The sequence below is a fragment of the Emys orbicularis genome, chromosome 17 (genome assembly GCF_028017835.1).
Source record: "Emys orbicularis isolate rEmyOrb1 chromosome 17, rEmyOrb1.hap1, whole genome shotgun sequence".
Classification (NCBI taxonomy): domain Eukaryota; kingdom Metazoa; phylum Chordata; order Testudines; family Emydidae; genus Emys; species Emys orbicularis.
Genome location: NC_088699.1, coordinates 22,461,135 through 22,530,347, shown reverse-complemented (window position 1 = coordinate 22,530,347; position 69,213 = coordinate 22,461,135). Strand labels below are relative to the sequence as shown.

The 69,213-nt window shown below is 49.7% G+C and overlaps 4 protein-coding genes across 6 annotated transcripts; 2 read left to right on the top strand and 2 right to left on the bottom strand.

The window, feature by feature from the left end:
- Positions 1–10,095: 10,095 nt before the first annotated feature.
- Positions 10,096–11,313, bottom strand: LOC135890803 (C-C motif chemokine 4-like). 2 transcript variants are annotated; one of them, XM_065418242.1, is made up of 3 exons: positions 11,185–11,313; positions 10,639–10,753; positions 10,096–10,183 (listed from the first exon to the last, which is right to left on the bottom strand). In XM_065418242.1, the coding sequence occupies exons 1-3, from the start codon at positions 11,255–11,257 to the stop codon at positions 10,096–10,098; spliced, it is 276 nt and encodes a 91-aa protein (XP_065274314.1). In that variant the 5' UTR covers positions 11,258–11,313. The 2 variants fall into 2 exon arrangements, with proteins under 2 accessions (XP_065274314.1, XP_065274313.1); XM_065418241.1 differs by having other exon boundaries at positions 10,096–10,170; positions 10,641–10,753; positions 11,185–11,257.
- A 19,312-nt stretch (positions 11,314–30,625) lies between these two features.
- Positions 30,626–32,179, top strand: LOC135890832 (C-C motif chemokine 4-like). Its single transcript, XM_065418288.1, has 3 exons — positions 30,626–30,698; positions 30,858–30,972; positions 32,098–32,179. The coding sequence occupies exons 1-3, from the start codon at positions 30,626–30,628 to the stop codon at positions 32,177–32,179; spliced, it is 270 nt and encodes an 89-aa protein (XP_065274360.1).
- Positions 32,180–42,010: 9,831 nt separating this feature from the next.
- LOC135890786 (C-C motif chemokine 4-like) lies at positions 42,011–43,837 on the bottom strand. 2 transcript variants are annotated; one of them, XM_065418212.1, is made up of 3 exons: positions 43,765–43,837; positions 42,744–42,858; positions 42,011–42,098 (listed from the first exon to the last, which is right to left on the bottom strand). In XM_065418212.1, the coding sequence occupies exons 1-3, from the start codon at positions 43,835–43,837 to the stop codon at positions 42,011–42,013; spliced, it is 276 nt and encodes a 91-aa protein (XP_065274284.1). The 2 variants fall into 2 exon arrangements, with proteins under 2 accessions (XP_065274284.1, XP_065274285.1); XM_065418213.1 differs by having other exon boundaries at positions 42,011–42,086.
- A 17,743-nt stretch (positions 43,838–61,580) lies between these two features.
- On the top strand, positions 61,581–64,825 carry LOC135890754 (C-C motif chemokine 5-like). The gene is made up of 3 exons (XM_065418168.1): positions 61,581–61,791; positions 62,438–62,549; positions 63,902–64,825. The coding sequence occupies exons 1-3, from the start codon at positions 61,581–61,583 to the stop codon at positions 63,987–63,989; spliced, it is 411 nt and encodes a 136-aa protein (XP_065274240.1). The 3' UTR covers positions 63,990–64,825.
- The last annotated feature ends 4,388 nt before the right edge of the window (positions 64,826–69,213 follow it).

Sequence of the window (69,213 nt, the reverse complement as noted above, 5' to 3'; positions counted from 1 at the left end):
TCCTCGCCTGTAACTAGGGCTTAGAGACAGAGGGAGAGAAACTGGACTCATGTGGACTAGCAGAGGCCTGGGAGCAGAAAGCAGAGATGAGGGGAACGGCAAGGGCAGCCACGGAGACTATTGGGTGGGATGAGCTGCAGGAGCAGAACCAGGTCAGGGACCAAAGCAGAGCACAGCTCTCTCAGATACTCCTTCATCTTGTTCTGAGCCATGGGCTCTTACCCTCTCTCTGTAGGATGAGATTTCAGGGATGAAGAATTTCAAGGGACATGTTGGGAGATTTCATTGCAGAAAGGTGCTGGGCATGAGAAATTCTGCTGAACCAAGAAGATTGAAATGCTGCTTATGAGTTGGCAGGGGAAGTGCAGAGACATATGATTCCACAGTGATGCAAGCCCCACGCTCTGGCTGTCCCTAAGCCACTGATTGCCAGAAGCTGGGAGTGGGCAACAGGGGATGGATCACTCGATAATTGCTCTGTTCTGTTCCTTCCCTCTGAAGCACCTGGCATTGGCCACTGTCGGAAGACAGGATGCTGGGCTAGATGGACCATTGGTCTGACCCAGTATGGCCGTTCTTGATGTTCACAATTCGATTCTGATGCTGCAAGTGAGAAGAAATGGAACAAATGATCTAACGATAGAGGATATGAACTCATCATGCTGTGTTGCAATGTTGTTGATTTCCTAGAAATCATAAACACGACTTTGCTAGGAAACAGGTCAGGAGTTTGAATATCTCATGGATTGATCATGGCATATGGAACAAGGAGTGGGCTGGATAATTCTGTATCTGGTGCATTTTTGGTATTAGCTGCAGCCCTGACTCGTGTATTGAACGGATGCAATTTAAATACATATACACGTGTCTCCTGTGGAGGCCCTGCCCCAAAATGTTGGAATTTGTATGACCAAGAACTTACGTGTAGTTATGGGAAAGCAACGCCCTTAGCAGCTCATGAATCCAGAGACATTCAATCTGTAGATACCCTGCTGCCTTAAGGAGAAATGCACAGAGTTTAAGGCAAGAAGGGACCATTAGACTATCTAGTCTGGCCTCCTTTGTAGCACAGGTCGTTACTTTTCACCCCAGTATTGTCCATTATAACTTCTGTTTGACCAAAGCATCTCTTCCACGAAGGCCTCCAGCCTTGATTTGAAGATGTCAGGAGATGAGCAATCCACCACAACCCTTGGGAGTTGGTGCCAGTGGTTAATTACTCTCACTGAAAAATTGGTGCCTAATTTCTTATTTGAATTAGTCTGGTTTCAGTTTCCAGCCACAGGTCTGTTCTGCTTTTCTCTGCTAGGTTACCGAGCCCTTGGGTACACGGTATTTTTATCCCATGAAGGTACTTATAGCTCTACTCACTTGTCCACAATCACCCTAAATTCTTGTCAAAGTCATAGAATCTCAGAACCATGGAACCTTCGAGTTAGAAGGGTCAGCTAGTCTAACCCCGGGCTGAGATGCAGGATTTGTCGTGTCTAAAGCATCCCAGACAGATGGCTCCAGCCTCCTTTTGAAATCCTCCAGTGAAGGAGCTTCCACAACCTCCCTAGCTCCACTGAACTACTGCCCTTACACTTAGCAAGTTTGTCCTGAGATTTAATTTAAATCTGCTCTGCTGTAGTTTGAACCCGTCGCCTCTTGTCCTGTCCTCCATGGCAAGAGAGAACAACTTTTCTCCATCTTTTTTACGGCAGCCTTTCAGGTATTTGAAGACCGCTCTCATGTCCCCCCTCAATCTCCTCTTTTCCAAATGAAACATACCCAGGGCCGGCTCCAGGGTTTTGGCTGCCCCAAGCAGCCAAACAAACAAACAAACAAACAAAAAAAGCCGCGATCGCAATTGCAATCGCGATCTGCGGCGGCAATTCGGCAGGAGGTCCTTCGCTCCAAGCAGGAGTGAGGGACCGTCCGCCGAATTGCCGCCGAACAGCTGGACGTGCCGCCCCTCTCCGAAGTGGCCGCCCCAAGCCCCTGCTAAGTGGCTTGTTTACCACTCTGCCAATCTTCGGGTCACCTGTAAATTTTACCAGCAGTGAAAAAGGGAAGGAGGAGGATCCGGGGAACTACAGGCCAGTCAGCCTCAACTCAGTCCCTGGAACAAGCATGGAGCAGGTCCTCAAGGAATCAATTCTGAAGCACTTAGAGGACAGGAAAGTGATCAGGAACGGTCAGCATGGATTCACCAAGGGGAAGTCGTGCCTGACTAACCTAATTGCCTTCTATGAGGAGATAACTGGGTCTGTGGATGAGGGGAAAGCAGTGGATGTGTTATTCCTTGACTTTAGCAAAGCTTTTGATACAGTCTCCCACAGTATTCTTGCCAGCAAGTTAAAGTGGTATGGGCTGGATGAATGGACTATAAGGTGGATAGAAAGCTGGCTAGATCGTCGGGCTCAACGGGTAGTGATCAACGGCTCCATGTCTAGTTGGCAGCCGGTTTCAAGTGGAGTGCCCCAAGGGTCTGTCCTGGGGCCGGTTTTGTTCAATATCTTCATTAATGATCTGGAGGATGGCGTGGACTGCACTCTCAGCAAGTTTGCAGATGACACTAAACTGGGAGGAGTGGTAGATACGCTGGAGGGTAGGGACAGGATACAGAGGGACCTAGACAAATTAGAGGATTGGGCCAAAAGAAACCTGATGAGGTTCAACAAGGACAAGTGCAGAGTCCTGCACTTAGGACGGAAGAATCCCATGCACTGTTACAGACTAGGGACCGAATGGCTAGGAAGCAGTTCTGCAGAAAAGGACCTAGGGGTTACAGTGGACGAGAAGCTGGATATGAGTCAACAGTGTGCCCTTGTTGCCAAGAAGGCTAACGGCATTCTGGGCTGTATAAGTAGGGGCATTGCCAGCAGATCGAGGGACGTGATCGTTCCCCTCTATTTGACATTGGTGAGGCCTCATCTGGAGTACTGTGTCCAGTTTTGGGCCCCACACTACAAGAAGGATGTGGAAAAATTGGAAAGAGTCCAGCGGAGGGCAACAAAAATGATTAGGGGGCTGGAACACGTGACTTATGAGGAGAGGCTGAGGGAACTGGGATTGTTTAGTCTGCAGAAGAGAAGAATGAGGGGGGATTTGATAGCTGCTTTCAACTACCTGAAGGGGGGTTCCAAAGAGGATGGATCTAGACTGTTCTCAGTGGTACCAGATGACAGAACAAGGAGTAATGGTCTCAAGTTGCAGTGGGGGAGGTTTAGGTTGGATATTAGGAAAAACTTTTTCACTAGGAGGGTGGTGAAGCACTGGAATGGGTTACCTAGGGAGGTGGTGGAATCTCCTTCCTTAGAGGTTTTTAAGGTCAGGCTTGACAAAGCCCTGGCTGGGATGGTTTAGTTGGGAATTGGTCCTGCTTTGAGCAGGGGGTTGGACTAGATGACCTCCTGAGGTCCCTTCCAACCCTGATATTCTATGATTCTGTGATTTTACATTTACTTCCAGATCATTAGTATAGATATTGAATAGCATCAGGCCTAGAACGAGGCCCTGTGGGACCCCACTAGAAACATTCCCATTTCATGGTAATTCCCCAGTGATGACTGTCAGTTAGCTACTTCCCTTTAACAAGTGCGTCCTTGAAATTGTATAATAGCAATTATTTAATCAGCATGTCATGTGGTCCTAACTCAAACACCTTACAAAAGTCTAAGTATATTACATCTATGCAGTTACTTTATCAACCAAATTTGTAGTCACCTCAAAGAATAATCAGTTTGTTTGATAAAACCTATTTTCCATAAAACCATAGTGACTGGCATTAATTATATGAATATCCTTTAATTCTTTGTCAGTTGAAGCCCATGTTGACTTTTCCATTATTTTACCTGGGATTGAGGCAGGCTAAATGGTCTATGTTACCTGGGTCATCCCGCTTGCTCCTCTTTTGAATAGAGGAATAACATTATCACTCTTCCAGTCTTCTGGAATTTTCCTGGTATTCCAAGATATATTAAAAATTAAGATCAGCAGACCAGAGATCTCCTCAGCCAGCTCTTTTAAAACTCTTGGCTGTGCAATTATCCAGGACTAGTATCAGAGGGGTAGCCGTGTTAGTCTGGATCTGTAAAAAGTGTCAAAGTGTCCTGTGGCACCTTATAGACTAACAGACGTATTGGAGCATAAGCTTTCGTCGGTGAATACCCACTTCGTCAGACGCATGTTCCTAATATACATGCATCTGACGAAGTGGGTATTCACGCACGAAAGCTTATGCTCCAATACGTCTGTTAGTCTATAAGGTGCCACAGGACTCTTTATCCAGGACTAATGATTTAAAAATGTTTATCCCTAGTAGATGCTGTTTAACATCCTCCTCGGTTACCGTCTGGAATCAGGGCCTGTAGCTGATCTGGGATCAGCTCGCTGCCCTGGAGCTGAACACCCTGATTGACCAACCCGCCTGCCTGGCTGAGAGGTGTCACCAGACCTGCCCTTAAGTCCAGCAGCAGCATTAGGCCAGTGGATGCTCTCCACTTACACCTGCCACTGTGATCATTCCTGTGCCGGCCTCGCTCCAACCCCGCTCTTCAGTTTGGTTCCTGATTCGGGCGCTGACCCCAGCTGTGACCACTAGGCCTGACTGCCCACACCATGCGTTATTAATTAACTCTAAAGTTAATTAATCATCCTCACATAATACAAGAACACCATCCTGCTTCTTTCCAAATACAGAAGAGAAACATTTATTGATCAATTCTGCCTTTCCTACATCAGTATTAACAATTTTATCATCTCCATCTAGTAATGGGCCTATATAATTTCTAGGATTTGTTTTGTTGCTAATATACTTAAATCACAGGCACCGACTTTCCATTGGTGCTCGACTCCCAGCTCTGCCCCAGGCCCCACTCCCACTCCACCCCTTCCCTCAAGGCCCCAGCCCCGCCCCACCTCTTCCCACCCTGTTCTGCCCCCTACCCCGAGCGCGCCGCATCCTCGCTCCTCCCCTCTCTTCCCCCAGCCTCCTGCATGCAGCGAAACAGCTGATTGTGGCGGGTGAGAGGTGTGGGGAGGGAGGGGGAAACACTGATCGGCAGGGCCTACCAGTGGGTGGGAGGCGGAGGTGCTGATGGGGGGGCTGCCAGTGCGTACTCAGCACCCACGATTTTCCCCCATGGGTGCTCCAGCCCCAGAGCGCCCACGCAATTGGCACCTATGACTTAAATACTCCTTCTTATAGTTCTTGTACCTGCCAGTCATGGATTTTTCCCCGATGTCTTTAGTATTCCTTGTCAATTTTCTGCACTTCATAACTTCTAATTTATATGGATTGCTATCTAGTCTCCCTTTTACCATTTATTAGTTGACCCGAACAGCCAGTCAACATTCAGGGCCCTGGGGATGTTCCAGCTGGAAGCAGAAATTGCAGGAGTCTGGTATTTTCTTTGCTGGAGTCTTGTTTCATTACAGTAATTTACAAAGTTCTGCGTCTGCCAATTCACGAAGAAACAAAAACAAAAGGAGCAATTTCTTTGCTTTTCCCCCCAAGCCTCTTTAGCCATCACCAGACCCACAAATTCACTCTAGCTTTTCCCAGGCTCCTGAGAGATATACCTATCTCATAGAACTGGAAGGGACCCTGAAAGGTCATTGAGTCCAGTCCCCTGCCTTCACTAGCAGGACCAAGTACCGATTTTGCCCCAGATCCCTAAGTGGCCCCCTTAAGGATTGAACTCACAACCCTGGGTTTAGCAGGCCAATGCTCAAACCACTGAGCTATCTCTCCCCACCCCAAATAGAGTCATGTGATCACAGTCTGCTGCTTTGGCTTTCTTATTGCCTCTGCTCTGTCTTCCCTAACTCTCACACACTTTACCTAAAGCAATACTCAGCAAAAGCCCCTCCACCCACCCAGCGAACCCCTTTTGTCTGAGGGGTGTGTGTGTGTGTGGGGGGGAGGGGTTGTGATGAACGACAGTTATGTTAATTGAGGGGTGTGTACATGCCCAATGTCAAAGAGGTTTGTGCCCCATGCAGTCACCAGTGCTTCTTAGCAAAACATTGTATATCACTTTTTTGTGTCTAATTGCTGCCTTCAGTTCACCACTGAACCAGACTAGCTTCTAGCCAAAGTTGTTCTCTTATCTGATTTTGGAATTGTGACTTTTGACCATGTAATAAACTCTTCTTAAAGAACTCCTAACTGGCATTCATGTTTTTCAGGTTAAAGCTTTATTCCCAATCAATTTTGCTCATAATTTTTCTCAGCTTTAGGAAATTGGCCTTTTTGAAGCCACAAGTAAGGGGTGAAGGACTCGTTAATTCAGACCCCAGAGTCTCTGAGCTACACAGTCACTGAGGAGACAAAGCCAATGTTTTTTAATGCAATATGCAAAACTACCCAGCATGGCCAACTTTGATTTTAAATGAAACGTGAGATTCTCCTGCCATCACATGACTCCAGGAGGTGGGGCTTTAAGAAAAGCATCATATGCTACGAGAACAGATGGTGACAACAACACAAGAGTTGGAGACTTTCAGCAGGGGGGTTGTGTATGTGTCTCTGAAATATCTGAAATTGGTCCCCATCACAGACAGACCCTTCTGCTCACGTCACTGTCTGTCCCTGTTCCCCCTGCTCCTCTCCCCCACCTGCCTGGCTGCTGCCCCTCTCCTCCCCGCATTCTACTCCTGCCCCTCCTAGCTTCTGCCTGTCCCCCTGCCATCTGCACCTGTCATCCCTCCTCTGCCCTGCCCACTGCTCCTCACCCATCTACACTGGAGTCAGGCTGTCTCCTTTTCCTCCTCCTCCATTTACGGGTGCTAGTGGGGGAGGGGGGTAACTGAGGGCCCAGAGGAGACAGTCTCCCAGTCTCCAGCAGAAGAGGCTGGGCAGAAGACGGCAGCACTGAGACCTCTGTGTTCATGCCAGGCAGGAGCAGAACCAGAGCAGGGACCAAAGTAGAACCCGACTTTCCATCACTCCTTCCTCATCTCGCTCTGAGCCGGGCTCTTCTCCTCTCCCTGTAGGACGGAGGTGCAGCGGAATTTCGTGGCTGAAGAATTTCCAGGAAAGGTGATGGGCATGACACCAATTCTGCTGAGCAGAGAATATTGATGAGCCGCTCGGGAAGTGGCAGCAGGAAGTGCAGAGATCATGGCCTGTGATTCCACAGTTCAGTTCTGACACTGTAGGAAAGTGGGCGAAGATGGAAGAAATGATTAGCTGACGCTGCTTTCCAGGAGACAGCCCCCCCTTCTGTAGGTGTGGTCTGCAGTCCTTGTTCCTTTGCATTTGACTGTGTTACAATGACTTTTGTTTGAATGGGTCTGAGTTACCAGGAAAACCCGATTGCGCTCTGTGACTGCCCTGTCCTCAACATTATTTACCACTGCACCAATCTCTGTGTCATCTGCACATTTTTTTTAGCGATGAGATTTATTTCCAGAACTTTGACAAAAATATTGAACAGGGTCAGGCCTAGAAACGATCCCTGTGGAACCGGACTGGAAATGACCCCACCCACCGAGGAGTCCCCATTGAGAACTGCTTTTGAGATCTGTCTGTCTGCCAGTCTTTACGCATTTCACATGGTTTCTATTGACATTGCATACTGGACATTTTTTAATCATAACGTCAGACGGTACTAAGGCACATGCCTTACAAAAGTCGAAGTATATTACAGCTACGCAATTACCCTTTATCCACCAAACTGCCAATCCTCTCAAAGAATGAAATTAGGTTTGTCTGACAAGACCTATTTTCTATAAAGCCCTGTGGACCCGCATTAATTATATTCATATTCATTAATTGTTTAGCAGTCGAATCCACTATCTGCTTCTCCATTATTTTGCCTGGGATTGATTTCCGGCTAACCAATCTATAGTTACCTGGGTCATCCCGCTTGCCCTTTTTGAATACTGAAACAACATTAGCATTCTTTCAATCTTCTGGAATTTCCTCAATATTCCAAGATTTATTAAAAATTAACATCAGTGGGCCAGAGATCTCCTCAGCCAGCTCTTTTAAGACTCTTGGGTGCAAGTAATCTGGGTTTGCTGATTTAAAAATCTTTATCCCAACCATGTCTTGTACAGCATCATCCTCAGTGACTAATAAAATGGAAAATGCTTTGTCATCCACAGCTGATATGAATGCATCATTCTGCTTTTTCCAATACAGAATAGAAACATTTGTAGCACACTTCTGCTATTTCTGCATCATTATTAATAATTTTACAATCTCTATTTAGTAATGGGCCTGCTAAGATTTCCCCCCCACTCAATATATATAAAAAACTCCTCTTGTTGTCCTTAGCTCTACCAGGCATGGATTTTTCCCTGATGCCTTTAGCTTTCCTTTTCAATGTTCTGCCCTTCACAACTGCTAATTTATATCAGTTGTGATCTGTTTTCCTCCTTTTCATGTGTAATATATTGAATTTTTATTTCTAATTTCTGTCCTTACTTTGCCATTGACCCAGGATGGACTTTTACCCAAAGTTGATCTCTTTCTTCTCTATTGAACCATGGCTTTTTGGCCATCAAATAAATTCTCCTTAAAGACTGCCTATTTTCATTCACATTTTTTCAGTCTAAATTATTCCTCCCAATCAATTTTGTTCATAAATTTCCTCAGCTTTGGGAAATTAGCTTTCTGAAGAGCCAGGTAGGGGTGAAGGACTCATTAACTCAGATCCTGGAGTGTGTGAGCAGCACCTAAATAGTCATTGGGGTGGCAAAGCCAATGTCTTTGAATGCAATAAGCAAAATACCCAGTATGGCCAACTTACTTTTTTTTAAATGAAAGGTGAGATTCTCCTGTCATCATGTGACTCCAGGAGGTGGGGCTTTAAGAAAAGCACCAAATACCGTAAGCCCAGACTGGTGATGACAACACAGGAGTTGGAAACCCTGAGTATGGGGATTGTGTATATGCCTCTGAAATTGGTTACAATCACAGACAGACTCTTCTGCTCACATCACTGTCTGTCCCTGTTCCCCCTGCTCCTCTCCCCCACCTGCCTGGCTGCTGCCCCTCTCCTCCCCGCATTCTACTCCTGCCCCTCCTAGCTTCTGCCTGTCCCCCTGCCATCTGCACCTGTCATCCCTCCTCTGCCCTGCCCGCTGCTCCTCACCCATCTACACTGGAGTCAGGCTGCCTCCTCTTCCTCCTCCTCCCTTTCTGGGTGGGGTCAGTGAGGGCATGGGGGAGACAGTCTCCCTGCTCTCATTTTGAGTGCCCGGTGCCCCAGTCGCCCCCATTAGCTCTGCAGATCAGTTGCAAGGAAAGCCCTGCTCTGCCCCTGCAGCCCGGAACTGGAGCATGCTCAGTACAGATGAAATGTTCTGAGAGTTTAGCTGCCAAAGTCTAGCTAGTTGTTACTGAGCCTGTGTGAACTGAGATCTTTCCAAGGCTTAGAACTGGGTCAGATTTGGATGGGTTTTCGTGAGGGCAGCAAAAGGCACCTCCCTGACACTAGGGTGTCCCACCTGCCAAATTTTCCAGCCCCTACTCCAATGTATGGAAGTGCTAAAGTTGATGATCGTAAATTGTCTTTCTCATACCTCACTCCCCCACTGCCTGTCTTCCCCTCACTTTGTGTAATATCAGCCATATATTTGTAAATTGCTTGTAGTTTTCTTGGCCTAGAAAGGGGCATGGACCCTTATAAAGCGATATCATTATTAATAATAGGAGGTGTCGTTCCCCAAAAGGATCCATATTAACAAACAGGCAAACACAGGACATTCATATAAAAATATTTATTCTTCATCATCTACGTTCAGCATTCCATCAAATCACGTAGCTCAATATTACAGGAAACGTTCCGTTTGATATAAAATATATTAAATAATCTTCACATTTGAGCTGTGAATGGAGCCATGTCATGTGACCTGCCCCCAAACCCCCGGGTACTAATCTATAAATAGTACACCATTTAGCTCAGGTTTCAGTGCAAATTAGATTTCTTAAATAGACTGAAATAATATTTTAAATACATGTATATATGTCAGGTTATTTCCACTAAGCCAGCAAGTGGCACTAACACTAGATGCATCAGCAGGAAGGGTGCCCTTTGAACATTAACACTTTCATTGCTGGGCAAGTCTTGGTCCCTGGTCTGTCCCCTGCTCTGCTCAGTTCAGTTCCAGATGGGTCACGTACTCCTGAACCCAGTCCTCTTTGGGGTTAGCACAGACTTCACGGCCCTTCTTGGTGATAAATCTGCCGAACGAAAAACATTTGGATTAGTACAAGGGGAACTTTGTGAGTGGAGAGAACCAAATGTCTCCCTTTAAAACCTCTCCTCTCACTAATACCAGCTACACCCAGATCCCGTAGATTAGGGGAACATTTTCCAAAACACCTACGTGATTTAGCTGCCAAAGGCCCATTCTCAAAAGTGATCTAGCCACATCGGAGCACGAGGTCCATCGACTTTCAATGAGACTCAGCTCCTGTGTGTCTCAATCACTTCCGATAATGGGACTTCAATGACTCAGCAGCCTCGCGCCTTTGAAAATTGCACACCCTTAGTCTGCTCTGTTCTCTTTCTCTGGTGCAGTCTCTGCCAGAGCCCCCGCCCCACATTCCGTGGGTCTTAAGAAACCCCCAAGGCCAGTAACTGGGGGACACAAAACATTTCTCTGTCTGTCTCAGGGTCTGTAGTTTGTACTTACACTATGGCCGTCTGGGAGCACATGCTGTTGGTGTCATAATAATCCACCACCAAGCCGCGTGGGATCTTCCGGGATGCGTAGGTAAAGCAGCAGGCAGTCGGGGGATCGGAGCCAACTGAAAGAGTCAGAGACAACAAACATGAGTGTGTGCTGAGCTGTATGCATAGAAAAGCCCCTCTAGCAGCCTGGGGGACGTGGGACAGGGCAGGAAGAGAAGACTTCCAGCCGTAGGGAGTTGGGATGAGGAAAGGAGGTGAAGGAAGGAGGGAAATGGGAGAGATTTTCCTCCAGTAATTCCTTCCATCCTTTCCTCTTTCCTGGACACAGCCAGGTCTGAAAGTTCTTGTCAGATCTTTGGTGGGCTGCTGGCTGCAGCCCTGACACCACCAGGGCTCTCCCCTCCCCAGAAGAGAGCTCCTTGCCCTGCCTCGACCAGCGAGAACCTGCTGGCTAGGAGCTGGCAGAAGGAACCATCTCCCGGCTACAACATTTCTCCTTCCTTCTCTGAAGGGAAACACTGAAAGAGAGGAGAGAAGCTGGACTCACTTGGGGCAGAGGAGGCCTGCGAGCAGAAGGCAGCGACGAGGAGAACGGCGAGGGCAGCCACGGAGACCTTCATGTTGCTGTTGGGTGAGGATGAGTGTCAGGAGCAGAAGCAGACCAGGGACTCTTGAACACTTCTTCTCCTTCTGATGCTGCACCCAAGGACAATCTGTCCTTTTATAGGCGCCTGGGGGGCGAAGCGGAGGGAGATTGCGAGGGAATTTCCAGTGCGGTGGTCAGCTGATGTCAGGGTGCCGTTGTGCTGACTGCAGGAAAAACTGAGTGGCTGCGAAGGGCTAAGATTTGAGTCATAATTTGCTGTTACTTCACCAGTGAAGGGGAGGAGCTGCCTTGAGCATGATTGTTTCATATCCTATCTTTTGCAAATGCTCCTCAAAACACAACACTGGGCCTTTTGATCTTTTCACAACAACGACAATCACACGAAGAGACCCATAGGCCCAGCTGGGTTCCAAGTAACCAGGTTCACTGAATAGACACATACCTGCCATGCCCAGCTCACTCCAAAAACACAGAACACTGTGAGTATTCCTACATAGCCCCCACACTATTTAAGGGACACTCCCCAATTCCTCCTAAAGTAAAGGACCTAAAAGCTATGATTATTGTTTCTTTTCTATTAACTTTTTATTCATTTTAAAAATAATATATATAGAAAAAAACAACACCACAAAATATACACCAACTTCTCATACCACATACACTTCTCAGACTATATTAACCACGTGCTACCTAACCTGAGCTATGCTTTAAACATTTAATTATATATAATACGAATGGTTAGCAGATAAATCAGTGATTTGTGTTGCACAATTTACAAACACATGTTGCTTATAAAAATCCAATAGTTAAAGAAAAATGATTAAAATCAGATAAAGAATAGAAGCAAAATTCAGAGAAGGGGGCTGGGGACGAAGAGGGAAGGAAATGGGTAGAGAAGAGGGGGGAGCCTTCACTTCCATGTTGGCCAATCTTATGACGTCTATGCTCCAGTCTCCAATTGTTGGTTGCTTTTTGGATTTCCATTTTTGGAGTACTGGTCTTTTAGCAATTATTAGTGCTCTGCTGAGTCAAAGTTTTTCAGATTTATTCAGCTTCCAATGAACATCCATTGGGTTTAAAATGACATGTTTCGCTTGTAATACCATTGTAGTTGATAAGAAAAAAATTAACTCTGCAGTTTAGGTCTAGGTGCATTCCCACCAGCTGCATCATGGCACCAACATCTATCTGACTTAGCAACACTGGTTTTGAACAGTTGGAGAGGGGTCCAATGCATCCTCCGTGTGATTTCCTGCTGGATTAATTGTACACAGAGGTCAAAGGAGCAGTTCAGAACACTGGCTAAAATGTGTTTCCATTGGTTAGCAGGAAGTAATTGGCCTAGTTTCTCTTCCCATTCCTTTGTCGTTTTTTTTGCTGTCCCGGTGTGTACACAGTGTTGCCATAAGTGTTGGAGAGATGAAAGCAGTTTCTGTGGGTCAGGGGTACCGAAGACGTCGGGCCAAACAGCTGGGAGATGGCATGTTTACACTGGATATATTGCCACTCCTTAGTCTCTAGATTGAACCTTGCTTTTAATATTGTAAAAGGCAGGAAAGCGTCATTTTCTAAAAATTGACTCCCAATAAATTCAAAATCCTTTCCTAATCCGAGCTGGCTGTTGATGGGGTTGCCTGCTGTTCAGTGTTTCGAGTTATCGCAGACAGAGGGCCTCGGTGTGTAGAAGGGGGTCATGTTTCAATTTAGTAGACATCGGACGCCAAGTATTCCGGGCTGCCACAAGAGTTGGCAATTGCTTTTTAGGGAATCTGCAGTGGGTTGGGAAGGGGTAAAGGAGCAACCAATTCTGCTTCCAGCTGGAGCCAGCCCGTGGGGGAATGAGCCGCTGTGCTGCTTGGCTAAGAATTAGTGCCTGATGGCAAAGTTTGAAACCGGGAAATCTCAAGCCCCCTGTTCTGTCGGGGAGCTGTAATCTGTGTAAGGAGATTCTGGGTTTATCACCTGCACCCCACAAGAAGGACCTGAACATGGTGTTGATTTTGGTCAGATAAAAGGGAGGAATATGGCTAGGGAGGGAATTCCGAATGAAAAGGATGCTGGGAAGGGCATTCATTGTAATTATGTTTGTTTTTCCCCCAAGGGGGAGAGGTAGTACCTGCCGCCTATTGAAATCCTTTGCTATCAGCGTGTAATAACCTGCTGTTGTTCTGATTTGAGTGATACTACTCAGGACCTTTGACCTCTCGCGTTTAATCTGTATGTGAGAATTTCCCCTGCTCTGCCCTCCAACTCCCAGTGTATTTGTCGGAGTCTAAAAATAGCAAATTCAGCACGTGCGGAAGTCGGTCTGTTTCCTTCATACTGAAGATTGAGTCATGTTTTAAGTTTTTCTTGGGGGCGGGCGTAGTTTGCACATTCGAAATCCAGAGCATTACGTGGTTTGGTTAATTCCAGGAGCCGAGCCTGGCTAGCCTTCTTTCTACCTGCTGCCCCTAATAAAAGTGTTTAGTGTCTCCCATAGGGTGGAATGGGATATCTCTAGTGTGGCATGCATTTGGAATAAAAACCAAATTTCTTCTGTGACATAGTGCTGAAAAAGTTTATCACTCAGAAGGGAGGAGTTCAGTCTCCACCTCTCACAAGTCCAGTTTGTCTCAGGAGGGGAAAATTGTAGGATCACTGGTGCCCGATCACAGCTCATGATAGACCTGATTTCATTATTAAGTACTGAGTCCAACAGATTAATAGAAATTGGGAAGAAATCTATTCGTGAGTATGCGGAATGCGGAGAGGAGAAAAAAGTAAAATCCTTCATTGTAGGGTTCTGTAACTACCATATGTCTTTTAACCTCGATTCTTCCATATAGTCTTGTATAAAGTTTTCAGAATGTGATTGTGTACACTGGGGCCAGGCTGACTTGTCTAAAAAAGGGTCCAACACCTCATTAAAATCGCCTGCTGTGATGATTGATTCTAGTAGGATATTAATTACTTTTTGAAAAACTTTAAAAAAAACCCATGGATCATCTTTATTGGGGCCATATGTATTAATTAGGGGATATATAGTCAGAGATCTTAGCCTTCACCTGCAAAAATCTACCTTCCTCATCTTTATTTACATCTAGAATTTGTAAATTGAGTCTTTTGTGAAACAATATTGCTACACCTTTGGCTGCGGGGAAGAAATTGCTCAACACCCACTCCTCCATCCAGCTTCTCCTAAATTTCTCTGCCGCCAACTCATTCTGGTGGATTTCCTGTAGGGAGCTATCTGCTTTCAGTGATTTTAGATGAGTGATAATTCTCTTTTTTAAATCAGGTGTGATTCACCCCTTTGATGTTCCAGGAAACACCATTTATAATAAAAAGAACGAGGAGTACTTGTGGCACCTTAGAGACTAACAAATTTATTTGAGCATAAGCTTTCGTGGGCTACAGCCCACTTCATCAGATGCATGCAGTGGAAAATACAGTAGGAAGATATATATACACAGAGAACATGAAAAAATGGATGTTGCCATACCCACTATAACAAGAGTGATCAATTAAGGTGGGCTATTATCAGCAGGAGAAAAAAACCTTCTGTAGTGATAATCAGGATGGTCCATTTCCAACAGTTGACATGCTTATTTTTACTCTCACCTTCTTGTCAACTGTTGGAAATGGGCCATCCTGATAATCACTACAAAAGGTATTTTTCTCCTGCTGATAATAGCCGACCTTAACTGATCACTCTATAGTGGCAACACCCATGTTCTCTGTGTATATATATCTCTTCCTACTGTATTTTCCACGGCATGCATCTGATGAAGTGTGTTTTAGCCCACGAAAGCTTATGCTCAAATAAATTTGTTAGTCTCTAAAGTGCCACAAGTACTCCTCGTTGTTTTTGCGGATACAGACTAACACGGCTACAACACTGAAATCTGTCACCATTTATAATGTGACAGGTTTCAGCATGGTAGCCGTGTCAGTCTGTATCAGTAAAAACAACGAGGAGTACTCGTGGTTTTTGAATGTTATAATTCTTGACATCTGGTTTGTGTCCATTTCTCTAAGCAAAAGAATAAATGGACACAAATCAGACGTCAAGAATTATAACATTCAAAAACCAGTCAGAGAACACTTCAGTCTCCCTGGTCACTCAATAACAGACTTAAAAGTGGCAATTCTTCAACAAAAAACTTCAAAAACAGACTCCAACAAGAAACTGCAGAACTGGAATTAATTTGAAAACTGGACACCATCAAATTAGGCCTGAATAAAGACTGGGAGTGGATGGGTCACTACAAAAACTAATTCCCCCCTGCTGATACTCACACCTTCTTGTCAATTGCTTGAAATGGGCCACCCTCATTACCACTACAAAAGTGATTTTTCCTCCCTTGGTATTCTACTGTTGAGAACAGCCCACTTCCACTTTAACTGAATAGTCTCGTTAGCACTGACCCCCCACTTGGTAAGGCAACTCCCATCTTTTCATGTGCTGTGTATTTATACCTGCCTCTGTATTTTCCACTCTATGCATCTGATGAAGTGGGTTCTAGGCCACAAAAGCTTCTGCCCAAATAAATCTGTTAGTCTCTAAGGTGCCACAAGGACTCCTTGTTGTTTTTACCATTTATAATATTAGCCACAAGGAGTGCTTAGGTCAAATATTTCTTTATTACGTGCCTGAATAGTGTTTTGAACCATGGACAATGTGTCTCTTTCTAGGGCTCTGGAGGTGGAGTGGAGGGTGAGTGTAAGGAGATGGTGGAATTTCCAGCGCAGCAGGCAGCTAATGGCATGTTGCTGTCATGCTGATAGGAGAAAAATGAAAGGACAGCCAAGACTCAGGAAACGGTTTGTGCCCAGCTCTGAGCCGTAACACTCCATTCGGTTCTGTCATCTCACCTGCGAGGGCGAGAGACTCCCCCAACCGAGATAGGACACGGAACGATCGCAATGTTTAGAGCCAGTTCGGCCACAAACACTGCTCGAAATAAGTGACCTGTGTTTCCCCACCGTGGAGCTTCCATGCTTTGAGAATGGAGCAAATATTACAGATGGTGTGACTTCATCCCGGAGTCAGGGAGAGACACAGAGCTGTGTTTATACGGCACAGTTTGATTGTTTGGGCAGATTCAGCCGCCATTCACTAAAATGGAGGGACGGGGAAGGAGGTGGTGTCCAGCGAGTTGGGCACTATAAGAGATGTGGGAGACCCAAATTCAAGTCTCCACATCAGGCAAAGTGGGGATCAAGCCCAGGTCTCCACATCTGAAGTAGGTTCCCAAACACTGGCCCAGAGGTTACCAGGAGGCTCGGGCACCACCACCACCTCTGGTGTTTTTGTGAATCTACCTCGTCTTTTCCTTTGCTTTTAGTAAAAAGGTTAAAAAGATGTCAAATGAAGCACTTAGTTCAACCCAGAATGAAATTTCACCAACTCTTTCGATTTGCTGAAAAGTCAGAACATTTTTGGTTTCTTTGCGTTGAACCGATTGTTTTTTGGTTTTTGTCTGGCATTGCCAGCAACTAAAAAATCAGCTATTCGCACAGCTATAATTTCACTAGCAGGAATGTTTGCAGAAAGTGAAGCAAAAGGGTACGTATGCACAATCGACTCACTGTCGTAATTAGAGGTCACTGAAATAATTGCAAATACTTTTTCTCATGCTTTGCCTTTTTCTAGTTGTGACACTGTGAAACTCGGGGGTGCCAACTTTCACAGTTTTTATCAAGAAATTGTGTGCGAATCTCAGCTTTTACTTAAAAAAAAAGAAAAGAAAAAGTACGTTTCTAGCCCTCGTGATTGCAGAGAAAAGATTGAAGATGTGAAGTGAGTATACCCTAGAGGCTCAAACAGAGGAAAAGAAACCAACATTGATTATTTTAAATCTTTGGGTCTGACTCATGACTGTTGAATGCCTGATTTTGGCACTACTGGAAACTGAAACCAAATAGAAACAGAAAGAAGCTCTGAGAATGAATAATCAGGCCAAAAGAAATATCACATCATGAAAAGCAAAAAGTAACTCCCAAGGTTCTGCCGTGATCACATGACTTTACTGAGGGAACTCCTTCAAAATTCGCAATTTCAATAAATTCAAAATTGCGTTTCAGTCCCTGCCCAGTCTGTCCTAGATACTGTATCTAATCTGGAGATTTTTGAACCACTAACCCCATTAGTTAGCTAGTAGTTGCATAGTGCTTTGACGCGTGCTATATGGAGGAAGGATGATCATGTGTTTAAGGCACTGCAATGGAATTTAGGAGATCTAGGTTCAATTCCTGACTCTGCCACTGATTCCCTAGGTGACCATGGCCAAGTGGCCCAGATCTTCAAAGGCATTTTGGCTCCTAACTTCTATTAAGCACAAATACCATTGAGGATCTCTGGGCCCTAATTTCTCTGGGCCTCAGTTCCTCATCTGTCAGATGGGGATGATGACAGGGCCCTACCTCACAGTGGAGAGGGGAGGACACATGAATGAACATTTGGGAGGTCCTCAGATACTACACCGACTGGGCCAGGGAAGTACAAAGACAGATCTAGAAGTGCTAAATGGAGCTGGCTGGAATTCCACCAACCCTCCCCTAACCCGGGCTGTGGCCCCGCCCACACTCGGCCCCGCCCTCACTCCCCCTCTCCCTGGAAGCTGGTGGGGGCTCAGCTCGGGCTGGCAGCCTGGAGCTCAGGGCTCAGGCTGGCGACCAGGGGCTGGAGTGGCCCCAAGGCGGCCAGGGGGTCGGGACAGCTGGCGTGGCTGGGGAAGGCCGGCTGGGGCTCCTCCGAGGGGTGGGCACGCTTGGGTCTCTGGCCATGAGGGGAGGGAGGGAGGCACTCGGGGGTACGATGGGCAAGGGGGTGGGGCCTCGGGCAGAAGGGGCGCGGCCACGGGGATAGCTTCCCCAAAGGCAGGGTTGACCCGCTGCCCATGAATTCCACTGACATTCTCAGTGAACGATGTTATTGTTTTTCAATTTAAAACCGTTTTTTTTTCATGATTGGCAAAGAATTGATTTCCCCCTATTTCAATCAGCTCCGGTGCTGAGCGTCTGCAAGCAAACCCTGTGCTCAGCTCAGAGCCTGCCCAGCACAGTGGGTGTTTGCAAAGGCCCTCTGACCTTGCACTGGCGAGGTTCCCATTGGCATTGGATAAAGGCAGGAAAACACTGATGTCCTGCTGATGGTCTGGTCATCGGTGATTTGCATGCAGTGTCAGAGTTCTGGTGTTCTGTAGGCTCCAAAACCCCTAAAATAAAAAGCAAAGAAAAACAAGTGCCCAAGATAAATGTGACTGGACGAAAAAGGGGAAGTTTTTAGTGTGTTTCATTGAGATGGGAGAATTGAAGAAGCTGCTGAGAAAGGATGTGAGATCGCTCTGTTATTTATAGCAGGTTTCAGTGTAAGGGGATGAGAATTGCTCTGAAGGGAAAAAGCCAAAAAACCTCCCTGGATTCTGAAGCAGATTCTCCAATGAGATATGTCTGAGGCCTGCTGTATTAATTTACATGGACTATATGGGACCGAAGAGTCAAAGGTGTTCCCATGACCCTGAAACCGTCCAACACTAAACAGTTTTAAACAAGGTTCGGGGTTTGGTAGACAGAAACCTGTCTGCTCGGTGCCCTGGCAAACTCACCATTAAACATTTTGTTAACCTTTTATTAAAGATTCAGCAAAGAAGGAAAACCAGTTCAAACCTTTGAAATGTAAAGTAAAGCTGTCATTTTAGCACTAGCCCTTCATCCCCTTCCTTTACATAAAGAGAATCTGTAGAAGGAAAAAAGCCCGTGTCTGACGGTCCCTTAGATGCTATCAAAGATGGTCAGAACTGTCCTTTTTGGGGCAAACAGAAGCCATTAGTTGAGATGGAGACAGAAAATGCAGCTTCTGTCTCTGGTGTTGACACTCACTTGCATAAATGGGGTCTGGATGAGCTCTCCCCTGCCATCCAAACTGGGGGGGGGGGGGGGGGAGGAAGATCTGGGGGGGGGGAGATTTCAGGAGCAGACTGTATTTCCCTAGACTTTGCCTAGGGGCTCAGCAGCTGGAGCTGCTTTCCCGAAGTGATCCATTGTGGCTGGTGCTGGGTTACAAACCACTTTAGTGTTGAGTGCAGGGGTGATGAAATGCTGTTATCCCTGTTAGATGCGTAAAGGAAGACAGAACTGTGCTTAACCTGCCCTGAGTGAGGGGGTCACCCTAACTCACTTGCTAAGCAGGGGTACGGATGCCAAATCCCAGTAAAAGAGACAGGGGGTAGAGAAAGGTGTTCTTACTTGATGGTGTGTTTAAAAAAAAAAAAAGAACTAGATAAGTTCATGGCGGATAGGTCCGTCAATGGCTATTAGCCAGGATGGGCAGGGATGGTGTCCCTAGCCTCTGTTTGCCAGAAGCTGGGAATGGGCGACAGGGGATGGATCACTTGATGATTACCTGTTCTGTTCATTCCCTCTGGGGCACCTGGCATTGGTCACTGTCAGTAGACAGGATACTGGGCTAGATGGACCTTTGGTCTGACCCAGTAGGGCCGTTCTTATGTTCTTATGTGGATTCTGCCTTAAGAGTCCTAGACACTCCCTGCTCCAGTGTTTATAGAGAGAGCTGACTGGACTCTTTGGGGGGAGGGATAGCTCTGTGGTTTGAGCATTGGCCTGCTAAACCCAGGGTTGTGAGCTCAATCCTTGAGGGGGCCATTTAGGGATCTGGGGTAAAAATCTGATCTGTCTGGGGATTGGTCCTGCTTTAAGCAGGGGGTTGGACTAGATGACCTCCTGAGGTCCCTTCCAACCCTGATGTTCTATGACTCCATCCAGGGTCCTTGTTTCTGCTTTGTGATTACTAGATCTGAAATCACTAGTGAGCAGGTCTAGGAGCTAAGCCTGAGACTGGTATGGGGACCATGTTGCAATAAAAGCCAACAAAGAGGCAGTTGCACAGAGGTTCCCCGCTAAAAGGGGGGACAGGGAGGAGTGGCAAGCAGCAGAGGTGGCAGCGAGCAGCCGGTGGTGGCAAAGATGCAAGTGGCAGACATAGCAGTGGCAGAGGTGTTGCTAGTTGCTCCCCCATCCCCTTTTCGGGGGTGGGAGGTGAACACCCATCCGAATGCATCGCTGAACTCTGGGTCTGCACTGACTAAGGCCAACCAATTGTGAGTGGGGTGTGGTGCGGCAGAGGGAAAAGGGCGTGGCCTGTTAAAAGGGACATTCATTCATTGACTTTTCCTACCACAAAGTGGGAAACTGAGGCAAAGGCCACTGTCCAACATACGTGGGGTGGGTGTTTGCTTACGGTTACATGCTTTGAATAGTGGTTGTGGTGTTGTCCCAAATAAAAGCTCAGTTCCCTATCCCTTTTAACACACATTTTATTTTGTTGTACACGGCCTCAGTGCTTGCGAGAGGGGAAGTGGGGCCTCTGAGAGGTGCCAGGGGTGGCGTGTAATTTCCCCAGGTTCCTGGGTGGAGGCTCGAGCTGGTTCTGTTTTGTATTGTTAAGAGGAACCCCTAGATGCAGAATCCAGCCCTTGTTGCTGCTGGCTTCACCTGGCAGAAGGGTTCCACTTGCAAACATCGGTCCTGGAAAAACACAGGCCCGGCACAGTCTTCCCAGCCACTCCAAGACCCGGAAAACTTGTACCTGCCTTGGGCTGTTGAGGGCATTGCTTTTAGCTGCTTCTTTCTGGTCACAGGCTTACAGCAGTGCTGCAACATATACTGTCTTGGCCGGCTAAGCCAGACTCTCCATAGACAGAAAGAAAACAGGGAGAGAGAGGAAATAAGACAGGGAAGGAAATAGACACAAATGGATGGAGGGAAGAGACAAAGTCTAACCTCCCAGGTGGTGTTTGGCATTTAGCCAAAGCCAGGAAGGTGGCGGTGTCGTCGGGCTCCATCTCTCTGGCCTGGTTTGGTCAGGACGTCTCTCAGGATTAGGATGAAGACGGTCCAAGGTCCCAAGAGACAGGGGGGGAGGCAGGCGGGATGATGTAGCTCGCTCCAGTTGCCAAAGGCGTTTTAAGGACCCCCAAAGGGAGTGATGGGTGGAATCGCTCCTCCCCTCAATATTTTGTCCACCAGTTTGGCTTGGTTTCCGAGACACTGCTTTGGTTCACTAATTCTGGTTCCACCCTTCTCTTGTTTACCAAGCATGATTTTAACACAGTCCTTGAGTTACAGCAGGAGCCAGGAGGCCTTTTTGTTCAGACTCATTCAGTCTGTCTCACTTTCGCACCTTTCCCCCAGTACCACATGTTGTTATCGGTTATTGTGACCTCCTAGGAACGTACACCCACTCGTTACAGTTCAGCTCACAATTGGGTAAGTCAGTGGTAGGCCCAATTATCACAACAGCCCCCGCCTGCCATCTGCGTCCTTCCTGCCTGGCTCCAAGCGCACATTCCACATCCCTCCCTGCAAAGGGCTGAGAAATGTGTCCAAAGACAGAAATGTGAATTCATTAGAGCCACGTTCCTGACTGGAGCAATAAAGGGGGTTTCTGCACGACTAAATGTCTCGGGTTCCACTCCGGTATGAATCCCACAACCAGGGGTGATCAGGAAACCATGTGTGAGATGGAGAATCTGGGGCACAGGAAGAGGTGAGGGTTGGAAGTGAAGGGGAGAACACAGCCATGCTGAAATCTCCTCCGTGGTGAGCAATGACCAGTGCTTGCACTCCTACACAATTGGTCCCTTAGCAGATTTCTTATAAACTGCGTCACGCCAGGGTTGGCCAGCTGGGAGGCTTTTACCAGAAGATGTTGTGACAAGTGCGTCTGCAAATGTATCACTCACGGCCCAAAAGCTCAAATCCACTTCCACTGAGGGCAATGGGCTTATTGCCATTGACTAAGCTGGATTAAAAAACCCAGTATTTTCTGCAAAACATATTCTAAGGAAATGAAGTTTTCATTTTCTCCCCTACATTTTTCACGGAAATGTTCTTTTCTTTTCTTTTTTTGGTGGTGGTTGTTGAAACACAGCTAAATGAAACATTTTGAAAATTTTCAATTTACAAATCAAATGGGGAAAAAAACCAAACCAAAAAACCAACAACTCACAACATTTTGTCCCCCTCATTCCCTTTCTTACAGCGGAAAAGGAAGGGACAACAAAAATTCATTTTGATCAAAAATTGAAATTTGTTGAACTATCTGAACATTTTCTGCCAAAATGTTCTCACTGTCCGAAAAGCCCTTTTCAGTCAAAAAACACTTGTTGATGAAAAATGTGCCTCAGTTCTACCATTGACTTCAATGGTAGCAGGTTGTGGCAGTGTTTTACGTGTAGACAAGCCCTAAACTGACTTGGATTATAAATTCTGAGGGGCAGTGTCATGGGTTTAGTCCCTCCACAGCGCATCCCCCTTAGGGTGTGACTGGATCTGTGCTCGACCCCTGGTTGTGTGGTCTCAGTGGTCTGCCATAGGGTGCGGAAACTTGCTCTCTGGCTGGGGTCCACTGGAGATTAGCCCGTCCAGGGCTCAGGAGAAAAGAAACACAGGAAAGGAAAACCAAACAGACAGTCCCACATGTGCCGCAGGCCTCAGTGCCTGCACTTCCCTGGCAAGCCACAGTCTGGTTTCATGTCCTCAGGCTGTCCGGCCTGAGGGGCTTGGACCACACACAGTCGTAAGTCCTGAAAGTGGGAAAGGAAGAATCTCCGTCATTGGAGGGTTTTATGAACTGGTTGGACTGACCAGGGATGATGTAGGGATACTTGGTCCTGCCCCAGCACGGGGGGCCGGGCTATGACCTCTTGAGATCCCTTCCAGCCCAACATTTCTGTCCTCCCTCACTGCAGCTGGCAGCAGGCCTCCCTCTGGGCAGCCCGTCATACAGCTTGGTGTCCTCAGGCAAGTGGCTCGCAGGAGTTCTAGAGCAGATGCTTGCGGTCTGACCTGCTTCGTGCTCAGACTGGCCCTGGGCACACGAGCAGAGGTCTGTCCTCTTCCCGATGCTGCTCTCTGCTGCACTGGGCCTCCGCCTTTGTAAGGCCCTGTCTCCAGGCCTGCCAGGCCTCGCCGGTGGGGCAGGGCTGCTCTGTAGCCCCTTCCTGGCTACTGGGGGGTATTTGTACCCCGTTACAGCCAGCGACTGTCCCTTTGTTCTGTATCGGTTCAACACCTAGCACAATGGGGTCCTTGTCCGGGACGGGGGCTCCTAGGCGCTACAGCCCAGCTCCTCAAAGGGATTTAGGCACCTCGCTCTGGAAGTGCCTAAATGCCTTTGAGGATCTGGGCCAATGGTAAGACCCAGAATGAAGCAAAATAAACCTTGGGAAGCTCTTATGATAGTGTCCTCCCATGGCATGGAACTGGGAGACCTGCACATCCCCTCAGTCTAGCTGGCCTTGTCCGGGTCACTGCTGAGCCCTAGTCCTCTCTCAGCTCCTTCCTGGCCCTCCCTGTCTCTTGGGGAGGGGCCCCCTAGCTCCTGCTGGCAAAGGGCCCCCGTAGAGAGCCGCCACCCAGGAGAGGTGGGGGGATATTTACTTCTCTTGCTGTCATTTTTACCATTAGTTTCCGTACTGGGTTGGGGAAAGCCTGTGATTACTGCAAAGCTGCAAAAGGGGAATTTCTCCGTCTGCCCCAGAGGGGAGGGACCGAAAAGGGAGACGGGCAAGGGAGTTAGGGGACAGGCTGAGCAGAGCACCAAGGACGGACAGGAACCTCTCTGTGGCGCTCACTGGAAAGAGGAACCTGCAGCCTTCCCGCGAGGCTGGGAGGAGAAAGTGACCTTAGTGGGCGGGAAGGCGGTTGTGGCAACACCCCTGATTGACAGCTGAGGGGATCCATTTAAGGAAGCTCTAACGCTGCAGGTCAGGTCGAAGAAGGGACTGCAGAAAGAGGGCAGCTAGGGCCAATCAGATCCATCTGCTGTCCCCATGTGTTTGCCCTGTTCCATCTCACCATCTTGCTAATGACCAGGGCTCTTAGGATTGATGCTCCTGCCTTGCCCATCCTCTCCTCCTCATCACCCTCCAGTTCACCCACAACACATGGTGTCCCTCACACAGGTTAATGGCTCTGATACTGGATCCAGCTGGAGGAGGAAGATCCCAGTCAGGAAATCTGGAAGGAAAGTATATCCAGCTGCAACAGCAACAAAGGGGATGCAGGAAAGTGTGGTGATTGAGGACTGTGTTGAAATTGCAAGCGATCACTTTAAAAGTGGGAGAGTGGGAGGAATGTTTCCTGGTCCTGCTTGCAGGCTAGGGAGCTTTGTATGGAAGCATGCCATGTGGGAACAGCAGTCCATCAAGAAAGGGCTAGCCTAGCACAAGGTGGCTGAGTTGTGCCTCCCTGCATTATGGAGCAGCCTGCTTTGTCTCTCTCTGTTTTTGGTTGCTGTGGGTTATCATTCCAGAGTCTAAGAATAAAAGTTGTGTTCCGTTGCAAGCTTCCAGTGAGAATATTTAATATTTGTTATCTACCTTCTCTCTGTGTCTGTGGTGAACATAACAGAAAGTACCAGCTGTGCTCATTTCACCAGGGAGAATGGGCAGAATGGAGTGTTGGGCGATGTTTACTGCAGCCCAGTGGTTCTCAATGTGAACACTGGGTTGGGTGGGGGCTGCGGAGGCCTGCCTGCTCCCAGGCACCTCCTCCTTGCTCCCAGCTGCTAAGTTGCACTGAAAGAAGCAGAGAAAACATTAAATCCTTCCCCAATGCTACTTTTCCACATAAGAAAGTGCGGCAGCTGCCCCAGGGATTTGATGTAGTCGCAAATGGGAGGGAAAGCTGCTCTCCATGCTCACGAGTAGGAGATATCTTCTTGGTTGATACATGGTCTATGCTATGGACAAATCTGAGACCCCTTCATCTAGGATGAACGTCTGTTACGGCGCAGGTATAGTCAGCTAAGTGACAATGTAAACAGCCCTTTCTTACTCCACAGAATGGCTTCCCATGTGTCCATGTTGTCTCTGACAATAACAAGTGCCTGTTACCGCCGGGGAGCAGAACAGCTCTGGGAGAACACACTGGCGGACGAGCAGGATATTGAGATCACAGGTGCTGATGATGCTAAACTTGCACACCTGAGAGGGGAAGGGAGTTTTTCAGACTGCTCAAAGGGCTGACTTTTCAGTCTTTTGTTGACATGCCCTACAGACACTTAGGAGAAAAAGTGTCTTTGTTAAAGATCCACCCTCTTACCCTTTAATGATGGGCCCAGAGAGCCCATAAGCCACATCCCTAAGACCTCCAGCAGGTCATCCAGCAAAACCAGCGAAGACCGGGCTTGACATTCCCGATATTGCTAAGATGAAACAAAAAAGCAGATTTAAAAGAAATAAGCCTATCGGGGCTTCTCTAGTCATTGTGAAGAAGCAAAGAGGTGGGGGGAGGGGATACACAACTTGATTTCCTTCGCCTTTGCAGGTCACAACTGTGTCTGTGCCAGAGAGCGCAGAGGAGTGTGAAAACCACACGCCGACACTCTGACTGTGTGGATGATGCTGTGCGGGTGTGAACAGGAGTGGAGCAAATGAGCTGAGTGCAACAGGATGTGAACTGGGCGGGTGGTGTGTGTGTGTGTGTGTGAGTGTTGGCCCCCTCTGTCCCCCGAGAGGGAAGAAGGCATGTTTGCCTCTGTGGTGTTTGGCGTGGCTGGAATCAAAGTGGGTCAAAGTCGCCCTGGAGAGGCTGGGAGGTTTCTTCTGGCTACAGAACTTCCCCCGGGTGTGTAAAGGGGCCACAGAATCACAGGCAGAGTCAGTGCTCCTAGGCCGGAACTTTCCAGCCTGGAAACGTCTTGTCCCACAGTCTTGGAGACTGTGACCCTCAGCGTCCTAGTGAAGGCCAGAGAGCTGAGGAGATGCTATTATAAGGTTTGATCCTCAGATCCAGCTTAGTCCGACTCAGGACAAGACAAAGGTGGCTTTAAATGGCCTTTAAATGCCCCAATCAAGGTCAGCTCACACCAGCTGGCAACGGCCCCTTATGACAACCCCAGATCCCACAGTGCTCCACTCATACTATCCATCCAGGTACTTACCTGTCCCCCATCTGAGTGCCTCACAATTGCCAGTGTATTGTCACCCCCTCCCCCTTCCCAGGAGGCAGCTCAGTGCCGTTATCCCTGTTATACAGATGGACTGAGGCACAGGAAGGCCAAGTGACTTGCCCAAGGTCACACAGAGAGCGTGTGGGAGAGCAGGAAACAGAGCCCAGGGTTCCCCAAGTCCCAGGCTAGCCCCGTAACCCCAGGGCGAGCTCACCTTGTCACAGCTGGCCACTGAGGGCTGGAACTGGGCCAGCTGCCCAGTGCAGGTGGGGGCCTGCCCAGGAAATCCCAAGGGGGTCATGGGAGCCTTGTGCGGGGTGAGTCTCCCACAGCGCTGGGGGAGCTGCCTGGAGGCAGACACCTAAGAGCAGAGCCAGGCCAGCTGTGGGTGGCTAGTTTGGTTCAGGCTGCCTCCGAGGCTGGGACACGTTTCCCATCTCTGGGGCAGCTTGTAGGTCAAGCTGCTTCGCTGTTGTTCTCTCTGAAGCGGATGGAGCCCACCCTGCCCCGTGCCTGATTCCAGCTCTCAGCCTTGGCTTTCACTCCCCTCAAAGGGCTCATTGTCCAGACTGAGCTGTAACTGTCCCTTTCAGATCTGTCTGCACCAGACACTTGGAAAGCAGAGGGACCCCACTGTCCGGGTGTCAAGGGAAAGGCACCGAGAGCCGCGTGCCCTGCACATCCCAAGGGTGTTGCAGCCTAGAGGTCACATACCTCTCCTGGTCAGCATGCATGAGGCTGGAGGCCCTGCAACTGGTGCACCCCCATCCCCTCTGGGATCTTGCAGAGCGATGCATGGGTCTGTTCAGGGTGACGCTGGTGACCCCAGCCACCCGGCTCTGCAGAGAGATCGCATCACCTCATAGTCCGTGATAGCAAAGGCGCTGGGCTATCGCAGGCGTCAGCATGGGCACCAGACCATTGCTAGCAGGAGGCCCCAGCCAACGTCAGACCCAGGTGTGAACCCGCATTTCCTGCTCTATCACGCCCTGAAAGGATCCCAGGGAGCCAGAGGGCTCAGCGTATTGCAGACGCGCCTCACCACATCCTGCTCAGCTGTGAGACAGTTCCGACAAGTCCTGGTGCCCAAGACGAGTCCTCGAGCTGGAACCCGACAGAGTATGAAACCTGAAACCAGCCTGGAGCTTCCCAGCATTAACCGACCTCAAACCCCTGGTTCAGGACAGACCACGGGGCTGCCAAGCATCTCACAGAGCATGTCCCTCCACCTCTGAGCCTCGCATAACCCAAGCCCTTTCCCATCTCTGAGGCCAAGCTAGCGAGTCCAGACCCACTGGCTGGGACAGGAACGGGCCTAAAAAACCAACCAACAAACCAAGCCCACCACTGGCCAAGTGAAGCAAAAATGGCTGGCCAATCACAGTAGTCCCTTGCCCCCTGACAAGGTGCCCACCTGGGTGACTGGCCTGCTCGCCCAACCCTAGACCCAGCCCTGGGGGCGTGTCATAAGGAAGGATAGAAAACTTATGGGAACAAATCTCTCAGCCCTGCTGTAGTGCAGAGGACTAGGGTAGTATCCCTTTAAATAGTGTGTGAGCCCTGTAGTGGTGCACACTGTGCTCTATGTTTTAGAAGCTGCCCCAGCCTAGGCAGAGCAGCCAAGTACACGTAGCTCGGCCTGATGTGTTTGATGGCTATTTGGGACCCAATGATGCCAGTGTGGTTTCTTCGTATTATTTGTGTGTAAAGAGCAAAAGACACAACCTGTCCCTCCAGGAGACACCTCTTCCCCTCCATGCCAACTAAACATTCCTGTGAGCACAACCAATAATACCACAATGCACCCTATTTTAAGGGACTAACACTCAACCCCCCCCCCCCATTAAATCCTCATAGAATCATAGAATCATAGACTATCAGGGTTGGAAAGGACCTCAGGAGGTATCTAGTCCAACCCCCTGCTCAAAGCAGGACCAACCCCAACTAAATCATCCCAGCCAGGGCTTTGTCAAGCCGGGCCTTAAAAACCTCTAAGGAAGGAGATTCCACCACCTCCCTAGGTAACCCATTCCAGTGCTTCACCACCCTCCTAGTGAAATAGTGTTTCCTAATATCCTAATTATAGGCCTGTCAGCCTGACATTGATCCTGAGCAAGATAATGGAGTGACTGACATAGGACTCTGTTAATAAAGAACTAAAGGAGGGTGATGTAAGTAATGCAAATCAACATGGATTTATGGAAAATAGATGCTGTCCAACTAATTTGATATCTTTTTTTGATGCGTTTAGAAGTTTGGTAGATAAAGGTAAGAGTGTTGACATAATATACTTAGACTTCTGTAAGGCATTTGACTTGGTACTGCATGACATTTTGATTAAAAAATTAGAATATAAAATTAACATGGCACACATTAAATGGAATAAAAACTGGCTAACTGATAGGGCTCAAAATGAAACGGTCAAACAGGCCTGTTTCCAGTGGGGCCCCGCAGGGATCAGTTCTTGGCCCTGTGCTATTTAACATTTTTATCAGTGACCTGGAGGAAAACATAAAATCATCACTGAAAGTTTGCAGATGACACAAAAATTGGGGGAGTGGTAAATAATGAAGAAGCCAGGTCACTGATTCAGAGTGATCTGGATCGCTTGCTAAGTTGGGCGCAAGCAAACAATGTGTGTTTTAATATGGCAAATGTAAATGTGGACATCTAGGAACAAAGAATGCAGGGCATCCTTACAGGGTGTCCAGTTCTGGTGCCCACAGTTCAAGAAGGAGGCTGATAAATTGGAGAGGGTCCAGAGAACAGCCAAGAGAATGATTAAAGGATTAGAAAACCTGCCTTCTAGTGAGAGACTCAAGGAGTTCAATCTCTTCACTTTAACAAAAAGAGAAGGTTAAGGGGTGACCTGATCGCAGTCTGTAAGTAGCTACTTGGGGAACCAATATTTAATAATGGGCTCTTCTCTCCAGCAGAGAGAGGTCTAACACCGTCCAATGGCTGGAAGTTGAAGCTAGACATATTCCAACTGGAAATAAGGTGCAAATTTTTAATGGTTAGAACAATTGACCAAGGATCATGGTGGATTCTCCATCACTGACCATTTTAAAATCAAGATGGGATGATTTTCTATAAGCTCTGCTCCAGGAATTATTTAGGGGCAGGTCTCTGGGCTGTGCTATACAGTAGGTCAGACTAGATGATCACAATGGTCCCTTCTGGCCTTGGAGTCCATGAGTTTGGAAGGGATCTAACCCCTCCTGCTTCAAGGCACAAACCAATCTGTAGCTGGGGGCAGATTATCCCTTACTTTACTTGGACTGATCTGATTGATATATTAGGAACACAGGAATTGCTCTCTGAGATCAGACCATAGTTCAGTGTTCCTAATGTATCATCCGCAGTAGCTGCAGCCCCACGAAGCCTGGCATAGGTGTCACCAATTTCTTCTTGGGTGGAATGAACACCCGCTGGAATGGATACCAAAGGGCAGGGGGGTGAATCTGTCTCTCCCTCCTAGGGTATTAAATGTGGTACCATTTAACCTTTCTCACCTGTGTGACAGCTGCCATCTCCAACACAGCGAGGGCTGACCTGGGGACGGCCAGAGCTAAAAGCACATTCTGCAACAGCTTGAGCTAACAAACCCACACACGGTAATGGTGTGTGTGTGTGTGTGTGTCACAACTCCTATCCTCTGCAGATTGGCAGACAGGGACCTGTAACACACACTCCCTGGTGGATTAACATCTGATTTTACCTGATCTTCCATCCGGGACTAAATCCTGCTTGCATGACTCCAGTGACTAAAGGCACTGGAGCAAATCAAAGCAAAGCCGTTGAGTGTCATATGAAGAATAAAACCCCATCCATGGTTGTGTTCAGGCAGCTTGGCAAAGTGGCCTTATATCCTGAGAAGCCAGCTCTGGCAGGATGGTCCTAGGGCAGAGGGATCTGCAGATGGTACACCACCAGGGTAATAGCTTCGACGGCACCTCTTCCCGCACCCGCTCTTAATCTCTTATTCATATGAAAGCCTGGCTCATGAGAGAAGCTGTATATCCCAGATGCCTCCTATTTTTCCAGCCTTGCTCAACTTGCATGCCGAGGGAAAAGTCCCTCTCTTTGTTCCAATGGATGAATCCCCTCCCCCACCCAGCTCCATGTGACTTACAGGCACCGTTTTGTTTTCCTTGCGGCCTGATGGCATGAAAGAACCGTGCTGAGTAAGAGTTTGGAATGCTATTAATTCCTGAGCTTTGGCTGCGAGTTGCCTTTTTCTCCCATCTGCACAGCTCACCCTGTGACATCCGCTCTGGAAATTCCACTCCGCTTCCCTTTGTCTCTCTGCCTCTGGAATTCCCTATAAAAGGAGAGAAGCCTCTAGCTGCTCAGTGCCACAGCTGGTGCGTGCAGTAGTCCCTGGTCCGGCTCCGCTCATCCTCTCTGCACAGCAACATGAAGGTGTCCGTGGCTGCCCTCGCCGTTCTCACCAGCGCTGCCTTCTGGTCCCTGGCCTCCTCTGGCCCACGTGAGTCCAGCGTCTCTCCCTGAAATTGTCCATTTCTGAAGGAAACCGATTTATTGCTCTTTGGATGGTGGGGGGAGGAACCTTTCCCCTGATAACGTGTGTTATTTTCCCTTGCATGGAACTCAAGGCACACTCACGCTGTCTGTTTCCATCTTTCAGGGGGACCGGACATGCCCATCTCCTGCTGCTTCTCCCACACGGCCCGCCAGATCCCGCGCAGCATGGTGGTGGATTACTATGACACCAGCAGCAAGTGCTCCTTACCCGCTATAGTGTAAGTGCAAACTCCCGACGCCGGAGACAGGCAGCGCGCAGATGTGCAGAGACAGCTTCCATTTCAATACATGCTCCTGTTGCAAGCGTTACAGTGTAGTCATGCACTGCAATGGAATAGTTTGCTCTATGTCAGCGGTTCTCAAACTGTGGGTCGGGACCTCAAAGTGGGGTGTGATCCTGTTTTAACAGGGTGGCCAGGGTTGGCTTAAACTTGCTGGGGCCCGGGGCCAAAGCCTGAGCCTCACCACCTGGGACCGTAGTCCAAGAGCTTCAGCCCTGGGTGGCAGGGCTCAGGATACAGGCCCCCTGCCTCAGGCTGAAGCCCCATCCAGGGCCGTGGGGCTCGGGCTTTGGCAGGACTAGGGCGGGCTCAGGCTTCGTTGTCAGAGGGGGGTCGCAGTGCTACCCCCTGCTCTACGTCTACATGGCAGTTAAACACCCGCGGCAGCTGACTCGAGTTTGCGGGGCTCAGCTGTGGGGCTGTAAAATTGGGGTGTAGACATTCGGGCTCGGGGTACAGCCCCAGCTCTGGGATTCTGCGAGGCGAGAGGATCCCCGAGCTTGGGCTCCGGTCCAAGCCCGAATGTCTACACGGCAATGTTTAGCCCCACAACCCGAGCCCGGGTCAGCCGACTCTTTTATTCCAGTGTAGACGTACCCTTGGTGTCTGGCTGCTGCTTCTCATTCCTAGCATGAGGCAAATCCAGGTGTCAAAGGCCTGAGGTCGGTGACTAGAGAGCCCAGTGCACCAGCACAGACTCTGAGAGCCAAGTATTCACAGCCGGGAGAAGAGGCCACCTAGAAGGGATTCCCCCATAGCTCCTCTAGGGTCCTGGGGTGGGACCTGCTCACCCCTGGGGATAATGGAGTGTGGGGGCGGGGCAGGAAGTGAGGCTGGGGGAGGGCAAACCACAGGAAGGCTTTAATATGTAGAACAGGCAGCCAAATGGGAGGAGGGGCAGGCCAGGTGGCCCAGACCAGCATCAAGTTCTGGTGGATGATCCTTCGGGGACAGGACAGAACTGACTGGCTGTGCTGGGATCTGGAAGTGGGGCGACCTAGGACAGTGAGGGAGAGACACAATGTTTCTCTCACTCTAACCTGTGTCTTTCCTGTCCCGCAGGTTTATTACGAAGAAAGGCCGGTCCGTCTGTGCCAACCCCAGCAACTCCTGGGTCCAAGCCTATGTGACCACCTGGATCTGAACTGAGCAGAATGGGGGACAGAGAATTATTCCTATTTATTACGTGTATTACGGTAGCACTTCGCAGCCCCATTGTGCAAGGTGCTGTCACACGGGACAAACAGGTGATTCCTGAGCCCAAGCGCTGGCCATCTAAGGACAGAGTTCAAAGGGCACCGGAAGGAGCCTCGCCTCACTTCTGCTGACACAAGCCAGGATGCTGCTACCAACCCACTTTTCAAAGAACTGACAAACGCTGGACTTTGAACGTATCATGTGACGCTATTTAAGACGTGCAGTTGGGACCCCATTTTTCGTATTGCTAATTATATTATTTATGGCATGCGTGCAGGAGGGTCACATGATTCCCCGTGCATCGCAGTGACCGACACAAAAACACCCCGTGTTGTTGAATGTGTTCGGTTCTTTGTGCTGTAATATTAGGCGATGACCAGGGACTGGGTAGAGTGATGATTTTGGAAAATAAAATGTTTTGTAGAAAAACACCCTGGTTTTTGCCTTAATGTAATTGCCGACTGGAAGGCTCTCCAGGCCCAGACACATAATCTGACCACCGTGCCTGCCTGTCTCACTAGGAGAGGATCTGGAACAAACCCTACCAGCTCAGCACCACTAGAGTCTGGGGAAAATTTGGCCCCATTTGCAGTTCACAGCTCAGATCCATCCCTCACACACATCTGCATCCAGCCCTGCATGCCCTGTCTACAGTACACCCAGCTACCCATTATGTACATGCAAGAAACAAAAATAGGGATGGGTGATGGATGATCACACACAGCAGGGGTGTGTTCCCACCTTAAAGTGGGAGGACAAAGGGTTAAATCTCTTACCCTGAGCTGAGGACAGCACCAGGTTTGCAGAAATTGCAGTGAGGGGATGAACTCAGCTGGGTGAGGGGAGGAGAGCGTGGGGAGCGTGGGGGCAGGAGGGGAGTCTGGAGTTGGGGAAGACCTGTGTGTGCGTGTGTGTGTGTGTGTGTGTGTAGGGAATCTCCCTGGGAGCAGGGGTGTGTGTGTGTGTGTGTAGGGAATCTCCCTGGGAGCAGGTGTGTGTGTGTGTGTGTGTAGGGAATCTCCCTGGGAGCAGGGGTGTGTGTGTGTGTGTGTGTGTGTGTGTAGGGAATCTCCCTGGGAGCAGGTGTGTGTGTGTGTGTGTGTGTGTGTAATCTCTCTGGGAGCAGGTGTATGTGTGTGTGTGTAGGGAATCTCCCTGGGAGCAGGGGTGTGTGTGTGTGTGTGTGGGGGGAAATCTCCCTGGGAGCAGGGGTGTGTGTGTGTGTGTGTGTGTGTGCGTGTGTGTGTAGGGAATCTCCCTGGGAGCAGGGGAGTGTGTGTGTGTGTGTGTGTGTAGGGAATCTCCCTGGAATCAGGGGTGTGTGTGTGTATGTGTGTGTGCGTGTGTGTGTAGGGAATCTCCCTGGGAGCAGGGGAGTGTGTGTGTGTGTGTGTGTGTGTGTGTAGGGAATCTCCCTGGGAGCAGGTGTGTGTGTGTGTGTGTGTGTGTGTAGGGAATCTCCCTGGGAGCAGGGGTGTGTGTGTGTGTGTGTAATCTCCCTGGGAGCAGGTGTGTGTGTGTGTGTGTGTGTGTGTGTGTGTGTGTGTGTGTGTGTGTGTGTGTGTGTAATCTCCCTGGGAGCAGGGGAGTGTGTGTGTGTGTGTGTTTTGTGTAGGGAATCTCCCTGGGAGCAGGGGAGTTACCCAGCCTGCCCACCCAACCACTGCCCCAAGGAGCTGAACTGAGTATTTCCCGGGCCCCTTGCCCTGAGTGCTCTTTGCAGAGCCCTGCAGCTGGGTAGGAGCCCGTGTGTTTAAATGCCCTGGAGGAGGAGGCTTGTTGTTCCACTTGCCACTTCTATCAGCTGTGGCCTGTTGTTTCTGGGCACGGAGCCAGCACGTGTAGGTGCGCACATATACACGCTGCATGGATCCACTCAGCCCTGCATGTGCCTTAGTGCCTGGGACACACCTCACCCCTCCCTTGCGGCCCCTCGCTGCGCACACCTGGCCAGAGAGACACAGCTCACCCCCTCCTGCAGAGCAGCTGAGATGAGGGAGCGTTGTCCAGGGATGGGGGATGGATACTGGAGGCAGGCAACCTTGGTTCTATTTCTGACCAGTTCATCTTGGGCATGGTGTCAAGAATAAATGGACACAAATCGGACATCAGGAATGGTAACACACAAAAGCCAGTAGGAGAACACTTCAATCTCCCTGCTCTAATAAATTTGTTAGTCTCTAAGGTGCCACAAGTACTCCTGTTATTTTTGCGGATACAGACTAACACGGCTGCTACTCTGAAACCTGTCAATCTCCCTGGACATTCTAGAACAGATTTAAAAGTAGCCATCCTTCAACAACAAAACTTCAGAAACAGACTTCAAAGAGAAACAGCAGAACTAAAATTCATTTGCAAATTTAACACCATTAATTTGGGCTTGACTAGGGACTGGGAATGGCTGGCTCATTACAGAAGCAGCTTTGCCTCTCCTGGAATTGACACCTCCTCATCTATTATTGGGAGTGGACGACATCCACCCTGATTGAATTGGCCCTGTCAACACTGGTTCTCTACTTGCGAAGTAACTCCCTGCTCTCCATGTGTCAGTATATAATGCCTGCATCTGTAACTTTCACTCTATGCATCCGAAGAAGTGAGGTTTTTACCCACGAACGCTTATGCCCAAATAAATCTGTTAGTCTTTAAGGTGCCACCGGACTCCTTGTTGTCATCTTGGGCATGTCACTTCCCTGCTCTCTGCCTCGGTTTCCCTATCTGTAAAATGGGGGTGATAATACCCACCCTTGTAAAATGCTTTGAAAGTGATAAAATTACATCAACCCCCCAGAGCAACACACAGTAACAACTCCCAGCACATACTTATCTGATACTCACCCTTGCACTGACACACTGATATGCATTTGCTTTGACTCCACTCTTAATCCAGAGTGACACTCCATTTACTGATTTATTCCACCCCATACTCATGTGACCATGACCTCACCATGCTTATTGAAGAAGGGGCTTACTCCACACTCACCTCCAATTACTCCATCGCTTTCTCTCTCCACCCTGAATCCACATCCGCTTCCTCCACATTGACACCCATCTCACTTCCTCCAAACCCCTCATTTCCTAAAGTTCATGGGTGAAATAATATACAGATGAGATTTTTACTACTAATAAGAAATGTCTTGCATCCCAACAGCAGAAATAGCTCCCGTAAAGCCATTCAAAAACAGAACTCCATGAAAAGCAACTGTTCCCAAGAGGATAACCTGAATTGAGTGAAAGAACCACATGAGGCAAAACAGGCCAGATTCTACTGTCACTCACACTAGTGTAAATCTGGAGTAACTCCACTGACCTCACTGGAGTTACGCTGGATTTGTACCAGTGTAAACGAAAGCAGAATTAGGCCTCGTGTATTTCAGTAAGATCTTCGTTTGACAGAAGGCAGGGGTCACTGCTCAAGATAACAGAGGTTCCATTTTATTTCAGGGATTCAGGTAGAAAGGCTAACATCTGAGCTGCACGCAGGCTTAGTGTCTGATGAAAGGTCAAACAAGGCCTGATCCTATACGAATTCCTGCTTGGAGCAGGGGGTTGGACTAGATGACCTCTTGAGGTCCCTTCCAACCCTGATATTCTATGATATTCTATGAATGTGTCAATGGGGGTGTCACAGGGGTACCTGCCCCATAGCACCAGCTGCTGGCCAAGAATGGCACTGCAGGTGCTCCCTGGCTTCATTTCTCCTCACTGGAATTTTTTCTCTTTCCCAGCCATTCATGTGGCTCAGGTCTCTCACCAAGTCACTGGCTAAAATGTAACCCCTTCAGGGTAAAGAAAGTCCAAATTTCTTCTCTCCCTGTTAGGTGCCTGTCCTGGCTCAGCTGCCAGGCCCTTCTGGGCTACCTTTAAGTCTCTCCTTTAGGACAGAACCCTGGCTCCTGGCTGCTTCCCTGGAGTCCTTCCAGACCCTCCTTCACAACCTGCCCCAGGAACCCAATTTGCTCCCCGTGGTTCCTCCCCAAGCGGAGCTCTTTGCCCTTTTACCAGGCCCAGGTGTTTCAGGCTCTCACCTGACCCCAATTAGTCCAGCCCCTTTATGCTGGGAGGCTGCTAATCCTGGCACAGGCACTGCTGATTGAACGGGGCAGGCCAGGCCCAGGCATCCTGGCCCTTTTAAGGATACGTCTACACAGCGAATCTCAGAGCCGGGTCAACAGGCTTGGGCTCGGGCTAGAGTAGATGCAAGGGATGGGGGTGGGCTTCGCCTGAGTCTGTTGGCCGGGGCTCAGAGAATCACTGCTCCCTGTGTAGACACCCCCAAAGGGCAGGAAACCCTGCGGCAGGGCGTTTTGCCATTGTCTATGACAGCAGTTTAAAATATATGGAGATATACCTAGCTCATAGAGCTGGAAGGACCCTGAAAAGTCATCGAGTCCAGCCCCCTGCCTTAACTAGCAGGACCAAGTACTGATTTTGCCCCAGATTCCTGGGTGGCCCCCTCAGGGATTAAACTCACAACCCTGAGTTTAGCAGGCCAATGCTCAAACCACTGAGCCCACCCTTGAACTGTGGGTTGCGACCCCATTTTAATGGGGTTGTCAGGGCTGGCGTTAGACTTGCTGGGGCCCAGGGCCAAAGCTGAAGCCTGAGGGCTTTGGCCCTGAGTGGCAGGGCTCAGGTTACAGGCCCCCAGCCTGGGGCAGTGGGGCTTGGGTGGGCTCAGGCTTTGGTCCCTGTCCCCCCCCGGCGTCATGTAGTAATTTTAGTTATTAGAATGTGGTCATGGTGCAATGAAGTTTGGGAACTCTGGTCTATGACGGTGCAGGGCTGAGCCCCGATGAGTCTGATTTTGGCGGGCGTGGCTCACACCGGGGCGCTCACTCACTAAGGCTGGGCAGGAAATGACATTCCCCCCCCCAGGAAAAACGGCAGGAAATGGCTCCTCCTCACCCCCAGCTGTTGAAACTGCTCCATGAAAATGACCGGGATTTGGTCAAAAAACCTGAAACCCTGAAAACTTGGAAAAGGTCAGATTTTTGTCGTCACGTTTGGGGGTTTTGGTTCATCTGCAACCCCCCCAAAAATTCTCAGTGAAAATGGATTTTTTGGGGTGAATTTCTGTTTAGTTGAAAAGGTTATTTTTCCACCAAAGGAATGGAACATGTCGTAACTTGGGGGGATATTTGATCGCTGAGCCCTGGGGCGCCAGGCCGGCCTTGTCCTCATGAGCTCTGTTCATAACAGTGGAAGCTCGTGTATTTTCACCCTGCAGCGTCCCCTGAGATCTGGGGAGAGGCTGACCCCGCCTAGCCATTGGACATCCCGCAGTGACATGCCGATGACAATTTGTTCCAGCCAGTGTGAAATGCAACGTGGACTCAAACTGTTCTGGCCATTAACTCTAGGGCAGCGACGTAAGTGCGGCCCTCCCCGGCATGCTGCATGGAAGAGCGGGGTGCAGACGAGGTTAGTTCCCGGCTCTGCTCCTCATTTTGTCACCTCCTCCCCTTCTCTAGCAAGACTCCCCACAGGAGCTAGTCAGTGGGAGGCTCCCGCTCTGGAGTGGGTACCCTGGCCCTGCAACCCCTTGCCCGCAGGCCCTGTTGTTGGGGCAGTGGGGGCAGGTGGGAGGGTGCGGTTGGTTCCAGGCAAGGGGAGTCAGGACTTAGGGTCTGCAAGGGTCCCCGTTTGGCTCTGCCTGCCAGGGATCTGGCAAGGAAAGATGTGGAGAAATTGGAGAAAGTCCAGAGGAGAGCAACAAAAGTGATGGAAGGGCTAGAAAACATGAGCTGTGAGAGAAGACTGAAAAAATTGGCTTGGAGAAGAGAAGGCTGAGAGGGGACATACAAGTACATAAAAGGCTGTTATAAGGAGGAGGGTGATAAATTGTTCTTTTTAACCTCTGAGGACAGGACAAGAAGCAATGGGCTTAAATTGCAGCAAGGGAGATTTAGGTTGGACACTAGGAAAAACTTCCTGTCAGGGTAAGTAAGCACTTTGCCTAGGGAGGTTGTGGGACGGAGGTCACTGGAGATTTTAAAGAGCAGGTTAGACCAACACCTGTCAGGGATGGTCTAAGATAATACTTAGTCCTGCCTCAATGCAGGGGACTGGTCTAGATGACCTCCCGAGGTCCCTTCCAATCCTACCCGTCTATGATTCTGTGACCCTCTCCCCCAGTCCCCAGGTGGGATTTCCTTCATTCCCAAGGATTAACCTGCCTCCAGGGTCCAGGAGCTCCCCACTGATAAGAGGCCCCTGGACTTAGATGCCCCTTTTCACACAGAGGCCAGGTCTGAGCTCAGGAGGAAGCTCTCAGTCACTCTGTGGTGACTTTAACGTTATCCGGCTGTGTTGAAACTTGCACTGGGGGAGCGGCTTCCTCCTTGTGCCAGCTCAGAGAGTGGCACACACGTACACAGCCCCATGACCTCAGATCCAGTCCTGCTCAGCTCCCTGGTTCCACTCGCAGCACCCTACCTGAACCAGCCCCTGGCTGTGGCCTTCACACTCCCCACTCTGCCCTCCCCTGCTTGGGGCGCCCTGTCATAAACATACAGCGAAGGGGAGCATAAAATCCCTCCTTTACCTGTAAGGGGTTAAGAAGCTCAAATAACCTGGGTGGCACCTGACCAAAAGGACCAATGAGAGGAGAAGATACTTTCAAATCTGTGGGGGAAGGTTTTTGTTTGTGTCTCTTTGTTGTTCTCTCGGACAGAGAGGGACCAGGGCAGGAAAAACCATCTCCTAAACCCCTACCTGAAATAAGCATCCAAGAGTACAAATTGTAAGTAATAGCAAGGAAATGCGTTAGATTATCTTTTGTTTCAGCTTGTGAATTTCCCCTGTGCTAAGAGGAAATGTTATTCCTGTTTGGTAACTGGGAAGCAAAATCAGAGATGATCCTCTGGGTTTTAAATCTTTTTATTTACCCTGTAAAGTTTCCTTCCATCCTGATTTTGCAGGTGTGATTCTTTCCCTTTTTTTAAAAATAAACTTCTTCTTTTAAGAACCTGATTGGTTTTAGTGTCCTAAAGAAAAGGTCTGTGCTCACTTTATTAGAAGCAATTGGTTGGTATATTATTCTCAAGGGAAGGGGGTGAAAGGGCTTGGGGGGATATTTTGGGGAAACAGGAACTCCAAGTGGTCCTTTTCCTGAATCTTTGTCTAACTCACTTGGTGGTGGCAGCAATACCGTCCAAGGACAAGGAAGGATTTGTGCCTTGGGGAAGTTTTTAACCTAAGCTGGTAGAAAAAAGCTTAGGGGGTCTTTCATGCGGGTCCCCACATCTGTACCCCAGAGTTCAGAGTGGGGAGGGAACCCTGACACGCCCAATTCCTGTTTTCCCAGACACATTTCAGCCCTGTCCATCTGGGGGTGGGTGGCCGAGGGAGGCTGGCCATGGGGATAAAGAGATGAAGCAGGGTGCTGATCTCCCCTGATTTCTGAGCTTTGTGTTTTAAAATATATTTTTTGTAAAATCCAAAGTTTTTGCTATGAGCCTTTGAGTTTGTACCGTGAGCTAAAATGTGATCCTTTCCACCATCGCTCCCTTCAGTCCCTAATCCCACCAGATCTGAGCACTGCCCAGTTTTTAGTGTATTCCTCCTCCCAACGCCCCCGTGAGGCAGGGCAGGGCTATTATCCCCATGGCGCTACAGAGAAACCGAGGCCCAGATCTTTGAAAGTCTTTAGGGGTCCAACAACAACAACACGCTTGGACAGTGAAGATCCGTAGTGCTGAGCGTCCATGTCCACCTTGTAGGGCTTTATTCCAGGCCTCTAAAAGCTCCACGGGGTTATTGCTAACCTGGGGCAGCCAGGTTAATTGTGGGTGAGCATGTGGCCACGCCCAGCCCATGACCTCAAGTGTGATCTTCAGGGTTCGATGTTCAGGGCCTTTGTCTCCGAGATGGGCTATATGACAAAAGGTTGTCAGCCGTTGGTGGCCAGTGGTGACTTCCGTCCTCTTGAGGCTAGTTCTCACTAATACATCCCTATTAGTGATAAAATCAAATGAACGTACGCCCAGTAGTCACTGCCGGAAGCACTGGCGAGGTGCCTCCCGCCTCCTGCTGTCTTGTTTGAGCAATGTCCTGTTTCAGCTCCGTAGAAGAGGATCGGAAGCACACAGGTTGGCTAAAGCTGTACTTTTGTGTATTTAAGGGTCCAACTCCCACCGATTTCCTGTTGACTTCAGAACTGCAGAATGGAGCCTTAGTCAGCTCATCATTCCCAGGTGTATCCTGTCAGTGCCCACGGTGTGCCGCACGCTGCCCCACACGCAGGGCAACATTGCCCCTGCCCTCAAGATCTCATACTCTCCCCTTGCCCCATTGTCCTGTATCTCTTTATGCGCAAGACTTGGTACTTCTGGGCTCCCTGGAGCTTCTCCCCAGGAGTCGACACTGCTTCTGGACTGGGGCTGTCCCCCACAGACGTTGCTTTCCCCTCACAATGGGCCTGTGCATTTGGCCGGGTGCAACACAAATCCACCCAGCAAAGGACTGTCTTGTTTCCTGTCAAATTGTTCCTGTGCACTGGGGTGATGGGACCCACGGGCAGTTCAAGCCCCCTCCCTTGGGACATTTAAAACTGCACTGGACAAGGCTGCAGGGAATGAAATCTAGGGAACAATCCTTCAATGGCTCCAGGGACGGACTTAATGCCTGACCTACTAGGCGTATTCCAGCGCCTATTTGCTGCATAGTGTTAGTGTACGTGCACCTGTGTATGAGTGCAGCTGTGTATCTGGAGGCAGTGTGTGTATGCACGTGGCTGTGTCTGGCAGTGGGTGCATCTGTATGCAGGCGTGTCTCTGGGAGTGAATGTGTGCGTGCAACCGTGCGTGTGGGGGGGGTGTCACGGTCCATCTTTGTGGGTGAACATGTGTATGCAGGGCTGGGTGTGCGTGTGACTCTGGGGGGGGGTGTATGGTGGGTTGTGGAGAGCGGGGGAGGTGTAAATAGCTGTGTGTATGTGAGTTGTATTTCTATTCAGGGCTGGGGTGTGTGTGCGTAGAGGTATGTCACTGAGGAGTGTGCTGGTGTATATGTGTGTGTGTATTTCATAGAAAAAGTGTAACCTGGATGCACATCCTCCCGTTGTTATTTGTTTTGTGAAACACAACACCCAGCTGATGAAGTTTAAGCAGACTCATTGAGTTTAAGGCCAGCAGGCCTTACAGATCATTCAGCCTGATCCCTTGTATAGCCCAGGCCGTGTGTGTGTGTGTGCAGGGATGTACCGATGTATGAGTGTGTGTGTGCAGGGATGGTGGGATATGTACGCTGGTGTGTTTGTGTGTGAGGACGTGACAGCTGGAGGGGGCTATTTCCTTGCAGGGATGGGTGAGTGTTGGATTTGTGACATGAGTGCTATCCAGGAGAAGTGCCAGAATTCACTTTAAAACAGAACCAAGGGGTTGATATAAAAATATTTATTCTATAACAGCAATGTTTCTTTTTCTGTCAAACCCACCCCAGCCACTGCTCAGCAGTACAGCAGACACAGCCAGGGCTAAATACCAAATATATTAAACAATCTGCTGCGTGTCTGTGATGTGAAGCGAGACGGCCCAGCGGCTCACCCCCACAGCTCACAGCGAGCGTTCTATAAATAACATAATTAACAGTATAATTAGTAGGTATTACACCGATCCAGGATTTTAAATAGCTGTACAAGATATTTACAAATTCTTGGTTTTATCAGGGTTTGGGGCAAATTCAGCTCCTGTTCCTGTGTCGTCACCCTGTCCTTTGAGGGTTTACACTCCCACTGCCGGGGGCGGCGCATCGCCCAGTCTGGCCCCTGCTCCACTCAGTTCAGTTCCAAGTCGTTCACGTACTCTTGAACCCAGGATTCACTGGGGTTGGCACAGAGCTCACGGCCCTTCCTCGTGGTGAACCTGGGGGGCAGGAAAGAGACGGACAGAGTCAGAGGAAAGGAGGGGATATTTCTCGCAAGTGCCCACCCCCTTCTGGTATCCGCTGCACCCTCATCCCAGTAGGTCTAGTCAGGTCTGTTCTCGCTCCCTGAAGGAGTCTCCATCAGCCCCTCATGGTCCCGAGGCTGCCGCCGGGCTGCCTGTTCCACACACTGGTGCCCCCTTGAGATCTTTCCTCTCCCAACCTCCATCCTGGCCTCACCTCACACCATTATGCCTTGGGTGCAGGGCTTAATTTCTCATAGATTATTTCCCTGAGCCCCTCCCCCCCATTCCCCACAACATGCTAAAAAACTTCAGGGCCCAGTGGGGTGGGGGGGGGGGAGGGGCCTCAGCCACTGGGCTGAAGTGGGGGGCGGGGCACAGGGCTTCTGCCATGCGGCACGGTGTTGGGGCAGGGCTCTGGTCTTCAGCTGAGAGGTGGGGGATCTGGGGGCTTTAGATCTGTGGTGGGGCACACCACACCCCCTCCCCCTACTTTTTCGCCAGTATCTGCCTGTCCGTCTCTATACCAGGAAATGGAAGCCGCAGCCCGTGTGCTGCCCGGCCACAGGTGGTCGCTCCAGCCCATGTCAGTGCCGCTAGGAGTCTGCCATTGGCACTTACACTATGCCCGGCTGGGAGCACATGCTGCTGGTGCTGTAATAATCCTTCACGAAGTTGCGGGGGATCTGCCGGGCTGTGTAGGAGAAGCAGCAGGCAGTCGGGGGGTCAGAGCCAACTGCAAGAGACAGAGATGAGTTCAAACGGAGTCCCAGGGGAGAGGTTTGCGTTAGTGGGTTTTTTAAATTAGTCTAGGAGTTCAGTGGTGCCAAGACATGACGATGGCTGAGCGTTAGTACGTATGCAACGAGCTGCAGACAGTGAATTATTTACGATCCCTATTTCACAGAGGGGATCATTGCGGGACAGAGTGGCAGAGATCTGTCTGCAGCTACAGCGAAGGCCCATGGCAGAGTTGGGACCTGAAGCGAGGAACGGCCTCACAATCCCATGAGCTAATCGCTAGCCACGCCGCCACTTTCAGCCTTGCCAGGGCTCTCTGAGCCCGCTGGAGTCAGTCCGCTCTGAGGATGCTCAGTATCTGGCGGGACTGGGTCCTTAGTGCCAGTTTATTCACAGAGCAGATGCAGCAATGCCAGCCCACCCTGACTTGGACAGTCCCTTGGCGGGTGAGCGGAATACCCCGTGGCCTCTCTGCTAGGCTCATCAGCCAGGGTACCAAATGATGCCCATCACAAGGGTAGTTTTGGTGATGTGGACCCTTGATCTCTGAGGAGTGAGACCACAGACTCATTTCACCTGGCTCCCCAGACAGCCACCAGAGGGGCAGGGCTCTTGGTCACGTCCCGTAGAGGCTGCATTTAAACCGGTAACCTAGGGATGGAAGCCCCTAAGCCAACCAGCCCCTCTCCCACATTGTCTGCAGCGTGCATCTCACTGCAGAGATGTGCCTTTTACTGGAGAGAGACAACTAGCCTGCATCACTCCGAAGTGCCCCAGAAAAGGGGCTGCTGGTGGTGTGACAGCACTGACGCACCATGGCTGGCTAGCACAGAGCTAACTGGGTTCTTCTTCCTTCACTACACGGCCAAATTGGCTCTGAGAAGATAGACACGGAACTTACTTGGCGCGGAGAAGGCCAGGGAGCAGAAGGCAGCGATGAGGAGAACGGCGAGGGCAGCCACGGAGACCTTCATGTTGCTGTCGGGTAGGGATGAGCCAGAGCGGGGAGTCTGTCAAACCCTTTGCCGTCTGATGCTGAATCTCTGGTCTCTCCCCCTTCTTATAGGAGACTGGAAATCGAAAGGAGAGCGAACCCCCAGGAACTGTGGAAATTCCAACGCATTCAGGAGGTGACGACATGGTGCAATTGTGCTATTTGTGGAAAAGCAAAGCAGTAGCCGCAATGGAGGAAATCCCGGAATAGTTTGTGTGAGGGGCCGAAGGGCCAAGGCCCCAAGTTCTTACTCTTCAATTTGATTTCAACATCACAGGAAAAGACCGAAGAAAATGTGTCATAAGCGTTTGTGGAAGTGCAAACTGCGCCGATCTCACTTGTGTGAGGTTTCAAACATTGCACAACACTGGAAAGCAGAAGGGCCTGGGCTCGCAGTGGAGCTGTGGGGAGGAGAAAAATGTTTTAATTCTATTTTTTTTAAATGAAAAGAAATTGGCTTAAAAGTAGATGTAAAATCTAATGGGGGGGCGGGGCAGAGAAGTGAAATGTTTATTTTCAGACTGGACTGGGTTCAATCAATTATTTCAAATTGATTCTTATAAAATACCCATCTACTCTATAGATCCATCACTCGTATTATCTCTAGCATGTGTGGTGTACAATCTACTGCCCCAACGTGATAGCGGCCCCAATTCCCATTCCCTTCCCTGGGAGATGAAGGGGCTCGACATCTCACAATACACACTCAGCACCTGACCTTATCTTTTAGGAGGGCTCAGTGTGTTCCTGTTATCTGTGGGGAATGTTTTTGTACCATCTTTGATATTGGGATGTTCTGGTATCACTGGATATCGGGATGTGTTTGCGTGAGCACTCTGTGCTTAGCGCCAGTTCCCTGCTGCCCGTTCCAGAAGACCGCTCTGAAAATTGCCCAGTAAAGCTGCACAGGAGAATGTGAATTCTTTTCCTGGAGGTTCTGTCCAAACAGCTTGAAGGAGGTCACCACACACAAGGTAAAGGGCTTGTATCTTGCTAGCCTCAAGTCATTCGCTCCAGTCCTGCTCATGGCCTTGGGTAATTTTTCAGCCAAAACTTTTTTCCAGTGAAAAATACAGACTCGGGGATACTGAAATGTCTCACAAATCCAGAGCGAAGTCACCAAATTGGTTTGGTCGAAACCAAACCCAACTGGCCAACCAACCGGAAAAGTCTGAAAACATTGAAACGTTTTGTTTCAACATTATCAAAATGAGTCATCTCGGTGTTTTGGTTTGAAAACAAATTGTTGTCAGAAATTCCCTTCAATTTTATTAAACAAACTGAAAACCTTAAAAATGCTCAAAATGGAAGCGAAACATTTTGCCCCAAACAATTTTTTCCCAACTTTTTTGATGTGCTGAAAATTTCAAAAAAATGTCAGTTTTGGGTGGATCCCAAATGATTTTTGCTTTAATTTTGCAAAGTTGCCAGAGAACAGAAGAATCTGTTATTTGCACAGCCCTAGGTGTAGCATCTTAGCAAAGCTCTTGAGACCCAGACCCTGGCTTTCGCCCCTCTGTTTCTCTCCTCACCTGGACAATATGTGCTTCTCTGCTCTCTGCCATGGGCGGGGTTTTGTTGAAGAGGAACTTTCTGGTTTCCATCGTTACCAACGTGTTTCATGCTCAGATACCCGGTATTGTCATGGCTAGATTACTCAACTGGCTCTTAAAAAAATAAGATTTCCAGTGTCTGACATAGCAGCTGAGGGTAGGTGCGCACTTCGAGCTGGGGGTTTGAACATACTTGTGCTAAAAATAGAATATAGGGGTGGGAGGGGCTAGCTGGCCCAAGGATGTGCCTAGGGTCTCGGATGGGTACGTACGTGGGGAGGTTAGCCTATCCTGCAGCTCATATTGCTGCAGCTACGCTCTATCTTTAGCCCATTAGCTCGATAGAGCTAGCGCGGGTATGTCTCCTCGAGCTGGGAATTGAGTTAAAGATGGTGCCCAGGTGACAGGCCTGAGTGACAGGTAGGATGGTGGTGTTGTCCACAGTGACAGAGAAGGAAGGTAGTGAGGGAGGGCTTGTGGGGGGATATTGAGAACTCTGCTTTAGCCATGTTTAGCTTGAGCCGATGGCTAGACATCCATGAGGAGATGTCAAAGAGACAGGCCAAGACTGTAGTGTGTACAGAAAGAGGCAGGTCTGGAGTAGAGAGGTAGGTCTGTGAGTCATTGTCAGAGACAACAGCTGAACTTATGTTTGTGAAGGAGATTGCCCAGAGACAAGTGTTAGAGGGAGAAGAGAAGGGGACCATGGATGGATCCCTGTAGAACCCCCACAGAAAGCTGGAGGGGGACGAGAAGGTCCCTCCAGAGGACACGCTGATTAGAGAGGTAGGAGGAGAACCAGGAGAAGACAGAGTTATGGCAGCCCAGGAGGGACAAGATTTCAAGAAGAAGAATGTGTCTGATGGTGTCAAAGGTGGCTGACAGATGAAGAAAGATAAATATAAGAACGGCCATACTGGTCAGACCAAAGGTCCATCTAGCCCAGTATCCTGTCTTCCGACAGTGGCCAATGCCAGGTGCCCCAGAGGGAATGAACAGAACAGGTAACCATCAAGTGATCCATTCCTGGTCACCCATTCCCAGCTTCTGGCAAACAGAGGCTAGGGACACCATCCCTGCCCATCCTGGCTAATAGCCATTGATGGACCTATCCTCCATGAATTTATCTCGTTCTTTTTTTAACCCTGTTATAGTGTTGGCCTTCACAACATCCTGTGGCAAGGAGTTCCACAGGCTGACTGGGTGTTGTAAGAAAAAAATACTCCCTCTTGTTTGTTTTAAACCTGCTGCCTATTAATTTCATTTGGTGGCCCCTAGTTCTTGTGTTATGAGAAGGAGTAAATAACACTTCCTTATTTACTTTCTCCACACCAGTCGTGATTTTATAGACCTCTATCATATCCTCCCTTAGTCATCTCTTTTTCATGCTGAAAAGTCCCAGTCTTATTAATCTCTCCTCATATGGCAGCTGTTCCATACCACTAATCATTTTTGTTGTCCTTTTCTGAACCTTTTCCAAGTCCAATGCATCTTTTTTGAGATGGGGCAACCACATCTGCATGCAGTATTCAAGATGTGGGTGTGCCATGGATTTATATAGAGGCAATATGATAATTTTTGTCTCATTATCTATCCCTTTCTTAATGCTTCCCAACATTCTGTTTGCTTTTTTGACTGCTGCTGCACACTGAGTGGATGTTTTCAGAGATGAATGACTCCAAGATCTCTTTCCTGAGTGGTAACAGCTAATTTAGACCCCATCATTTTATATGTATAGTTGGGATTATGTTTTCCAATGTGCATTACTTTGCATTTATCAACATTGAATTTCATCTGCCATTTTGTTGTCTAGTTACCCAGTTTTGTGAGATCCCTTTGTAGCTCTTCGCAATCTGCCTGGGACTTAACTATTTTGAGTAGTTTTGTATCATCTGCAAATTTTGCCACCTCACTGTTTACCCTTTTTCCAGATCATTTCTGAATATGTTGAATAGGACTGGGCCCAGTACAGACCCCTGGGGGACACCACTATTTACCTCTCTCCATTCTGAAAACTGACCATTTATTCCTACCCTTTGTTTCCTATATTTTAACCAGTTACTCATCTATGAGAGAACCTTCCTTCTTGTCCCATGGCAGCTTACTTTGCTTAAGAGCCTTTGGTGAGGGACCTTGTAAAAAGTTTTCTGAAAATCTAAATACATTATATCCACTGGATTCCCCTTGTCCACATGCTTGTTGACCCCCTTCAAAGAATTTTAGTAGATTGGTGAGGCATGATTTCCCTTTACAAAAACCATGTTGACTCTTCCCCAACAAATTATGTTCATGGAGGGCTGGTTTTGAGCTTTGGACAGGAGGAGGTCACAAGAGACATTGGTGACAGTGATTTCAGTGGAGGATAGAAGGTGAGAGGTGGATTGGAGAGGATATAGGGTCAAATTGGAGGAGAGGACAATGCTGTCCTGGGGAGAGACAGCCAATGAGAGGGCAGCCCGAGCTGGAGAGAGGACTTGGGATCCATCCCAAGGGACAGATGCTACTAGAGAAGGGAAGTAGAGAGAAATAAAACCTACAGATGTAATGGAGAGAGAGTACCAAGGGAAAGGAAATATAATTGCAAATGGAATTGATCAAAACCTTGTGTTAGCTGCAAACAGATTCTGGAAATGGTAAACAAGGAGCCCCCCCCCCCCCCCCAAAGGACCTACAGAGAGTTATGAACAGAGAGAATGGCTGTTTGAACATCTATTGACCGAATACAGTTCAAAGGCACCTAATGGACAAGTGAGGGCCCAGTAGGTGTAAAAACCGTGCTCGTGGATAAACTTGGTGGAAGAGGTACAGCCACAGGAACATCGAATCCAAGGAGCACTTCAAACCGAAGAGAAGCAAAGAACAGCGAGAGCGGAGCAGGACTTACAGCCAAGCAGAGGGAAAGCTGATTCTTCTCTGAAGTGACACAGTCTATTGTTAAGTAATCTCTTTTGTTCTTGTTAATAACAATGCAGTTGGTCCTAATGGTGCAGAATGAGGAAGAGTAGCGTGTGCAAACTTGCAAAAGTTACTGAGTTGGGAATCTCTAGTTTATTATTGTAAGCAGTGTGTCTTCGGCGATGGTCTATATTATTTATGCTCCTGGTACAAACTTGGGGGTTTTCCTTAGAAAGTTCTAAAAGCTTAAAATGATCCCATGTGCCTTGGTTTGCCTCTGCCTCTCCTCCCAGCTGGCATAGCCTCGCCTAGTTGGGTGACCACACAGACAGACTGGGAGAGGCTGCAGTTTCTCTGTTGCTTCTGCGTGGGAGTCTCCCTGGCCAGGAGCCCAGGACAATCAGACATCCAGAAAACCCAGATCGTTTGTTTCACATTTTTTGCTAGTGCAAGCATTTCTGGTTTTGGTTTCATTTCTGAAGCTTGTGGTTGGATAATTGGCCAACTCCAGCCTCAGGCTGTTCTGGAGGAGTCCTGCTGTCCTTGAGGGGGAAATTCACCCCACATTCACATGAAGAGCCTAATTCTCCCCTCAATCACACCGCTGACCCCCGCCGAGTTCACTTGGGCTAGTGCAGGCCCCCTGCGCTGGGCTGAACGACCCACCTAGAGTGCACGAAGTCCCACTGAGTACTAGTACTGCTACCCCTTTTGACCCAAGGGGTTAGCCAAATTCGGGGCGTTGTGGGTTGTTCCAGTCAGGCGGAGAAACTGATGATACAGTCAGGTATTTTTTTTGATGCAATCCTGTTTATTTATAAAAGTTATACATAATTTACTGCTTCCCTGAACACAGCAGGAATCAAACCACAGGGTTCAGTCCCTTTTCTCGCTGTTCCAAGCCTGCCTTTCCAGACAGCACTGTGCACCCCAAAAGCCTTCTCCCAGGGCCAGATTGCCACCACTTCGGTTACTGTAACATACTGTCTGCTTGACTTTCGCCCCCCCCCTTCCCCGCAAACAACACTCAGCAAAGCTCTTTGCCCACATAGTTCTAATTTCTAGGTGAACTTGCATATGCCTGTGTTTTATGTGGGGGGCTTATTAACTCTCACAGCTATCTTCAATGAGTGGTGCCCGTCACCCCCAGCAGTCTAAATGAGGTTTAACCCAACCCCGAACATTATTGTTTAGCATGTATATTGCCATGATGCCTACACCCCACAGCTAGCTTGGGCCCCATGGCGCTAGGCGCTGTACGTACATACAGCCTCTGCCCCAAAGCTATTTGGGTGAGATCCTTACTCCTAAACCTGGTGCCCAGGGCGTGTCAGGGGCAAAGCTGGGATTGGGGAGGCAGGGTGTGGGTGGGGCCACAGCGTACAGCACCCTGGAGAACCTGGCAGCGCTGAAACCCCTACGGCAGCCCAGGGAGGAGGCTGACACATAGACAGGGACCGGGGATTGTCTGTGTTACACTGGGGGCCGCTCCAGCCCCCAGAGCAGCCCAGGATTGGGAGGTTGCACAGATCTGGTCTTAAAGGTGGGCCCTGAACTGGGACCCCTTTGAATTTCAGAGTTAAAGGGTCAGTGTAGAGACTCTGGTGATAAACTGACCCCGGGGATATCGGTGCCAGGCTGGGTCAGCACATGGAAAGGTCTGGTTTGGATGCTGCTAAAATCGTGAAGAAACTAGTGTACTCTTGAAATGCCACCTCCTGGCCAAGGGACACGTACCCTGGCCAAGCCAGAGGAACTGGGCCCTTTGGGTGAAACCTTTGCCTGCTGCGTCCTATGAGCACAAGAGTTTCATTCAAAGCTTCCTGGGGCAGACAGTGCTTGCTCTGCAGGAGCACGGTGGCAGACCTGAGACGTGCGGCCGTGAAGACCCTGCACTGAAGAGGTTAGGGAATCTCTGCAGAAGCAGGGACCTTCCTTTTCATGGTTTAGTTGTAGCCATTACAGCTGGCTGGAAAATGTAGTGCTGTTTTTTTCCTTGGCTTGTTGAAAACTCAAAAAGTGTTTGGCCCAAACTTGACATTTTGGGGGGTTTGGACCAAAAATGTTTCAGTTTTCATTTTTTTGATGAAAAGTTGGAATTTTCCACAAAAAATTTCATTCTGTTGAAAACCCAACTTTTCATCCAAAACCAATTTCCACAGAAAACTTTTGACCGTCTCCAATTGCGATGTCTATGGTGTTCTTCACTCCAGTAAGACAGAGAACCTGACTGTCTTACCATAGAATCAAGCTGCTTGTTATAATCCTTATTTGACAACCTCTCCCATAACCTAACCCAGAGCGACAAACTCCGAGGCAGGCGGTTGCCGACTCTCCTTCCACCAGAGGTCTCAGTGAGAAAACCACGGACAGTGAAGCTAAACTTCCAACCAATGTCAAGTACAGAAGGAAGTTATGACAAGTTTATTCTTGGAAAATCTGCCAGCAAAACCTTTTATTGCACCCTGTTGTCTAGGGCGGGGCAGACGTTTTCCATCCAAACTGTTTTTTGGATGGAAAATGGGTTTTTGATTAAACTCATTTTGCAGAAAGTGTCTGCTGTCCACAGAAATTTTCAACTTTTCATTTAAAGACCAAGAACTGACATGCTTTTTCCACACACACCCTATTTTCAAACCAGCGTTCCTGTCAGCTGTTCTTACGGATGACACTTATGTAAAATAAGCACTTCCGGGGTGGTATGTGCAGACTGTCATGTATCTCCCACACACGAAAAGCAAAAAGATGCTTTCAGTCTGAATTAATTGGATTTAAAGTAAGAGAAACAAGAACATAAAAAAGTGAAGTCTTTACAAGAGAAAGAGCACAGTGTGTGCATCTGATGAAGTGGGTTTTTTACCTACAAAAGCTTATGCCCAAATAAATCTGTTAGTCTTTAAGGTGCCACCGGACTCTTTGTTGTTTTTGTGGATACAGACTAACACGGCTACTCCTCTGAGTACATCTTTGGCCACCTTGATTACATTGAACTCATTAGCACTATGAAAGTGATTTTTCCTCCCTTCTTGTCAACTGTTGAGAATAGCCCACTTCCACCTTAATTGAACTGGCTCATTAGCACTGACCCCCCACTTGGTAAGACAGCTCCCATCTTTTCATATGCTGTTTATTTATACCTGCTACTGTATTTTCCACTCCATGCATCTGATGCAGTGGGTTTTAGCCCACGAAAGCTTATGCCCAAATAAATGTGTTAATCTCTAAGGTGCCACAAGGACTCCTCGTTGTTTTTGTGACTACAGACTAACACGGCTATCCCTCTGATACATAGTACAGTGTGTGTATCATCTGTGCAACAGTCTGCACTGAGCTAAAGGGACATTGCATTATCCTTAGAGAATTAAAGATGCAGGCCACAGAAACAGAGTCATACATTATTTGGTTAGATACACACGACCGATAACCTCTTCTAAAGCGTGCACATTTGTGCATGGTTTGGGATTGCAGCTAGACCCAGAGACTGGGGCCTGCTGTACATTGACATTTTTCCATTGGTAAAGCCTGTCCTGGAAGGCTACAAATTGCATTCATGCTTCTGCTGCTGCTCTGTAGCACATTCCTGAGCAGGTCACTTGACCTCTCTGTGCCTCAGTTTCCAATCTGTAGAGTGAGGATATTTATTATTTGAATGACGATATCTCCTAGAGGCCCCAGTTGAGAGCAAGGCCCTGTTGTGCCGAGTGCCGCTCAGACACAGAGCTAGGTTCTAAATGATTTAAAATCTAAATGATCTAACTGTAAATGATTATTCCTTCCCTATTCCCAAGCTATCAGACTTTGCAATGGTCTTTGTTATCCAGGCAGTCAGGGCTTTAGGCTTGCCCAGCCATCATTCCCCTTCACCTCCGTGAGAGGTCCATCCTCGCGCTGTCGGGGCAGGAGCATGTGTGGGAATTGACGAATGTCTGCGAGGTGCTTGCAGCTCTTTGGATGGAAGGTGCTAGCGAGGGCAAAGTGTGATGATGGAAGCGTCTGGGCTGCTGAAGCCCTTCGAAAAGTGGTTCGCCAACTTTTTCTGTTGGCGACCCCTTTCACACAGCCAGCCTCTGAGTACCCCCCCCCCCGACAGCTCGTGACCCCCAGGTAACGACCTCATGACCCCCTGAGAGGTCGCGACCCCAGTTTGAGAACCCCTGCCCTAGAAACAACTGTGCTAAAGGGAGTGGGGAAGCCAGAGAGGGAAGAGGCAGGTGCAGTTTGGCAAGGCCCGTGGAGATGGCTAAAGCCAGGACTCAATGAGTTAAAAGGCATTGCTGAAAAAGCGCTGAGAGGTCTCGACTTGGGCTCTGTTTCAGACTCTCAGGGGGAGCTCTGTGGTTTCCCTTCTGGGCTGTTTCCATCCACTCTCTACTGACACCACTATAAATAGCCAGGCTAGCTGTCATTCTTCCTCCTATGTTTCCAGCCCACACTCGGCTATACCCAGCAGGGCTTTCCCCTTCTCTGCTCCGTTTCCCTGGTGTCCCCGTTCCTGCCTCTGAGCCACGGGATGAGATGGTGCAACGAGGAGATGGGGCCAGACATCAGTGGGGCTTTGTTTGTGCCTGGGGCTGGCTTGCTTCCATTGGCACCCAGAGGAGAAATCCGATTTCCCAATGGACCTGCTCCGTTCTATAGCGTAACCTCACTGCTGGCCTGACAGTAAAAAAGCCCATTGGCGAACCGATCACCAGCCTCTTTAGAACGGCCCTTTACATCTTTGAGGGCTGTTATCAGGTCCCCCTCAGCCTTCTCCTCTCCAGACTAAACATGGCCAGTTTATTTAACCTTTCTTCATCGGCCAGGTTCTCTCACTCTTTGATCATTTGTATTGCTCTCAGGGATTCTCTCCCATTTGTTCACATCTTTCCTAAAGCGCGGTACCCAGAACTGGACAGAGGGCTCCAGCAGAGGCCTGCCCAGTGCCGAGTAGAGCGGAACAATTGCCTCCCATTAATACACCCTGTTAGGATATAGATATTCAGGCCTGTCTGTAAAGGCCTATACTTTAAGAATGTAGGTGTATTCTTATCACTTAGCTAGTTATAGAGGTATAAAAGAAAGAATCAAAATCACTCTCTGTCTGTGTAAGGGCCTTCTCTCACTGTGACAGTCTGGGGCCCTGTTCTTTGGCTAAGGCCTTTGGCTAAGTAGCAGAGGCAGCCATAAACTGGGAAGTGTAGCGTCACATCCTCATATTCCAAACTAGTCACATGGAAATAAGGTGCTATTGGGCTGTTAGGAAGGTGATCCGATCTATCACCTCCAGAGAAAGGGAAAAGCCTAGAAGATGTAAAAGGAAATTTAGTGTGATAGTTTTCTGTCTGGCAAGAACTCATTTATCAATAGCTGGGATGTGAAATCCTCACTTCTGTATTGTTTTGTATGTTTATTTGCATGGTCTCTGTCTGGTTCTGTGACTGTTTCTGTCTGCTGTATAATTAATTTTGCTAGGTGTAAACTAATGAAGGTGGTGGGATATAATTGGTTAGCTAATCATGTTACAGTATGTTAGGATTGGTTAGGTAAATGTCAGTAAAATGACTGGTTAAGGTATAGCTAAGCAGAACTCAAGTTTTACTATATAGTCTGCAGTCAATCAGGAAGTAATGGGGGGGGGGGAATGGGAACAGGGAATGGGGATGGGGGAATTGGAATCATTTTTCGCTAAGGGGGGGAATGGGAACAGGGAATGGAAACAGGGATGGCTCTGTGGCGTCAGAGCTGGGAAGGGGGACACTGAGGAAGGAAACTGGAATCATGCTTGCTGGAAGTTCACCCCAATAAACGTCGAATTGTTTGCACCTTTGGACTTCGGGTATTGTTGCTCTCTGTTCATGCGAGAAGGCCCAGGGAAGTGAGAGGGTGAAGGAATAAGCCCCCTAACACACCCCAGAATGACATTTGCCTGTTTCATAACAGCATCGCACGGTTGACTCCTACCCACTAGAATCTCCAGATCTATTTCACAGTACTGATGTCTACCCAGTTCTTCCCCATTTTGTATTTTAGTACAATGCTATGGCCCTGGCCTTTCAGCTAATTCCAGCTGGGTATTAGAGCAGTGGATCTCAACCAGGGGTACATGTGCCCCTGGGGGTACGCAGAGGTCTTCCAGGGCAGTACATCAATTCATCTAGATATTTGCCTAGTTTTACAACAGGCTACAGAAAAAGCACTAGCAAAGTCAGTGCAAACGAAAATTTCATACAATGACTTGTTTATACAGCTGTATATACTAAACACTGAAATGTAAGTACCATATTTATATTCCAGCTGACTTATTTTAGAATTATAGGGTAAGAATGAGAAAGTCGGCAATTTGTCAGTATTAGTGTGGCTGTGACACTTTTGTACTTTCATGTCTGATTTTGTAAGCAAGTCGTCTTTAAATGAGGTGAAGCTTGGGGGTACACAAGACCAATGAGACTCCTGAAAGTGGTACAATAGTCTGGACAGGGTGAGAGCCACTGGCTTAGAGGGGCTGCATTTGGCAGCAGTTCCCTTTTAACCTGACTGCTACCGACATTCGGGGCTTGAGTTTTTTCCTGCTAACTCTGGTGTCAATCAGGAGTAACTTCACTGCAGTGGGGATAAAACTCTTTGTGCCTACTGACTTCAGTGGCGTTCCTGCTGGCTTTCCCCCAGTGTAACCGAGATCAGGATCAGGCCCGATCGACAAGTAGTAGGTCTAGCCCAGATCCTGTTCCACGTTCGAGGGCAGAGCCTGGGCTGGTGCAAGTTGTCATAGCTGCTCTGCCTGCAGGGCCATGGTGACAATTTCTGCTGGCTGAGGATCCGTGTTTCCCTTTGCTCCTTGCTAGCTCGTGGCCAATAGCGGTTTCCCTTTCGCCGGTGTTTTGGAGCACAGCCAGCCCACTCTCTAGTCTAGGCAGGCAGGGAATCAGCAGCTCACTTTCGATTTCTGGGAGCGTTCCTCATGCTTGTTCCCAGGCCAGGATATTGTGTCATGTCTGCTTCCAGTGGAGGGCTCTACCCAGCCTCTGCTCTGGGGAGTTTCCCTCTCCGCTCCCTGAACGGTAAGAATTCCCCTTGTTCAACCAGCTCTCCACTCTGCAGCCAGCCCACACCACTGTGCAATTGGGTTTGGGCGCTCATGCAAACTGGGAGCCAAAGAGCAGCGTGCTGTGCCCAGAAACCGTCTGTAACAGGGCGACTTACCCCACCCTAGCCCGAGGCTAAGCCAAGCTGCCCCACCTGGGAGAAATCAGCTCCAGGGAGCACAAGACTCCTGCGGGGCCCTGAGTTAGCAAGGACAAAAGGTCAGAGCAGGGAAGGAAGCTGTAGGGAAGAGGGGGAGGAAGAAACGCTCTCCAGGCAGGAAGGTGTGGGAGGGACTAGGAGACTCCCTAGGGGGAACTTGAGAAGAGAAGTAGGAAGTGGCCCAGGGAAAACCACAGCACAGGTAAAGGAGCAGACCTGGCTTGTTAGGCACAGGGTCCTGGGCTGGAACCCAGAGCAGAGGGGGGTTCCAGACTGGCCCACAGGCAGGGTGTCCAAGCCCCTTGCCCAGGTCATTGAGCCCGGGAAGGGCGCACCAGGCAGAGCTGAAACGTGGCTGAGGAAGAGAGCCGGGGACAGGATTTTTGTTTCTGGTTTGTGGACTTCTAGTGGGGGCCAATGGGGTCTGTGGAAGGGGTGGAGAAAAGACAGTGACCCAGCTAGGGGGTCAAGTTACTAGAGTGATCAGCAGGGGCTAGCCCAGGGAGAGAGCAGCAACGCCAGGACGGGGCACCTAGCAGTGAGTGACCTCTGTTACTGTCCTTTCTCACTCTTTCAGCTCTCCTGCGTGCTCAGTGTAGGTCTCCGTGCACCTGATGCTAACTGCCCGGCCTTGGCTGGGCAAATCAGACCCACCCCAGGGCAAGCCGTTCGCCTTCCTCATAAGGAAGTTTTTGAGGTCAGGCCAAACCTCTGTTATTGCTCTAATTTTCCGTATCTTTCATCATCTCTGCATTAACGAGCTATGTGGTAGGAGTGGGTTTCTCATTCTGCTGGAGCAGGGCCTGACAGCTCAGAGGTGAGATGGCTATAAACAGCCTGCTGGGTTTACATCCTCCCCTCCCCCAGTCCTCTGTTCCACTCCTGCTCATTTATTTTCAGCATCTTCATAGAACGGGGGAACCACAGACAGAAGGCTTCATACTTCCCCCTCCTGCACCTCAGCCTCTTGCGTGATGACCAGCTGGAGAGAAGTGAATAATTCTTTCCACAGCGAGATGATTATTGTGTTCTACACAAATGACCCCACTGAGAGACACAGTCCCTGCTGTGAAGGGCAAACAGTCTAAATAGATAAGGAAACTGAGGCATAGACATGCCCAAGGTTACCCAGTAGGAACTAGAACCCGGGTCTCCTGATGCCCAGCCCACTATCCACTCAACCATGCTGTCGCTCTGTGCAGCTGGTGACTTCCTAGCACTTATTTGATACTCTCATTTATTCAGCCAATTTTTGGAGCCTTTTTTTTTTTACCCTGTGGGTTGGCCCCACATAATTTTCTGTGAATGTTTGCTACATGAGCTGTATTGCTTAGCTTTTTCCAAATGACAAGTGGGTTCCCAACCTCAGACACCTTAGATGGGGCTTTTTTTCAGCAAGCGGTGAGCTCCCGCCTTTCGAAAATCCGGCTCCCTTTTGAAGTGACTCAAACTGGGCTCCCTCCCCCCCAAAAAACAAAACCAACGGAGGCACCCAGAGTCACCGATCAGTCTGGAAAATCTTGGGGACAATGACTAGACTGTGGCTACCTACCTTACATCCGTGCCATGACCCCGTTTAGAATATAGACAAGGAAGAGGCAGAAATAGCTTCCACTCCAAAATCAAGGTCTTTGGCTAGGCACAAACTTGCCCCAGCTTCCAAATTGCGGTTTGGATGATGCCTATCACAGACGGGGAGCCTGTCTCCGGATGACAGACTAGTTAGACTACTTGGGGGCAGCTACCCAAAGGGGAGGATGCTAAGGGAGTAAACGCAGTGCAGATAGAGAAAGGTGTATCTCTGACTCAAGGTTACCATGACTGTAAAAGCTCAAGGTGTCCAAGGAAATAGAAGGAGGGAATGCTTTCATTGCCCAGATAATAGAGAGGAATTCGAAACTGGCATTACAGAAACCTGGTGGGAGGATTCACATGGACTCTATTTAGGAAAGACGGAGTGGGAAGAAAGACGGGGAGGAGTAGTCTACATTACTACCACCATCTGCTTTTATGTTTAGAAATGCAGGCTGTGGAATGCAGATGGACCACAGCTGTTGGCAAGAGAAATGGTGGAAGTGTCTGTTAAGACCGTCCAATCAGACTAGCGAACAGGGCAAACAGCTCTTAATCATGGGCAGCACATCGCATAGGCTGGGGAAGGCTGGGCCTCCCCAAACAGCCTGGCATGGCCCCATCCATGCTCCTCCCCGAACCCCTGCTTGCCCTTGACCCCAGCCCAGGCAGGCTGCTTCTCTTCAGGGAAGCGTGCTGAGGCTGGGGCTAGGGCAGCCAGGACTTGGGGTGGTTGGGGCTGCCCAGCGCTGGGGGACCCAGGTGGGGCTGTGCCACCTGGCGTTCGGGGCGGGGGGGGGACTGGCAGCTGCAGGGAGGGGGGGCTCTGGCGGGGGAAGAGGGGCGGGTCCTCAGGCGGGGGGCAGGGCTGGCAGGGGTTAGCCTCACCCAGCCAGCGGTTCACCCGCCGCCCATGCTCTTAATGTCTATCGGAAATGTGCAGGAAGAAAAACCATTATTATGCTGGAGGTTTCATGCTGCCACTAGTAAAAATGTCTTGGAGAATCAGAAAATTACCATCAATAATTTTTGACCACAAGAAGTATTACACCATAGCTGGGGCAAGTCTCTGAAACCTTGTTGTGACAAAGATAAAGTAATGACTGAACTAAATATTAGTGATTGCCTGTCCTAGGTACAAGTGATCGTGACCTAATTACACTGGCTATGTACAATCAGAAAACAGTCTTAAAGCTGAAAATGATCAGGAGCAAACTTGAGAGGGAGGAAATATTTAAACAAAACAAGGCGAATAAGCATCTAGTAAAGTACTATCAAACAACCCACAAATCTGCAATTTCGAAAGACTGCCCGTTAAACCAGCCTGATTAAGAAAGAAAGTGAAAGTAGCAATTATATATATGCACAAATGGAAGTTTTTTAGTAATGGTTATAAATTAGCTGTCATGAAATGAAGACAAGCTAAAGGTATCTGTGAAATTCTATGGCCAGTAGAGTTAAGGACAATAAGAAGGAATTTTTAAATACACCAGGAACAAAAGAGAACCTAGCAGTGGTATCATTCTGCTAAATATAGATCATTAAGTTGTCAGTAGTGATGCAGAAAAGGTAAAGGGAATGACATGTAACTGTAGGCTGATTAGCTTGATATTGATCCAGGCGGAAAATAAGGAATGGCTGAGATGGGTAGCAATCAGTAAGTAACATAAGGATGGCAGTGTGATTACACCAATTAACATTATTTTTTATGGGAAATAGCTCTTGTCAAACAAACTATATATTGTTTTTTGATGAGGTTTATAAGTTTGGCTGATTAACATAATTGTGTTGGCATAATAGACGTAGACTTCAGTAAGGCATTTGATTTAGTATTGCACAACAATCTGATTAAAAAATGATCACCAAACAAGATCAGTTTAGCACATTAAAAACTGGTTAACTGATAAGAGCACAAAAAATAATTTTAAATAGGGAATCATTACGGATGTATCCATTGGGGACCCACAGGGATATGCTCTGGGCCCAATGCTATTCAGTATCTTTACCAGTGATCTGGAAAAATGTATGCAATCTTTGCTTGTAAAGTTTGCAGATGAGACAAAAATTGGTGGAGTGATAAAGAATAAGGACTGGTTAATTCCACAGAGTGATGTGAGTCAGATGTTAAGCTTGGTTCATTTGAACGACATGTGTCTTAATACAGCTAAAACAAGGCCAATGTTTCTGATCAATTTAAGCTAAATCAAAATAAGCCACTTGTAAACTCCAGAAGAGGCTGGAGAGCCATCTGTCTTGGATGTTCAGACACGACGAATCCTGGAGCTTGGCAGGGGGTTAGACTAGATGGCCCTTACGGTCGCTTCTAACCCTATGGTTCTATGATTTTATGAAACTGAAGTAAGAGTGTCCACACAAATGTGCAGCAATTTAATCAGATCAGTTTGGCACTGGCAGAGCTAAAGGTGTTAGTCTCCAGGTAGACAAGTCCTAGTTTCCTGACAAAAATATTATTGGCTATTCCAAAAATATCTAGAAGGAATGAGAACCAATGTGCAAAGATTTCCAGTGGCTGCTAAGATTGCGATGTAGAAATGAGAGGCTCCTGCAGACATGGGTCTCCGAATGAGGCTCTGTAGAAGAGCATTTAATCTTGGGCCTTCGTGCCAGCTTACACCAGCAGAGATTTGGCCCAAGCTTTTCCTGTCTCGGGGGGAGTCTCCGTGACCTGGAGCTCAGGATACTTGCTTAGAAAACACCATGTGAAAAATAGCCCCTTGGCCTTGATTTCTCCCCCTCCCCTCCCGGCACTCTAAGACCCCGGGTGCTGGGATTCTGTCTGTTTGCCTATAAGGGAGTGTTGTGCCTGAGGTCACCCTTGGCCAATTTGTGCTGCACTTGTAAGGGGACTGTTGGCCCCTTACTAAAACTCAGAGGGATTTTTGGTTGGCTAGCTCCCAGCACTAAAAGGGGAAGGGTCAATGGGAAATCAGGACCCTGAGACTGACAGTCCCCAGGGACAATGGGGAGAGGCCAACACCTGATTGACGGGGGGCCAGGCTAATCAGGGAGTCAGGAGGCTGGGGGGGTCCCATCCTCCATGTGAATTGCCTGGGTCAGACAGAGTGGGGCTGAGCTAAGGAGAGAGCAGGGGCCCGAGCTGAGCTGGGGAGCAGGGCCATGCCAGCCAGAGGGGCCAGAGAAGCAGCCCAGGGAGCTGGAGGCAGAGCAGCAGCAGCAGCTGAGCTGAGACGGTGGTGGAGCTGGAGCTGGAGCTGGGGCTGGAGCTGTCTGGAGCCGGGTGCGGTGAGCAGCTGGGGAGAGTGAGGGGGACCCAGGGCAGTGGGCCAGCGCAGGGAGATGCCCCCAGCCAAGAGGCGGTGCAAGCCAGACTTGGGGGGGATCGTAACCCCGACGGGGCGGGGGTGACACTGGGAAGAAGTGTCCTGCCACCTAGAGTCTGAGAGCGTGTGGCCATGGCCAGAGCAAGTGTCCAACCCGCAGCATCTCTGCAGCACAGCCAGGGCCTGGGCAGGGGCCTGGGCCGGGTGAGGGACAGGCTGTGAACTGCCCGGACGTTCCAGAGACGCTGGCCGTGCCACAGAGCGGGGTGACGGGTTTTCCTTTCACCTTTCTGATTTGTTCCTTATTTTTTTTAAATTGATTGCTGTTTAATAAACTGTATTTGCTTTGAACTGTATGTAATGATCAGTGGGTTAGGAAAGCATCCAGTGCAGAGAGAGCACCCCGAAGTGGGGACACCCTAGCCCCTGCCCTAAGTGACCACGACAAGGATGGGGGTCGAGCCCCCCAGGAATCCTGGGCCCAGCCTTGTCGGGTTACGAGGACTCTGCCACACACGAGAGTAGAAAGAGAGTCCTTGAGGTCAGGCAGGCCTCTGGGTGAAGGAAGTGGGAGCGAGGACTCAGATCCTTTCGCTAGCCCACTTCACCGGGGTAGTGCATAAACCAGGAAAGTTCCCCACAACAGCGGGACCATTGCCCCGCTTACACACTGACCAACTCTGAGAGCTTTTGCCAGAGGATGTTGTGAAGGCTGAGAATATAACAGGGTTAAAAAAAGAACTAGATAAATTCATGGAGGATAGGTCCATCAATGGCTATGAGCCAGGATGGGCAGGGATGGTGTCCCTAGCCTCTGTTTGCCAGAAGCTGGGAATGGGCGACAGGTGATGGATCACTTGGTGATTGCCTGTTCTGTTCATTCCCTCTGGGGCACCTGGCATTGGCCACTGTCGGAAGACAGGGTACTGGGTTAGATGGACCTTTGGTCTGACCAGTATGGCCGTTCTTATGTTCTTAAGGAGTGGCTCTTCTGTTTGAAGGTATGCTCAATGCAGGACCTGTGGTGATACATGCAGTGATTGCTTCATATCCTTCCCCCTCAGCGTCCCTCCTGCTGCTGTGTTGAAACTGACCTCAGATCGTTGCGAGGACTATTCTTGTATATCCTGAGGTGAGGCGGAGCTGCTGACACTCCTTCACCACAGTGACCGGTGACATGCAGCTGGTGTCACGGAACAAGCAGGAAACCTCACTGCTCCCCTATAAAAACAGGGGCTTGTCCCGGGGGTCAGTATCAGAGGTTAGAAAGAGTCCCTGCTCTGCTCCTATGGTTCATCCCTCACCCAACAGCAACATGAAGGTCTCCGTGGCTGCCCTCGCCGTTCTCCTCATCGCTGCCTTCTGCTCGCAGGCCTCCTCTGCCCCACGTGAGTCCAGCTTCTCTCTGTCCTTGCAGGGTCTTCTTCTGAAAGGTGGCAACTTTGCAGCTCTGCCTTTAAAGGTGACCTGTCAGGATTTAATACAACAGGACTTTATGGCCTCATCTGCTTCTTTGGGATAGAGGGAAGCCATCTGGAAGGGCTGCTTTTAAGTTTCTCCTTCTTGCTGGTTTTTACCTTAGAACTATTGGGATTATCAAGTCAGATCGTCCCAGGTTTCGCTGGAGGGCTTTGAGAGGGCGCCTGGAGATGGTGCCTGTGAGCTCTCACCTTAAATGAGGGGATGGGGCGAATGGGTGTTGAATCTTTACCAAAGAGGTCCTTTGTCACTAGTGTTCATTAGGTGTTGGGGCTAAAGGGAGGTTAATGAAAATAAACCCAGACCTGTAAAGGCTCTGGCCAGGACCCCTTCCCCTCTCACTTGCTCACAATTCAGTGTGATGCTGTCACTTCCTCACAGAGATAATCAGAGCCCGTCGCTGCGCGTCGAATGGAAACAAATCCGGCGAGGTCTCCAGACTCGTTAAGGAGGCAAAGCCTCAGATCGTTAGCGCAGGGGGCGACTGTCACTGTCCAGGCCGTGCCTCCTGGAGGAATAACTGACACTCACGTCCCACTTTTCAATCTCTTTCAGATGGTTCTGACACGACCGTGTGCTGCTTCAGCTACACCACCCGGAAGCTGCCCCAGAGCCACCTGAAGGAGTATTTCTACACCAGTGGAAAGTGCTCTCAGCCAGCTGTAGTGTAAGTACTAGCTCCTGCACTAGGGGAGGTCTGGGCAGAGATCTCTGTCAGTCTTTAATCTCTCCACAATCCCCTCGGGCTGTGCTAGGTTAGGGACTTGTCTACATGGGACAATTCTACTAGTGTAAGCGATGATGTGAATTTAAACCACTGTAATTATCCCGGTATAACTCCCTGTGTGGACGCTCTTATTCTGGTGTAAGAGGCTTTTTCAATGTAGATTATGTTGCTTGGGAAGGGGTTTAAGATAAACTGGAAAAGGGCCACTCTGATGCTGGGGTAGGAGTATCCACATGGGGAGCGGTGGTTATACTAGGATAACTATATGGGTCTAACTGGTAAAGCCTTCCCGTGTAGACAAACCCTAAGAAAACTAGCTAACGTGATATGTTTTAAACACCATTTCGCACCTAGTGTAGACAAAGGCAACCGTGTTTAATGTCAGTGGTTTCTGGGGCCATTTACATTGCTTGGGAGTGGATTAAGGCTATGTCTACACTGCAGCCTAGGTCGGCAAAATGTACGTCGCGCGGGGTGTGAATATTCCACTCCTCTAGTGACATACGTTACACCGACATAAGCGCTCGTGGGCACAGCGCTGTCAGTGGGAACGCTTCTCCGGCCGATGTAGCTTCTTCCGCCCGCTCGGTACCACTGCAGCGCTGTCTGTGTCGACATGGACTTAAGCTAAACTGGAATTAGTGTCCATGCAGTGGTTATACTGGGAAAACGACAGGGGACAACTAACTTTCTGTGTAAACAAGCCCTTCGCTAGGGTTAACCCAGAGACTCTAAACACTCTAAACACAGCTGCGCAAGGTGCTACATTTTGCACAGAAACATGGGACTCAGTTACTCCACACACTGCATTTCCCTAGTCTAGACAGAGCCTGTGGGGGAGAGCACGGTGTGTGACTCCCCTCTGCGGCATCCTGCAGCCAAATGCACCAAATGGTGGCTGTTGCTGCATCCGGGTGGGGACGCCTGTCCACTGAGAGGTGCAATAGGCAGAAAACTAGGCTGAACTGATACAAGCCGCGGTTTCCAGTCTCATTCCCACACTGATTGGATCAGTGAGCAGCTGGTCATTTAGGTGTTTCTCTGAGGTTCTCCAGGCCCTCACGTGGTTTAATAGGCCCCGGTGCAGTCAGGTAGCATGAGGCCTGGATTCGTAGGCTTGGGAGTCTGGGCTGAGGCTGTTCTCCCCTTTGAATGGTCCTAAACAGGGAGCCATGGCAGGGAACAAAGTGGTCGTCCCATGGCCCCAGACCCACCAGGCCCGGTTTATTACAACAGCAAATTCCATCCCCCCATCAGTGTTCTAAGCCCCCGGTCTCTCTTGTTTCACACAGGTTTGTCACCAGAAAGGACAAACAAGTTTGCGCCAACCCAGACACCAAATGGGTCAAGGAATACGTGAATTTCCTAGAAATGAAATGAGACGGCTGGGAGCTGATGGAGACCCTGCGCGCTTCCCTTTGCAGTGCTAGCGTCAGTGGCTATTGTGCTGTCCGGAACGCCACCCCTCAGCCCCGAGCAAAGGCCGTCGCTGCGCTTTAAGGGCTCGCTGGCACTTTAAAGACATTTGAAGCTATTTTATTTGTATTGTAAAAGAATCACTTCTGTTCTAGATTAGCCACCTTTATGGTACAAACCAGGCCCTGGACACTTGTGGTCATTAAAAATCCTATGGCCCTTAAAGGTAGCAGCCTATGAGGCAGTGTGGCCTAGTAGCTAGCGCACTGGACGGGGACTCAGGAGACCTGGGCTCTATGGGCAAGTCACTTCCCTGCTTGGTACCTCAGTTTCCCCACCTGTAAAATAGGGTAAAGAGCTTTGAGATCTACTAATGGGAAGTGCTATATAGAAGTTAGGTGTCATTCTTCATCTCCTGGCTAAATTCCAGTTCAGTTAATTCAGTTCCACATCCCTAACTTCCTCCTGTGGTTTCAACTGGTTATGGGCCTTCCCCTTCCCTTCCCACTCCAAGTTCTGTGCAGCTATGGAACAGTTGATGTGCGTTACCCAGAGGTGGCTGCATTCCGGTAACGGGTGAAGTAACTCCTGGCTTGTACCTGTGTGAAGCTATCTGCCAAGTTTGAGAAGCACTTTGGGACCCTTCGGGAGGACAGACAGTGAGCAGCAAGGAAGCTAATGCTGTAATATTATTGGTCTATTATTTATCAGGGGGTTGCTGTGGACCAGCAGACCTTGCCTTTATGTTTGACACACTGTCACTTGCTGATTTCAAGAAATAAAGATGTTTTTCTCTCTGTGACGCGCCTGGCTGTCTCTCCCTGAGCTCGGAGGTGTTCCGGGCGCCTCCCCGAGTGGACTGCGCGGCATCGTGTCAGCAACTTGTGCCCAGTCCCATAGATGCATAGATTTGTAAAGCCAGAAAGGACCAGTAATCTGGCTTGATCTCCTGCCTGCACAGGTACGCCTCATTGAGGCAGCCAGGTGGACGCAGGCAGGTGGAGACCATATGTGGGAGGGGGGAGCCAGGCTGACTCGAACAGGCTGCCTTGCACGTGGGGGGGTGTCTGTGCACGCATCGGGGAAGCCCCCCAGAATGCCCAGCTCAAGGGGTTCAGCTGCCCCAGTCCCTCTCCCTCCCATACAGGGATGCGAAGGGGAAGCAGCTGCTGTTTAGCTCTCAGGCTGGCATAGAGGCCACCTAGTGGCTGCATGTCAGCCCTGCAAGGTGACGGCATGCGACCTCCACGCCCAGCCCCTAGACTCCCCCATATGAAACCTAATTGCGTAAGGGGGAGGGGGCGTATTTCACCCACTGTCAGGAAAGGGTTAGTAGCTGAACCCCTGCTTCAAGATTTAATCTAATCTCGAACTACCAGGGCAGGATGAGACCCACTACAGGGGCAGATTATCCAGCATCTGCTGCTGCTGGGTTCTGAAACGCTCCCACGAAGCATCTGGCTCCAGCCACTGTCAGAGACGAGATGGGCTAGATGGACCTTGGTTCTGGTCCAGTCTGCCCATTCCCAGGTTCCTGCGTGTTTCCCCGGTACTCAATGTCACTGTCCCTTTCTTACTCTCAGCAATTTAAATCCCTTCCCTCCTTGCCCTGTCTCCACCAACCCCCTAACTCTCTCCTCCTTGACTGCAGAAAGTCCTCCTTGCCCCACATCACCCGTGTCTCCTCACTCCGCCCACGTGCCCCATCCCTCCGTCCTCTGCCCCTGAGGTCTCCCAGGAATCTTATACCCAGAATCCTCCTCCCCTCTAGGCTCAGACTCTGACCCCTACATCGCAGTGACCCTCTCATGGCTCCCCATCCCCCCTCTTCTCTGTCTCCCTTTGGTGTTATGTGGGGCACAGTGTGTCCCTGCCCAGCAAAGGGGCTTGACGCTTTGCGGAAGGATAGGCTCTAAGAAGCCAACAAGGAAACTCTCTAGGGCCATCGACTCTCTGCACAGGGGAGGGGAGGGAACCCGGGGAGCACATGGCAAAAGGGACAGAGCCTCTATTAAAGGAGCTGTGTGTCTCTATGAGGGGCCGTCCATCGTCCATCCACATAAGCCAGGTGGGAGTCTGCGGGAGCTGGCGTAAGCGACTGGGGGCTCGGGAGGTGGGGGCACTGGGTTCGTGAACTGGAGGGGCTGGACTGCAGAGTTCCAGGTCCCTCCCAAGGAAGGGCTTGGACAACAAATGTGTTCCTGGGAGTGCGCCCTGGACACCCAGAGCTCGGCACGGTGACTAGACTCAGCCCAGGCCCAGGGGGTTCGGGAGCACTTGGGATCCAGCAGTTGGGTCCACTTACAACAGACGGGACCGTGCAGAGGCGGCCTGGGCCAGGCTGTAGCACTCTGTCCTCATTTCCTGGGTACCCAACTTGAGACAACTGGGGTCCGATCTGCAGAAGTGCTGAGCGCTCACAGCAGGAAACAGGTCAGTGGGAGCTGAGGGGTGAGCAAAGCCAGTGCTATAGGATGCTAAGTTCTCTGCTGCTGGTGGCCTGTGATGTCCAGGTCCCTTCTGCCCGTCAGCTCTGACTCTAGATCAGGTCCCAGGCCTCTCAAATTGGGCACTCCAAATTAGTGCCCCTTGGACAACTTTGGCCTGAAGCTTGCCGTGTGATTGTTTCCACTGTGTAAAGTGCAGATACCAGCACGCCCCGGCCCGGTTTCACAGGAGGACTTGGAAGAGACGTTCCGTAGGGGTCACTCTAAAGTGATGAGCACATTAGAAAAGCCCCCGAGGAGATTAACAACTGTCTTCAGAGTAGAGTGTGAATCGCCTGGGGTAAATAAGGCCTCAGGCCACAAACTGAACAACGAGGGTAAAACAGAATATTGAATAGCTCTCAGGAAGTGAGCACCATCTACCCTGGCAGGACTTAAATTCTCATAGAGTATTTCCTGGAAACGCCTCCCCCCCCCTCACCCCCCCCACACACAACATGCTTTAAAAACTCCAGAGGGGTTGAAAATATTGACTGACAGCCATGGGTGGCAGGTGGAGCCCCCCTTCGGGGAGGCTAGCCCTTGGCTCCACCTGCACGCCCCCCACACACAGCCAGAGCCACAAGCCCACCCTTGCCCGCCGCCTGCAGTCCTGAGAGCCCCCGCCCTCGGCTGGAGGAGCCCAGGCTGGCCGAACCCCCGAGTCCCCCCCACCTGCCAGGAGGTGCCCAGAGCCCCGCCCCCAGCCCAGAGTTGCCCCGGCTCTCCCCTGACTCCAAGCCACCCAAGAAAAGCCGCAGAGTGACAGTGTCTCTTTCCGAAGACGAACCTGAGCTTTCGCTATGCCCCAGGCAGGTTCTGGGGCAGCTGAGGAAGTGGGTTTTGCAACTCAGCTTCCTGGGTTCCTCAGTAATCTCTCTGCAGTCCAGGGAGTTTACTGATGAACCCAGGGAGCTGAATAGCACATATCGCCTCCTCAGCCACCCCAGAACCTGCATGGGGCATAATAAAGCAAAAACTCCCCCCCAAATTCCACAACTGGGGATCCAGCCTGAGCCTCCCCAGGCCTATTATACCCACCGCCCATGCCGACAGCGCCAGCTGAATTTAAGTCCTGTACCCTGGGCACACGTGTGTGTGTGTGTGTGTGTGTGTGTGTGTGTGTGTGTGTGTGAGATCATGTCATTAAAGACTATCATAATGCAAGATACAGACAAGGGGGCTGAATTAAGGTTGCACATGCAGCTTCCCTACAGGCATTTCCTAACTTTTGCAAACGTAACGTTCTTCTAATAAGCCGGTTGGTATGTAATTATAGATGAGACCCTCCCCCTCTTGTGCCGTCCCACCTCCCAATGGCTCCTCTTTCCCTCCCACAAAGCCCGGGCGTCCCCAGCAGCCTCAGCTCTGCTCGGAACTTGGAGGCGATTGTAAATACCGAGCTGCACCAGCGTCAGTAGATTGCACAACGCGTCTGACCAGCAGCAGGTCTCCGAGCGGTCTCTCTGTGGCTTGAACAGAGAGGGACGCGGCCCTGTCACACTTCCCCACAATGATTCCTAGAGCAGATCTTCTAGAAAAATGGCCAACCCTGATTTAAACATTGGCAGTGATGGGGAATCCACCACAGCTCTTGGGAAATTGTTCAGCGGTTAATTACTCTGACTGCTAAAAATGTTCACCTGATTGCCAAACTGCACTTCCATGAGCTCCTCTGTGCACATCACACATGGGGTTAAGAGGAAACTGATCATGGTCTATTAGAACCCAGGGCCGGTGCAACCACTAGGCAAACTAGGCGGCTACCTAGGGCGCCAAGTGGTTGGGGGGGCGGCACACAGGGGAACCGCTCTCCGCCCCAGCTCACCTCTGCTCCGCCTCCTCCCGTGAGCACGCCGCCCCGCTCTGCTTCTCTCCCTCCCAGGCTTGCGGCGCCAAACAGCTGATTGGCGCCGCAAGCCTGGGAGGCGGGAGAAGTGGAGCAGCGACGGCGTGCTCGGGGAGAGGGCGGAGCAGAGGTGAGCTGGGGTGGGGAGCTGCCGCACGGCTCCACAGGCCGGGGGAAGCTGCCATGGGGGGGCACCTCAGGGTGGGGGGGGTGGGGAGCTGCCGCGGGGGGGTGCCTCATGGTGGGGGAGGGGTGGGGGGAGCTGCCACAGGGCTCGGGGAGGGGGCGGAGCAGAGGTGAGCTGGAGTGGGGAGCTGCCGCGGGGGGGGGCCTCAGGACAGGTGGGGGGAGCTGCCGCGGGGGGGGGGTGCCTCGGGGCAGGGGGGGGAGCTGCCACGGGGGGGGGGACTCAGGGCGGGGGGGTGGGTGGGGAGCTGCCGCGGGGGGGGGGGGGGGGGCACCTCAGGGCGGAGGGGGTGGGGAGCTGCCGCGGCCCTGTTAGAACCCACATGGAGAGACGGTATTTGCATTTGGGAAGCTCTTGAGTCCAGTAGATAGCGGCAGAGCAAGGTCAGATGGCTGGGAGGACATGGGCCATGGGAGCAGCACCCCGTGGGGGGGGGGGGGCTATTTACACTGAGACTGGGGACTCGCTACACCGGGGGGGGGTCCTCAACTTTTCTCTCTTTGAGGCCCCCCTTGAAATGCTATAAAAACTCCAGGGTCCAGCAGGGGCGGGGCGAGGTGGGGACTCAGGGCTCCTGGCCGGCGGGCGGTGAGGCCTTGGGCATAGGCATCATTTGACTTTTATTTTGGGGGGGGTCAAGGGCCGGCGGGGCTCGGGCCAGCTCCA

Coding starts and splice junctions, on each gene's coding strand:
- LOC135890832 (XM_065418288.1), top strand. CDS start 30,626: ATGAAGGTGTCCGTGGCTGCCCTCGCCGTTCTCACCAGCGCTGCCTTC. Junction 30,699..30,857: donor CCTGGCCTCCTCTGGCCCAC/GTGAGTCCAGCG, acceptor TCCATCTTTCAG/GGGGACCGGACATGCCCATC. Junction 30,973..32,097: donor TGCTCCTTACCCGCTATAGT/GTAAGTGCAAAC, acceptor CCTGTCCCGCAG/GTTTATTACGAAGAAAGGCC.
- LOC135890803 (XM_065418242.1), bottom strand. CDS start 11,257: ATGAAGGTCTCCGTGGCTGCCCTCGCCGTTCTCCTCGTCGCTGCCTTC. Junction 10,754..11,184: donor GCAGGCCTCCTCTGCCCCAA/GTGAGTCCAGCT, acceptor TGACTCTTTCAG/TTGGCTCCGATCCCCCGACT. Junction 10,184..10,638: donor TGCTCCCAGACGGCCATAGT/GTAAGTACAAAC, acceptor TTCGTTCGGCAG/ATTTATCACCAAGAAGGGCC.
- LOC135890786 (XM_065418212.1), bottom strand. CDS start 43,837: ATGAAGGTCTCCGTGGCTGCCCTCGCCGTTCTCCTCATCGCTGCCTTC. Junction 42,859..43,764: donor CCTGGCCTTCTCCGCGCCAA/GTAAGTTCCGTG, acceptor TGTCTCTTGCAG/TTGGCTCTGACCCCCCGACT. Junction 42,099..42,743: donor TGCTCCCAGCCGGGCATAGT/GTAAGTGCCAAT, acceptor CCTGCCCCCCAG/GTTCACCACGAGGAAGGGCC.
- LOC135890754 (XM_065418168.1), top strand. CDS start 61,581: ATGCAGCTGGTGTCACGGAACAAGCAGGAAACCTCACTGCTCCCCTAT. Junction 61,792..62,437: donor GCAGGCCTCCTCTGCCCCAC/GTGAGTCCAGCT, acceptor AATCTCTTTCAG/ATGGTTCTGACACGACCGTG. Junction 62,550..63,901: donor TGCTCTCAGCCAGCTGTAGT/GTAAGTACTAGC, acceptor TGTTTCACACAG/GTTTGTCACCAGAAAGGACA.